The following is a 72089-nucleotide window of genomic DNA, read 5'->3' as shown; positions in this document are numbered from 1 at the left end:
AGGAGGCGATGGTAAGACCATTATTTAAAAAGCCCTCCCTTGATTCCTCCAACCTGGACAACTATAGACCGGTCTCTAACCTGCCCTTTTTGGATAAGTTGATAGAGCATGTGGTGGCGTCTCAGCTGCAGGGGGTCTTGGATGATATGGATTATCTGGACCCTTTTCAATCTGGCTTCTGCCCCGGATATGGGACTGAGACTGCCTTGGTCGATCTAGTGGATGACCTATTCCGGGAACTAGACAGGGGGAGTGTGTCCCTGTTGGTTCTGCTGGACCTATTGGTGGCGTTCGATACCATCGACCATGGTATCCTTCTGGGCCGCCTCTCGAGTATGGGAATCGGAGGCACTGCGTTGCAGTGGTTCCGGTCCTTTCTTGGGGGGAGGGTCCAGAAGGTGGTGCTGGGGGACTACTGCTCAGCTCCTTGGCCATTGGGGTCCCGAAGGGTTTGGGCTTGTCCCGCATGCTGTTTAACATCTACATGAAACCGATGGGAGAGGTCATCCGGGGACTTGGACGGAGTTGTCAGCAATATGTGGATGACACTCAGCTCCATCTCTCCTTGTCACCTGATCCTAGGGAGGCGATGGATGTCCTGAATTTGGGGCTGGAGGCTGTGATGGGTTGGATGTGGGCTAATAAACTGAAATTGAATCTGGACAAGACGGAGGTAATGTTGGTCAGTAGGAGAGCCAATTGGGATGAGGAGATTTTACCGGTTCTGGATGGAGTTGCACTCCCCTTGAAGGAGCAAGTACGCAGCTTGGGGGTATTACTGGACCTGGCTCTGCTTCGGAAGCTCAGGTGGAGGTGGTGGCCAGGGGTGCCTTTGCACAGCTTCGGCTAGTGCAAAGGCACCAGCTGTGTCCCTTTCTCAAGAAGGCAGATCTGGCCATGGTTACCCATGTCTTAGTCATGTCACGGCTGGGTTACTGTAACGTGCTCTATGTGGGGCTGCCCTTGAAGAATATCCGGAAACTGCAGCTAGTGCAAAATGTGGCAGCTAGGGTTGTATCTGGAGCTGCCCGGTGGGAGCACATCACACCCATTTTGAAAGAGCTGCCCTGGCTACCAATTTGTTTCCGGGTCCAATTCAAGGTGCTGGTTTTGACTTTTAAAGCCCTTAATGGTTTGGGCCCAGGATACCTGAGGGACTGCCTGCTCCCAAGGGTTGCTGTCCACTTGACGAGGTCATCTGAGGGGGCTCTGCTCCGGGTGCCGACAATGAGGGAGGCTAGGTTGTTGTGCACGCGGGACAGGGCCTTCTCTGTTGCTGCCCCCAGACTCTGGAATGCTCTCCCAGTGGCTATTTGCTCCTCAGTCTCCATCACAGCTTTTAGAAAGAGTGTAAAATCTTGGCTTTTTGCCCAGCCATTTATTTGATTCTCTGCTGCTGCTCTTTGTACTCTGTATTGCTTTTATGCTTTTGTTTTACATTTTTAATCAGATTTGTTTAATATTTTTCACTTAATATTTTCATTGTGTCTTTTTTACCATCTTGTTTTTAAATTTTGCTGTAAACTGCCTTGGGATTGTTTGAATGAAAGACGGTATATAAATTTAACAATAACTAACTAACTAACTAACTAACTAACTATATAAATAAATAAATTCTGCTCCCCCTCCCCACCCACCACCACCTATTATAGTATTCAGCCTTTTTGTGATAAGTCTGTGTTCCAAGGATGGTGTGTATTGTTGGAACTAGCTTTCGGATCTGTTCATTGGTCTGTTGCAGGTATACTGATCAGATGCTCTCTCAAATCACTTCCAGTAGGGGGCAGTGCTGTATAAATGCAGGGCACATAAACCTTCTATACACTGAGACCAGGGGTCCCCAACCTGCAGCCCTCCAGATGTTGCTGAACTACAATTTCCATCATCCCAGCCACAATAAGTTGTACCTGGGGATGATGGGAATTGTAGTTGGGCAACATCCGCAGGTTGGGGACCCCTGACTTAGACCATTTCTGCATTCAAAGCATGCAGAACTATACTCGGCATACACTGACCTATACTCCTTCCTGTCTTCTAGTTCTTTCAAAACTACCACTTTTTGGGTCGGACATAGCCCACATGTAGTATTGCAAGCGAGCGTCTAGAGCAAGGGTCCTCTAGAACAGTGTTTCTCAACCTTTTTGGAGTCAAGGGCCGGTAAATTCTTCATGCATGGATTCAAGGACCGGTACATTCTTTGTATGCAGTTAGTAAAGGGGTTTCAAGTTTAAGTTTATGTATTTACTTATACCTCCCCAAAATTGCATCTCTGGGCAGTTTACAATTAAAATAATCTTCTAATGTTAAGCACTTTCACATATCACATCTCCCATTACCTTGCCCCTCCCTGCTGTTTGCGCTTCTCTGGGCTGCTTCTGCCTCCCTTCTCCCCGTCTCTCTCTAGTTTGGTTGGCTTCCCTGCTCTCTCACTCCTTTCCCAATCTCCTCTCTCCTCCTCCTCCCGCAGACACCCCCCCCCTTTCTGCTTACTGCACTCGCTCCTCCTGTCTGTCTTATCTGCTTTGCCTCTTTCTCCCTCTCTCTCTCATTCTTCTTCTTCTTCTTCTTTTTTTGCAACTGCAATGTCTCTGCCCCCACCGCCACTTTTGCACTGAGCCTTGTTTACCCAGCAGGTGGTTGTGATGTCAGGGACAAAAAATAACAAAATCTCCCCCTATGGGTGCTATTTTTCCGCTTTCTTTTTTTTCCTTTCTTTTTTTGGAAGACTGTTTTTAAAAAGGCCAACTCCAAAGTGGTTGCAACGCACAATGCGCCCCAAACAGAGCCAAGAGCAGCTAGTCTAGGGTGGAGGGCGAGAAGTGGGGACTGTGTTGCGGAGGAAGACTGCCCTCCCTTGCCTGCTGCTACAGGGTGGGTTGCTTGGCTAGCTAGCCTGGTTGCTGCTGCTGCTGCTCTGCTCTCCCTCTTTCGGGAAGCTAGTTCCCGACTTGAGCGCGGAGGGCGCTATCGTTGTTTATTGTGTGGTTGTGTTGCACGCTGGGCTTGCTGGCTGGCTAGAAAGGGAGAGAGGGAATGCGTGAGTAAGGGAGGGAAAGGCCGGCAGGCAGGCAGACTCACTCGCCCGGCCGCCGGCAGTGGGCTTTCCTTTCCCTCCCTCCCTCCCTGCTGGAGGCGGTTCCCCTCGCTGGCCGGCATGGCTGGCGCTTTCCTTCCCCGCTGGCCAGGCTGGGCTGCGGGAGCTTCCCCTCCCCGCCTGCCAGTAGCGCTTCCCTTCCCTCTCTCTCTCACCTTCTGGGGCATTCTTCGCTCTCCCCCTCGATCCTTCTTTTCACCCAGCACGGCGGCTGGAGACTAAGGGTACCCAGCGCTCTCTCTTCCCGCCTGCTGCCGCTTCTCCTCCCCATCGCCATGAAATGCTGTGAAAAGCACGAACTCTTTGCTGCTGCCTTGCCCCGGCAGGCCAACCTAGGCCGCCGCTCTCCCCGCCGGTCCATCTGGCCCCTGCGCTGTTTGCCCACCTGACGTGGGGTTTTTTGGTCCCTTCCTTGTGCTTCTTCCTTGGCCTGCCCGTTTGCCGGGTGGCTTATTCCCGTGACTTCTCCGCCCCTTCCGGGCTTCTTCCTCCCCACCCGCCCTTCAAGAAGGCTTCAAATCCAGGCACTGCGGGGTGACCCGACGTCAGTCCCAGCAGCAGCACATGGAGAAGGTTGAAGACGAGGCAGGCAGGACTCTCCTCCTCCTCTTGCTTTGCGCTGGGAAGAACTTGGACTGGCTTGCCGGTCACAATTGTTAGGCAGTTTGATGGGTACCCCAGCCTGCACAGAACTGCGCAGGCGCACCTCGCAGTTGGGAAGCGACGCCGGGCCAGACGGTAGGCCTCGGCGTCGCTCTGTTATCAGCATCTGCTGCTGCCGCTGCCAGACCAGGGGCCGGGGCGGTAGAAGGAGGCCTACTGGCTCACACCTCCCCCACAGCCACCCCCTCGGCCGCGCAGCAGCTGAAACGGAAATATATACCTTTTGAAAACACGGAGGTTTGCAGCGCGCGGGGGAGGGGAGGTGTAATTGCCCAGGTTGCGGACTGGCACTCAACTCGTCCACGGACCGGTCGTTGAGAAACACTGGACTCTAGAAGCTGGCTTGGGCCGCCTGGAGGTTTTTCACGCCAGGCTTTGTGCCTCGGGGTATCTGAAGAGCAAATCTGCTTCGCAGCAGATTCACAAACTGTTTCCTTCGGGGGATAAAACTGACAGTCCACATAGCTGTCTGCCCCTCCCGCACTCCCTGTGATCTTTCTACTATGTGCGTTCCCTCTGCTGGTTTCAATTTCCCCCCTCCAAGCAATCACATCCCAGGAGGAGGTGCGAGATGCCTCCCTTCAGTATTACTTTTTAAAAAGTTTCATAGCCAGCGTCACGGGTATCATCGTTATTTCTGAGCCTGGTTCAGTAAGCATCACGTGCTGCTTGATTTAGAAAAGAACGGGGTGGAGGGAGGGAGGAAGGGGGGGGATGTTTAATTTAGAACATTTAATTTAGAAGTGGCGGCGGTGGCGGCAGGCAGCAGCAGCCTGCGGCAATTAATCATGGCGCATATTTGTGTGTGCGTATGTATGTGCCTGTGCATCCGCCCATGCCCCCATATTTCCAGCTTCTCCCATTTAAAACTCTGCTCCATCCCGATCTACAAAGATAGGAGCCCTTGAGTCACCACTCCCAGCCTTCCGCCCTCCCCACACCCACACTTGCATTTTGCAAAAGAAGAGTGAGCGAGCAAGCGTGTGGGTGCGTAATGGACAAGATCCCTCCAACCCCGGGAGGGAGGGAGAGCGAAAAGGTTTCGTGTTGGGAGAGGAGTCCTCTAGCCTCTAGCGTCTCCTCCCCCACCCCCTACAGCTCCCGGATGGCTGCTGCGTGACGACTGAGCTGTCAAACTTCCCTTTGCTGACTCCTGGGTGGATTTATGAGAATCCACCCAGCAGACATTTTTTTTTTTAAGACACAGAAGTGTGAGTAAGCCAAATTGTCAGCAATGGCCCCTCCGCACATCAAAGGAAAACGTCGGGTCTCTTCAAAAGCCACTGGAAATACAGGAGTTTTGAAAGCTGGACACCCTTCGGGGTAAACCAGAATGCCCAGCCTCGATTTGGGGGGAAACAGAGTCATGTTTAGACTGGCCCATGATAGCCCACAGAGAGGTCAGGGTAAATACAACTAATATGTGGGCTGGCACACTGCAAGCCAGATTGGATTTGTATTAAAAGCCATGTGTGTAAAGCCTCCAGGTATTTTTTGGGCTGCTACAACTCTCATCATCTTGAAGACCATTGTGGCTGGGAATGATGGCAGTTGTAGTCCAACATCTGGGGACCAAAGATTGAGAACCCCTACTCTAGAGAAGAGCACCTTCTTTCTCAAGAATATAAGGACAGCCCCGTGTGATCTGTCCAACGGTCTATGCAGCTTAACAGCAGCCAGCTAGACTTATTTTGGAAGTTCACGAGCAGGATGTCAAAATGATAGGTGTCTCCTGTTTATCGATGCATCAAGAGGGAATCCAAATATCGTATACTGAATTGAATCCATATAGGGTTGAATCCATATAGGGTTTTGTTTTCTTTTGTTTGGGCCTGTTTATCGCCAGTACTTGGTATTCAGAGGTAGTTTGGCCTCAGCAGAAAGATCTGATAGGTTCTTTGAATGGTGACCATTCACAGAACTGTCTTCTAGGAATGCGTCTAAGCTACAGTATTTAAAAATCCTTCTAAGCTAGTAGCTTGTGGCCGTGAACTCCATAAGTCGTTGTGAAGAAGCAGAATAACATGAGATCAGCCTATCTCTGTTATCTACTTTGAAGTGACTGTAGGATTCTGTAGTTGTTGGGCATCTGGCAATTACTCCTGGATAAAAACCAATTTATCCCCAGATAAATAGGGGAGGGGGAGGGAATGAAGGGCACACTTGCACAGGGACACAGGAAGCTGGCTTGTACCAAGTCAGATTATGGATCCATCTAGCTCAGGATCATCTACACTGACTAGCAGCAGCAGCGCCCCAGGGTTCCAGACCGGGTGCCTTCCCCAGCCCTACCTGGAAAGGCCAGGGATTGAACTTTGGAACATAGGAAGCTGCCATATACTGAGTCAGACCATTGGTCTATCTAGCTCGGTATTGTCTACCAGGGCTGCTCAACTTCGGCCCTCCTGCAGAAGTTGGCCTACAACTCCCACAATCCCTGGCTATTGGCCACTGTGGCTGTGAATTGTGGGAGTTGTAGTCCAAAAACAGCTGGAGGGCCTACGTTGAGCAGGCCTGGTCTACACAGACTGGCAGTGGCTTCTCCAAGGTTGCAGGCAGGAATCTCTCTCAGCCCTGTCTTGGAGATGCCAGGGAGGGAACTTGGAACCTTCTGCTCTTCCCAGAGCAGCTCCATCCCCTGAGGGGAATCTCTTACAGTGCTCACACTTCTAGTCTCCCATTCATATGCAACCAAAGCAGATACTGCTTAACTAAGGGGACAAGTCATGCTTGCTACCACAAGACCAGCTCTCCTCTCCTTGCATCTGCAGCAAGTGATAGAATGATGTACCTGCTGAATTTCTGCCTGGATGTTTATACTACTACTATTATTATTCTTTATTAACACAGTCAGACAGATCTTATTGACTGATTTGTTTTATCCAGACATCGAGTCCTTCCCAAGGACCTGGGATACCTGAATTTTATTGTCAATGTTGTTATAAATATCGTCGCAACATCTAGGCTGTTCCCAAAGTTCCCAAAGCTGTTGTTATGCATGGTGTGGAGAAAGTAGACAGACATTAGGTCTGTGCTATTGGAAGTAGCAGAACTCCGGATAGCGCCATTCCCTCCCCCACCATGGGGAGGCAGTGGATCGTGGGGCAATTGCCCTAGGCAGTGTGGTGGTGCTGGTGGTAGGTTATTGAAATCCTGACCCAGCCCTGATATGGGGGAGGCTGGTTGGGAGAATGCCAGGAGTGTCCGTGGGGAGGGTGGGGAGTAATTGGGGGGTGGGTGCTGAGAATGGGCACATGGAGGCTGGGAGAAAGTGTGGGGATGTCTGGGGACTGTAGTTCCTCCCAGAGCTTGTCCAATGGGAGAAGCGTTGCTAGGACTTCTTCACACAACAACATGCATTTATGAATTTGTGGTCACAAGACATGGTGATAGCCATTAGCTTGAAAAAAGAAGGAGGACAGGTTGTGCCATCGATCCAGGCAACAACAGAGCCATGTGGTTTTCTTGGTAGAATACAGGAGGGGTTTACCATTGCCTCCTCCCACGCAGTTTGAGATGATGCCTTTCAGCTCCTTCCTATATCACTGCTGCCTGATATAGGTGCTTCCCATAGTCTGGGAAACATACCAGTGGGGATTCGAACTGACAGCCTCTTGCTCCCTAGGCAAGTTGCTTTCCCGCTGTGCTGAATTTTATTATCTGTATTGTTATTATTATTATAGATGTCATTGTTATTATTATTATAGATATCATAAAATATAGGCTGTTCCCAGTAAACTAAAGTTGTTTTTTGCAGTTGGCTGATGGTGATTTCTGTGGGCCCTATGGTGTTGAGGTGCTCTTCAAGATGTTTTGGAATTGCACCTAGGGGTGCCAATTACTACTAGGATTATTTTGGTCTTCTTCTGCCACAATCTTTCCATTTCAATTTGTTGATCTTTGTAGTTTGTTATTTTTTCTGTTTCTTTTTCTTCTATTCTGCTGACACCTGGTATTGCTATGTTCTTCTTCTCCACTACAGTTATATCTGGTGTATTGTGTGGCAGATGTTTGTCTGTTTGTAGTCAGAAGTCCCATAATATTTTTGCACCTTCATTTTCTACCACTTATTCAATTTTGTGGCCCCACCAATTTTTGGCTGCAGGTAGCTTGTATCATCATCATCATCATCATCATCATCATCATCATCATCATCTGATTGTGGTAGGACGAAAGCCTCTCCTACCCGGCGGCTGACCTTGGTTGCAGGCAATTGGCCAACGAGAGCATAGTCAGCCCCAATTTAGAATAGGCGGCTTCTCCAGCTCCAATCCTGTTCCTATGCACGTCTAGTATGAAACTGAATACCCAGTTACTGGGGAGTAACAGAGAATGAAAGTAATTGCCTTCAGGTCCTACTCGTGGCTTCCCAGAGGCATCCACTTGGCCACAGTGGGAAGCAGGATGTCAGACCTTTGATATGATCTGGAAGAAGAGCTCTTATTTCTTATTTTACTGCAGGTGTTAAAAAATGGGGGCGGGGAATCCTGCCTCCATGTCCCCCTTTCTACACCAGGATCATGCTTGTTCTGACCTTGGTAGGCATCTTCTGCATAAAGACACAGTTAGGGCAACAGCTTCAGAAGTTTTTACTAGGCACACTCGGATGATTGGCGCATGCTCAGAAAAAAAAGAGATTGCCTAATCTGTCCAAGAATCATTTTCTAGTGTACACAAGCCCTTTATGTGAACGTTTGCCATCTGCTATAAACAGATGTGCAATGGCATTCTAGGGATGTGCACGAACTGAGGTCTGTGTACAGGTTTGGTGCCGGCGGTGGGGGGGGGCAGCGAGTGGCAAGCAGGATCTTTAAAAAGGAGCAGAGCAGCTCTGCTGCCGCATGAAGCTTTCTGCTGTGACAACACCAGCACCCCCCCAAGAACCCATGCACCGGGATGCACCATGCTGACCATGCAAATGGTGCCCACTCATGCGTGGTGCCATGTGTAATTTCTTGGGGGGAGTGCCGTCGCAGCTGTAAGTGGCAGCGGAGAGCAGCAGAGATCTGCTCTCCTCCTTTGTAAAGATCCTGCTTGCTATTCTTCCCCCGGTGGCCCCGAACCTGTGCACAAACCTCAGTCCGTGCACATCCCTATGGCACACGTGTTGTGGAATATACACAGTAGAGACTGTAATACCTCTGGAAGCATTGGTCTCATAAACCAGGTGGGAACAGTCACCACTACATTCATTTGCCATATGAGGAAATCCCCCCCTTTCCTTGCTCTGGCATGTGCCAAGCTAAACCCTTTATGGAGAGAGAGAGAGAGAGAGAGAGAGAGAGAGAGAGAGAGAGAGAATTACCGAGAAATATATGTTGCCATCAGGAAGGACTCCTCCAATCACAATGTCTGCACCTGGCATCTCTCCAAAATTGGTGAAGCCAAAAGCCACCCATCCTGTTGACTGGAATTGAAGGTCAAAGGTCATGAAGTCATTCACATCATAGTCCCATTGCAGGTAGATCTGGTGCCTGGGGTCCAGGAATGCCGAGAAGCACAGCGGCGAAGTCTCAGAGTGGCTAGAGCAAAGGCACAGAGTGGACAAGAGAAACAGCAGACTTTTCATACAGGAGTGGCTCATCGTCATGGGAGCAGAGTGGGCTCTCTTGCTCGTTCTCCCTGACTGGGGTTTCCCCCATATTAGCTACCTTGTGAGGTAGAGACTCAGTTTATAGGCAAGAGGGGTGCGGGTGGGACCAGTTCCAGAAAGGAGGGGCCATGACTTTAGTTCTGCAGATCAGATTAAAAAGGCGGGCTAGGCGTGTCATTTTACATAACCCAGTGGCATCCTTCCCAAAGGGCTAGGTAGGAGGTTTCTCCTTGCATCTGTCTTACAAAAAGTATAATAGCGCCTTCTGAAAATAGTTGGTGGTGAAAAGCTCCATTCAATGTAAAATGATGGAATAAATTTTCAAATGCTGTCAACATACGACCATCACAATGCTCTTTGTTGGCTTGTTACTCTGAAAAAGAAAAACAACAGATATGCACATTAGGGGTGGGGGAAGCAAGGAAATGCAAAATCGAATAATTTCTGCTTTCAGTGGCCACAGAGGGGTCTTAAATCTGCACTGCAGTGTCTGGTAAACAATGTGTAAAAGATTCCTTATGCGTCATTTATGAGTCATTTCACAGAACTTCACACATTCATCTTCATCACTCATTGACTGTTACATCAAGCGATGATTTGCATATATGAATAGGCCACTGAAGAATCAATGGCTACACAGACATCTCCATCACTTCCATTCTTTTCATTTGACACTCTTTGGTTTCCCCCCCTTTCCCTTTATTGCAATAAGGTTGCAGTTTATAAACATAATCAAAGATGATAACAATACATTGTAATAGTCACCCCTTGGTGACTCTTAGCCAAATGTGTGAACAGGTTCCTTTGAAAAGCCTTGTGCTTGTGGGCCAGTTCACTTCTTTTCTCCTCTTCCAAGTTCACACATTCAGCTAAGAGTCACAAATGGTTGAGTAACCAAGTGATGAGAAACAAAGTGATGGACACGTATGTGTCAATCAACCTTAAGTCCACCCATTTAGTTTCATAGCCTCCCAGCACCCAGGCTAGAAAGACGGAATTTGACACTGTAGGATGAATGATGTGTGAGCAAAGGAACTGATCTGATGTGGTTTAAATAATTTACACTTTATAAGATTTCCGATCACATTACATCTTTCAACATTTAGTGATCATCCAAAAGAGGATGATGCTTCCTGGGGCCTCTGCAGAGGGAGTACCATGGGATACGATCACACTATCCTCCCTTCATCTCCCTCTCAGCAGAGGTGCATCATGGGTGGGTATGTACTGCAGCATACAGGCTATTAGGCAAGCCAGACTGGTTTGGACCTTGTCTGAACTGGTTCGGCACCAAACCAGTTTGGTTCGGACTTGAACTGGTTCGGACCTTGTCTGAACCGGTTCGGCACCAAACCAGTGCAGTTCATGGACATCCCTAAAATAAATGTGTCAGGAAGGCAAAGCAACTGCTCCAGTGTGCATAGCACAGCATTGTGCATAGCACAGCATTTTCCCCAGAAGGTGGGTGGGGGGGAAAGGGTTTCTTTTTAAAAGTTTTCATTTTAATTCATTTTGTTTTCCATTTGTTTGAGTTTGTCTCGTCAGTGCTTTCATTTGTGTCCCCCCATTTGTTTTGTCCAAACCAAAAGCAGTGGCGGTGCGGGGGAGGGGGGAGCTCTTTCCTGGACTGTAGCAGGAGCTTCTGAGATGCTGCAGTCGCCTTCTGGGGGCAGCTATTTTCTTACACCATGTGCCCCAGCATGCATCATTGGCACAGGGCACCATGAATAAAAAGAAAAGCACCCACCAAGAAAAAGGGTAGTGCCCAAGGGACAACTGCCATTTTTTCCCAAGGCTGTGGTAGCCATATTTCTTTTTACCCACACTGCCCTGTGACAGCAGTACATTCTGGTGGGGATGTGCATGGAACCGGTTTGGAGGCCTTTTATGGCCCTCCGAACTGGTTTGAACAACTGGCGGTTCTGCCAGTTCGAAGGTGGTGGTGGTGGGGTTGACTTTAAGGGTGGGGGAGGGTGCACTTACCCCTCCCTCTGCTTTCCTCCCTCCGGTGCTCCATTGCAAACCAGTGCAGCAGGGTGGCAGCGTACCTCCCTGCCTCCCCGTCTGCTCCTCGGACTGGGAGTAAGTGGAAGTATCCGACGCGTGTGCACAAGTCGGAGGAAAAGTGGAGGGAGGGGTAAGTGCACCCTCTCACACCCTTAAAGTCAACTCATCACATTCAAACTTCCATGCACATCCCTACATTCTGGGGCATATGGTTAAAACAATGGCTATCACCATATGGTTAAAACAATGGCTACCACCAGCAGGCAGCTGTGCCTTGGAAGCTCCTGCAGAGTACTACAATACAACTAGGTTTTCTCTCCCCTTTGCCCCCCATTTAAGAGCTGAAATAAATTAGGGGTATGCATGAACCATGATTTGAGAACTGGTTCGTGCTGCGGGGAAGGGAGTGAGGAACGGGAACTGTATGAAAGCGGAGAGCAGGTCCCTACCTGCTCTCTGCTGCCCCATGCAGCTTCCTGTTTGGACGGCGCTCAGCCCAGGTACCCCTGGGCTATGCCAGCATGTACATGGCATCTGTGCATGTGTGGGCGCCATTTGCGTGGTCAGCATGGTGTTGCTGACCACGCAAATGGTGCCCGTGCATGCACGGACACCATGTGTGTGCTGGTGCCATGCGGGGGTAATTCGGCCCAGAACTGCCCCAGCAGGAAACTGCATGGGGCGGTGGAGAGGACTTCCTCTCCTCTCTCTTAAAGCTCTCGCTCTCTGCTCCCCTCCCTACGACGCTGAACCAGTTTGCACCTTGTCTGTACCAGTTCGGCACCAAACCAGTTTGCTTTGGACTTTGAACTGGTTCGGACCCTGTCTGAACTGGTTCGGCACCAAACCAGTGCAGTTCATGCACACCCCTAAAATAAATGTGCCAGGAAGGCAAAGCAGTAATGCCTAGAGTATGGGGCCAGTGATGAAATCTAGTCTGACATCCCCTTTGGGAACTGATATCTCCAGGGAGTAGAAACGATTCTGAGGCCACAAAAATTTCTCTTCCATACAAAACTGCAATGAATGTGGGTCCTGAAAGCCACCATTTGTTACCATTTGTTCCATTTGTCCATTTGTTTTGGGGGGAAATGGAACCTGATACAACTGGGCTCAATTTACATTGAGTTCTATATTCATTCAAAATAATAATAATAATAATAATAATAATAATAATAATAATAATAATAATAATAATAATAATTCGATATCTATACCGCTCTTCCAAAAATAGCTCAGGGCAGTTTACAAAGAGAAATAACAAACAAAGCAAAACAAAACAAACAAATAAGATGGCTCCCTGTTCCCAAAGGGCTCACATTCTAAAAAGAAACATAAGATAGACATCAGCAACAGTCACTGGAAGTACTGTGCTGGGGGTGGATAGGGCCAGTTACTCTCCCCCTGCTCAATAAAGAGAATCACCATGGTAAAAAACAAATGAACACGCCTAAAGGCCATCACTCAGAATGGGAGACTGGTGAGCATGTAGTTTCCCTGTGCAGCCTTCTCTCCAACACAGGACTCCAGCAGTGAATTTGCTGAAGCTCAAACTCTATTGAGAGCCAGCATGGTGTAGAGGTTAGAGTGCTGGACTAGGACCGGGGAGAGCCGAGTTCAAATCCCCATTCAGCCATGAAACTAGCTGGGTGACTCTGGGCCAGTCACTTCTCTCTCAGCCTAACCTACTTCACAGGGTTGTTGTGAAAGAGAAACTCAAGTATGTAGTACACCGCTCTGGGCTCCTTGGAGGAAGAGCAGGATATAAATGTAATAATAATAATAATAATATTGTTATTGAAATATTGAAATATTGAAATTGAAAGGAGGTGGCAGAAAAAGACCAAAATAATCCCAGTGGTAATTGGCGCCCTGGGTGCAGTCCCAAAAGACCTTGAAGAGCACCTCAACACCATAGGGGCCACAGAAATCACCATCAGCCAATTACAAAAAGCAGCTTTACTGGGAACAGCCTAAATTCTGCGACGATATCTATAACCATTGACAATAAAATTCTGCCATCCCAGGTCCTTGGGAAGGACTCGATGTCTGGATAAAACAAACCAGTCAATAACACCTGAATAAATAAATAAATAAATAAATAAATAAATAAATAAATAAATAAAAATCTTGTGCCCCATGCCGATTCTAGAGGTGGCTGTTTTTGATACAGATGGGATTGTGGCCATAGTACTTTGCCTGTGTTTCTTCCTAACATAAGAAAATAAACACTGCTGGATCAAGCCAATGCTGATCTAGCCCAGCATCCTGTTTCCCACATGGCCCACCAGATGCTTCTAGGAAGCTCACAAGCAAGAGATGAAGCCATGCCCTCTCCCCTACTGTTGCTCCCCTGCCTGGTATTCTGAACCTGGAGGTGGCCTATAGCCACCGGACTCATAGCCGTTAATAGACCATTCATAGACCTAAATTCTCCATAAATTTGTCTAAGCCCCTTTGAAAGCCATCCAAGCTGGAGGCCATCACCACATCACGTCCAGTGGCAGAGCATTCCATTGATCAATAGTGTGCTGTGTTAAAAAGTACTTCCTTTTGTTGGTCCCAAATTTCCTGGCCATCAGTTTCATGGGAGGACCTCTGGTTCTAGTGCTGTGAGAGAGGAAGAAACATTTCTCTCGACTCCATGCATCATTTTATAGTCCTCTATCATGTCTCCCCTTAGTCACCTTTTTTCTAAACTAAAAAGCCCCCTTGTTGTAGCCCTGCCCTCCTAAGGAAGGTGCTCTAGGCTTCTGATCATCTTGGTTGTCCTCTTCTGCACCTTTTCCAGTCCTATGAGATTCTTTTTGAGATACGGTGACCAAAATTGTATGCAAAACTTCAAATGTGGTTGCACCATAGATTTGTATATAATATTAGCAGTTTTATTCTCAGTCCCCTTCAGCTACCTCATGGCACAGTGGGACTTGATTAGTAAGCCAGAGGTTGCCCGTTGGAATCCCCGCCGGGCAGCAGTGATATAGGAAGGTGCTGAAAGGCATCACCTCATACTGCACGGGAGGAGGCAATGGCAAACCCCTCCTGTATTCTAACAAAGACAAGCACATGGCTCTGTGGTTGCCAGGAGTCCACACCGACTTGACGGCACACTTTACCTTTACTTTACCCCTTCTTAATGGTCCCTAGCATGGAATTGGCCTTTTTCATAGCTGCATACTGAATTGAATTATTTGAACATTCAATTAGCATTCACATATTAATTAGATACGTTCTCTTGCCATTGTATCTTTGGCTCCACCATAGTGTAGTGGTTAGAGTGTTGGACTAGGACCAGGAGGACCCGAGTTCTAATCGCCATTCAACCATGAAACTCACTGGGTGACTCTGGGCCAGTCGTGTATCTCCGGATATAAATGTAAAATAAATAATACATACATAGGAATGCAGAATACTGCCGGAAACTGCTAATCTTGGAAGCCGATTGCTTGGGCCCAGTGGCTGGCTTGTGCTTCTGTTCTGCCATTGTCTCATTTCCCCACTGCCCCATTACACAACACACATTCTAAGCTGTCCCTCACCTTGTGCCTACTTTTTTTGCTTTGTAATTCTCATAAGATCCATCACAGCCTGCCCATACTAATCCTTTGGAAAAGGAGAAAACTGAGGGGAGGACATTTAATCTGTGTCTTTAGGAAAGGATTTCAGTGGCTCAGATCATCATATTTTTCTTGGATCTTGGTTTACTTTGATGACAACCCTGCAGTACTGTATTAGCCGCACATAACGCTGGCATTCTGCTCTGCTTTTGCAATGAAGGCTTAATCAACACCCCTTCCCTTCCTTCCTTGATATTAGCTTTCTTGCTTATAAGTATTTCACAGGGGCTGAGGCAGGCAGCATTTCATGGTATTTGGGGGCGGGGGCTTAAGGATACCCGCTCTGAATGTGTGTGTGTGTGTGTGTGTGTGTAAGGAAACAAGATATGTGAGAAGCATCAAAAACCTAACAAATGAGTATTCTAACATATTTCAACTGACTTAATTTATTAAATAATTTTAATACAATTGCAATATATTATTAATACCATTAAAAATGTCCCCAGGGTTCAAATGCCTGTTAATCATCCCTGTGCCTTTGTGTTCATTGGCTAGAAAATTGGAAGGTTGGGCCAGGAACAGGTTTACTCCTTCCTGACTAACTGGGTAGAATACTGCCTGCATGTTTTCCGTGCCTGGAATGTAGCCCCACAACCTCTCCCAGTGTCAGCATCAGTACTTTGCGTGAGGGCATGAAGACATTGTTTAGGGTTGTTTTTTAAAAAAAATTTACACCTTAAAATAAGGCAAGGAAAGGTTGTGCCATCAAGTCGGTGTCAACTTCTAGTGACCACAGAGCCATATGGTTTTCTTGGTAGAATACAGGAGGGGTTTACCATTGCCTTCTCCCATGCCATATGAGATGATGCCTTTCAGCACCTTCCTATATTGCTGTTGCCAAATATAGGAGTTTCTCATATTTTGGGAAACACACCAGTGGGGATTTGAACCAACAGCCTCCTGTTCTCTAGACATGTTGCTTCCCCACTGCGCCATTAGGTGGCTCACACCTTAAAATAGAAAATGTGAATACAGCACATGGGTGCTTGAAAACATGGGTCATACAGGAAGATGTGGGATTGGTTGTGGCTCCCTGTCAAGAATACACTCAATGAGAAGTGCTGGTGTTTATTTGAATACATTTTATGAATCTTCATTTGCATATTGAGATTAGCAAATGTTTCTTATGCCCATTGAAGACTGATCATGTGCTGTCCTTTTTCTTAAAAGCCATTTATCATCATCATAATCATCATCATCATCATCATCATCATCAATTTTGATGGCTTAAGAAGATATAAGAAATAACACAATTCCATGAAAGGAGGAAATCTTGGGCAAGATTGAATGTCTCCCTTTTGGTGTTTTAATGGCATCTGAGATGTCTTCAGGAAGAATGAAAAGGTCTGTGTGACAACAACGAGAGATTAAGATATATGAACAGGAGATAAATAATTTTAAAAGCACTTGTTGAACACTTAACATCTGGCACAGAGCAGAATGTGGAGAAAAGCAGTGAAACTTAAACCCTCCAGTGAGACAAAGCATGCATTGAGGATAGAAGTCTGTGTGTCAACATCCTCTGTCTCTCTCTCTCCTTTGCTTCATCAGAGTATTCGAGCAGAAATTCTCTTCCTGCCTTAATCAACAGAAAGTGGCTCTTCTGCAAAGCAACATCAAACCTATTATTGGTTTATTTGTTTATTGAATTTCTATACTGCCTGATAAAGACATCTCTAGGCAGTGTTGCTGGGAATTGTTTGATGGAATTTAGTTGCTGGGAATTGTTTAAGTACACTTAGTGCTTCCTATCCCTTCTTTTTTCATCCCTCTAGTGGGTGACCCGATGGCAAGGTATCCCTGTCTGCTGTCTGGGTGCTGAATTCCCAAGACGCCTGCTTCTTGACCTTCAATTCACCTCCCAGTTAGGTTTACCAACTCTTCATCCAACCAGGGGCGCACCTAGGTGCCCATTTTGGTGCCCAGGCCTGAAGGGCTTCAGAGGGGCCCCCCGCCGCCACGAGGCACACACTCCCTGCCACAAGCCCCCTGCTGCCACGAGGCCCCCCTTGGACATTTTCAGTGCAAACCTAGGGGGCCTCCTGCCGCCACTGCCTGCACACGCCACTGCCCTGGCCGCCGCGCCACTCCTTGCCCTTTTCGCCACCTTTTTGCAGCCACCATGTGCATGGCCGGTGAGGGTGGGGGTGATCCAAGCAGGCCTCTTTCCATGGTGGTGGTGGCGATGGTTGGAGCCGCCGCTGGGCCTGTCATCCAGGGGCTTGTGATGATCTACTCCCACTGTGCAGGTGCGCTGGAGTGCCTCAGAGTTCTCAAGGGCTGCTGGGCTGCTCTGACCACCGACACGGAGGGAGGCCTGCTAGATCAACCCCCCACCCCCACCCCGGCCACGCACATGGCAGCAAAAATTATGAAAAACACTGGAGGTTCAGGACAGCCGGGCAGCAGCAGGGTGGGCACGGGTGATGGCAGGAGGCCCCCCTGACATTTTCCCCAAGGCCCAGGGGTAAGTGCGCCTCTGCATCCAACTGCCAATAGCAAGATATCTCCACAACCTGCTTCTCTGCACTAAGGAACAACTTAGGTGAGAAGAAAGTTGTATATTTTCAAATACTCAACCAAGGCAGCATGTGGCAAATGTAATTATTTATTTAATAAATTAACATTTGCTATATAACAACAACTTCTTCTTCTTCTTCTTCTTCTTCCTCCTCCTCCTCTTCTTCTTCTTCCTCCTCCTCCTCCTCCTCCTCGAAATAAAAGGTGGTTTTGATTGCAATGAGTGCAAAATAAAGTAGCTCAGCTCCGGCAACAATGTCTGTTCTGCTGCCTCTTTTTTTCTGACTGGAACATCCTCCATTTGGTTGTTCGGAGAAGTGCCTTTTCTTATCATTGTTTGTAAAGAAAATTGGCCTGACACTCTTTCTGTCTTACAAGCAGTTTGATGGTTCTATGACTGAAGTCCAGAATTTGTTTGATCTTCTGCTTCTCGATGGACAGCAACGCCAAGCCATTAAGTCTTTGCCCCCAGATCCCCAAAGGAAGACACAACACACGTGTATGGATGAAAACTAGGGCCACTTTATTAACTATAAACTATGCAGAGATCTGCAACAGGTATAACTATAACCTCCCTAAACTAGAGTGTGGGCAACTCCAATCCCCTTTTTGGGTAGGCACAGCCTCCTAGCGAGGGCTGAGCTCCTCTCACTGTTGGGCAAAGCAGCCAGGCTTGGCAGATGCCATATGAAACCTCAGCATAGCCCCACCAAGCCAAACAGTTTACTGTGTCAAGGAGGTAGCCACCAGGGTCACCACCACTGTTCCCTCCAACATGGATCCCCAGATGTTGTGGACTACAACTCCCATAATCCCCAAGCAAAATCCATTGTAGCTTGGGATTCTGGGAGTTGTAGTCAACATCTGGGAATCCCTGTTAGAGGAAACACTGGTCACCACCCCTCCAGCCCCAAAGCTCTGAGTGGGTCAGCTGAACAGTGCCCTAAAAGTGGTTCCTTCGCTAGGTGACCAGATTTGGCTTTTTAAAAGCCAAATTCTGGCTTACGGCTCATTTGACCCACGAGTATACCCCTTAGGCTGTGGCCACCTCAGACACCCCTGGGCCACAAAACCCTGAAAGGTTGTTCCATGAAACCATCTCTACCTGAAAGGTACCTATGGCTGAGCACCAATCGAGGTCTTAACCTCCAAAGCCCACACTCACCTGCCAAAGTGACCACTTAACCTGCAACCAGACTCCCACCCCTAAAATGGGGGTTATTCCCTTTAAAACACAGTCAGTGAGGAGTAGGCGAAAAAATCTCCACGCAAAGCCAATCAGGTGAAGACCAAAAATTCCTACTCGGCCCATAAGCGACCAGCTAATCTCTCACTGAACTAGGGAGGGTGGGCGGGAGCCGCAAAGCCTGCAGAGTTTGAGGAGGGAAGCATGTGTGGCGCATAAGTAACAGCAGCGCCACACTGACCCGATTGGCCATCCCATGCATGTAGCCACTTCTCACAGAGGACGGCCAAATGGGAGCCATGTCCTCCTGGTCAGGGCTGATTTGGCTTGATCTTGGACTGGACCACCTTTCCTGAAGGCCTGTCTGGTTCGCGATCAAACCATCGAACCAGCCTGGTTCGCAGCAGACCAGTTTGCTATTGAACCATTCGTACACACCTGTCAGGGTCCCAATATCTCTAGCCCCCACCTCCCATGTCCAGAGGGTTCCGGTGGGAACGTTCCCAACCAGGGTGGGAACGCTGCGCCCTCAGATGGGTCCCAACCCCCACCAGCTGAGACCGGCAGGCCCTACTGGCTCCCGTGGTCGGGTAACCTAGTGTCACCCAACACTGCCGTGGTCTCGTGGGACGTTGTTAGCATGTTGCAAGATCACACTCCAAACTCTCGCGCTATCACTAGTGAGATCGTCAGGTCTCGTGAGAGTTGCCGTGAGATTTCAGGGTTATATAAAATGGCCTGGCCCGTGATGAGGGGCAGACGGCTGAGAGCTGTCAAGAGGCAGACAGCTCTTGGAAGTCATGTCTCCAGCAGGTGACATAGGCAAAGGAACGCCTGTGGAGGCATTAGCCTAGGACATTGCCAAGACCTCAGGAGTTATGAGGCCAGACCGACTGGCACCCCTAAACAGGGGTAGAATCAATCAGATGGAGACCTTGCACCCCACGAGGCCCAACAACACCCCCAATGAAAAGGAACACACTGCATAGCACGGGCAAGACCTGATGGCAATTGCATCTGCTTACCTTAAGCAGCTGGGATTTGCCACCTAAAACAAACACACACACACATACACAAGAAGAATGAAAAGGAACTCATTGCATAGCACTGGGAAGACCTGATGGCAAAATTGCCTCTGCTTACCTTACCCAGCTTGGATTTGCCACCTAAAAGAAACACACACAACACAAAACAACAAGAAGGAATGAACAGGAACACATTGCATAGCACTGCTAAGACCTGATGGCAATTGCCTCTGCTTACCTTAACCAGCTGGGATTCACCACCTAAAAACAAACACACACAAACACACACACACAAGGAATGTAAAGGAACACATTGATTAGCACTAGAAAGACAGGAAGGCAAAATTACCTCTGCTTACCTTACCCATCTGGGATTTACGACCTAAAAGAAACAAACACACTCACACACAAATGAGGAATGAAAAGGAACACATTGCATAGTACTAGGAAGACCAGATGGCAAAATTGCCTCTGCTTACCTTACGCAGCTGAGATTTGCCAACTAAAACAAACAAACACACAAATGAGGAATGTAGAGGACTACATTGCATAGCTCCGGAAAGTGTTGGAGATGGACTACCAGTGCATCAACTTTTTGCACCAACTATCCTTATGACCACTAGGGGCATTGGGGGTAGAGATAGTGAGTAAGGGTCTCCCTAACTATTCTATCGGTCTCTACTCTATAACCCCTGGTAGGACTCTTCAGGTATTTCCTGTTGAGAGTCAGAAAGAATCCCTTCCTTTCCTCTTAGAGAGCAGATGGAAACATCTCTCTCTCTCCCCCACCTATTCATTATGTTCTTCTATAAATTAGGGTTAGGTCTTTCCTAACCAAAGTATACTTCACCAATAAATACTTTGTATTTATTCTACAAGAATCTCCATGTGTCTTCTCTAAATAGCTGCAACAACTAAACTCTGCAACTACTCTGTAACTGGAATGGGTAGCTTCTTCAGTGCTCTGCTAATTAACTGGGGGATAAAAATTACAACCCCCCAAGAGAAAGAGCTGCTGGCAAAATCGCCTCTGCTCAGAGGTGCACCTAAGTAATTTTGGAGCCTGGACCTAAAGGCCTTTGGAGCCCACACCCCACATGGCAAATTAAACATTTTTTAACACATACATTCTTGAGGGCACAAACCACACCACCCAGGACTGACTAAAGATTATTTGGGAGCCCCCAAGGAGTATGGACGCCAGGGGCTGCATCCCCAAAATCCAGGAGTAAAAGCACCTCTGCCACTGCTTACCTTACTCAGGTCAGATTTGCCACCTAAAAGAAATGCACACACGCACAAACACACAAATGAGGAATGAAAATGGGCTGGAATGAAATGCGGAATGAAATGAGGAATGAAAAGGGGCATCAAGGAAAGGGCAGGTTTCCTACCTGTAACCGTAGTTCTTCAAGTGGTCTTCTTTGCGTTCACACTTGGGTTTTGCGCTTGCCCAGAGTCGCGTTCTGGAACCTTCCAAAGCTTAACCCCCCCAAAAGGAAAAAAGAGCGGGAAGACCCACTCCCTCGGTAGGTTGAACCCCACACTACCTCAGTCAAGGAGACCGCCGCTCAACTAAAGAGACCAGCTGCTGTGGGGAGGTAGGGCGGGAGTGTCAATGCACAGAAGACCACTCGAAGAACTACAGTTACAACAGGGGCGTAACAAGGTTGGTTTGGGCCCAGAGACAAGATTTTAAAATGCCCCCCCCTCCCGTCACCACCTTCATTCTCTGAAGAGATTGAAAGGTCTTATTCTAGGGGGGAAAGAGAAGATCAGGCATGAGTAGGAGAGACAACCCATCTTAAGAACACGATACTGAAAAAGCACTCATGCTTATGGCAGTATCGTGTTTGATTCCAGTTGGGCCGAGAAACAACCAGGATATTTGGAAGTAGGAAAGGCCCCTCACAATGATCCTGGAAGAAGAGCTTACACATTAAATCTCAGAAATGTAAGAAAGAACCTCTGCAGGCAGTCAAACCATTGCAAGGACCCCAGGAGTAGAAGCAGCAGGAGTCTGTGCCGCAGGAGGAAAAAGCTCAATGAGAATTTACCTGGGTCCCTGGCTCCTGGTAGTTGGCCCCGGACACCGCCACGTGCAGCACTGCCGACCGGAGCTCCTCGGGCAACGGCGGCTTGATTTTGCCGGAAGGCGGGGGGAGAATATAAGATTTTGTAGCGTGAGCAGGGCTGGTGATTCAGCCAAGGGAAGCTCATGGAGAGAAGAGGAACAGGGCAACTAAGCAGGCGTAAAAAGGGTTGGTCTGTGATGGTTTCTCCTCTTTTTTCAAAAATGACAAATCCAGGCCTGTGGAAGCCCTGAGGCAGTTAAGGCTAGAGGACTTAACAAGATGTTACAAACCCCCTTAGAATTAATTGTCATCTTTTTTAAAAAGGGGAGCTACAGTTGCAGATCTTGTCTAATTTGCCACTGCCCTTTCCTGACACAACCCCCTCCTATTTAATCCCTGATGACTATGAGTCTACCGCAGCTCCGTGACGGTGTCCATGGCTTTTCTGAAGAAGGAGCCAGGGTCTGGATGCAAGGTTACTTGCTCCATTAACTCCTGGGTAAAGAGCAGAAGAGAGTTGATCAGTACCCATGGACTTCATTGGGATAGCTCCAACAACAACAACAACAACAACAACAACAACAACAACAATATTTTCACACTGTCTTTCAACAAAGGTTTCCAAACTTGCTTACATAGAGAAATAATAAATAGAACAACAAACAAACAAACAATCAAGATGATGCCCCAAACACACAGTCTTGGCAGTCAGGTTTGGACTGAGCCTGCGCTTGGTCATTCTCTTCCATTCTCTGCTGCATCTCACTCACCAAAATGGTTCTGGAACAAGGAGCATTGCTCGGCCCGGGAGCCCCGCGGGTGGAAGGGGTGTCTGTCAGGGCGGCTTCGCTCACTGCCGCCAAGGAAGTGCAGCCCTGGGGCTGGTGGGCATTCCGCTCCGCTCCCGGCGGCCTCTTTAAAGCGGAGGAAGGGGGGGACCGGGGGAGATGGCTTTTCGCTCGGGAGACCAAGAGAGCCACCAGCGGGGCCCAGTTTCGGAGGAAAGCGAGCGCGGAGGTCCCTCATACTGACTCCCTCCCGGGCGAGCAGGCTCCGCCACGGAGCAGCTTGCCGCTCTCCTTCACTCACCAGGATGCGCTTGAAGAGCGTGTTTTCCAAGGGCGGAAGGCTCTGCTGCGACTGCTCCCTACTGCCACTGCCACCACCGCCGCGCCGCCTCTCCTCGCCACTGCGAGCTCCGGGTCAATTGACCAGGTCCCTTCCGCCGTGGCTCAATCACCGCTGCTGTTGCCGCCGCCGATTCACCATTGGCATCTGATATCATTCTATAATTGCAGCGGCGATCGGGCAGATGTTTGGGTGGGCGCAATTCCAGTGCCTGCCCTGGGCGCCATTTTCGCTAGTTACGCCTCTGGGCAGAAGTGTTAGCACCCTGCAGCTCCCAGCCAATGTAAGCAAGATCCAGTTCCTCTTTCAAAGCCAGGCTAACCTCATCCACAGCCTGCTGTGAGTTGCTTCTTTCTGCTTCCCTTCTTCCGAGGTTTTGTGCTCTCCGGAACTGTGGACTCTACCATTGCAGGAGCATCTTTAGCATCAATTCCCTTCCAAAAAGGAACGGGAGTCCCGAGAAAGACAAATGGCAAAAGTGTCCCTCATTTCATTTGAGATTTCTCTGCTTCCATTTTGTGACACATGAAAAATGAGCCGAATTGTTCCCATCTGGTGCCCTCTTCCAACTAGATACCATTCAGGGCCAGTTCAACGATGTGGCCAAAGTGGCACTGGCCAGGGGTGCCGAGGATTAATGGGCTCCGGAGGAGGATGCTGGGCTGGGGAAGGAAAGCGCGTACCTGCTGCTCTCCTGACCACACAGGCTTCCTATCTTGCTGGAACTGTCTGGGTAACAGGTGAGAGGGAGAGAGCTCCTTCACCAGCGCGCACACACACACCTGCTGTGTTTAGCAAGGCTGCGTGGTGTTTGTGTGGTGTGCTTAAGCACGATCATTCTCCCCCTGACCAGGGATCTCTTCTCAATTTCACTTGTGCTTTGGAAAACTGGGGGGTGGGGTGGGGGACACCCGAGGACTCTTTTTAAAGCCTTCCTGCCTAATCAAGCTATTATCTGGTTAAGGACACCTTGACTGATTAATCCAATTAGTTTTCATTTATCGATCAATTAATCAGTAAATCAGTTAGATGTGATTAACTGATTAACATGTGATATGACTAAAAATAAGAGTTTTGAGGGGAGGAAGTCTACTTGCTTCCGTTTTAGCTATTTGTATACTGCTTTTCAACACAAGTACATAGAAAAGTGAAATACATAGAAATACATAGAAATACATTGAAATACATAGAAAAGTGAGAAATAAGTAAAGATGGTTCCCTCAGGGACATTTCTTTTTGAGTAGCACACATTCATTCTGCATTTGTACTTGCACTTATTTGGAAAGGGCTGGCTTCGGAGAGCAACTTTCTTTGAGTAGTGGCACAAATTAATTCTGTGTTTTGTTTCTTACTTGAATTTACTTTGAGGATTCATTTTTAAAATCCACCTCTGCAGCCCATTCCTTTTCCCTTTCTTGTTGGCTCCGTTGTCGTAACCTTGGTCCCTCATATCACCAATATTAAGATTCCAGGCATGCAGTTGATTGACAAGAGTGTCACACAAACCCTCTCCAGTTGCATCATGCACTTCCAGGAAACCTAGGAAATGTTCTTCTATGTCCACAGTGCCTTCTTTGCAGGAAACGAAATGAATAATAACCATCATCAGCTCAGTGTGACTGACGTCTGGAATGCAGTCCAATATTATAAAATAGTACTTTGCTTTCTTGATTGCAGACAAGATCTTTTCAGTGATGGTCTTGCCCAAAATTGAAATAATTTAATTTTGTATGTCTTTGCGCAAATAGTGGTATTTGGATTCCTGTCTCTTTTGCAAGCACATTAATTTTAAAATCTACTATCTATGTTTACATTATACTGTATTTGGGCGACTTGGACTCCACTGTTTCTGTTAAGGTGGTGGCCAGCAATCCTCCTTGCAGTCTTAGATTGGATCAGTTTCAATCTTTGCTGCCTGAGCACATGGACTAGCTGCTTGGGGCAGTGCGGCCTACCACTTCTTCGCTGGATCCTTGCCCGACTTAGCTGCTTCTATCTAGCCCGACTTGGCTGCTTCTATCTAGCAGGGAAATTGTTGGAGATGATTGATTTGATTGGTTGATTGATTGATTAAGTGCTGTCAAGTTGATGTCGACTCTTAGTAACCACATATAGATTCTCTCCAGGATGATCTATCTTCAACATGGCCTTTAAGGTCTCACAGTGGTGCATTCATTGTTGTCGTAATCGAGTCCATCCACCTTGCTGCTGGTCGTCCTCTTCTTCTCTTTCCTTCAACCTTTCCCAGCATTATGGACTTCTCAAGGGATCTGGACTTTGCATAATGTGTCCAAAGTATGATAGTTTGAGCCTGGTCATTTGTGCCTTGAATGAAAATTCTGGATTGATTCGTTCTAGGATCCATTGGTTTGTTTTTCTGGCTGTCCATGGTATCCTCAAAAGTCTTCTCCAGCACCAAAGTTCAAAAGCTTCAGTGCTTTTTCTATCTTGCTTCTTCAAAGTCCAGCTTTCGCATCCAGAGTGTCACGGGGAAAACCATTGTCCGAACAATTAAATCAATTAAAATACCTGGGGGTAATTTTTCAATATAATGCTGGGAAATCAGCACGTATTAGTGTGCTCACAGATTCGGCAAAACGCAGCACAGCAGCAATCTTAAGATTTTTCAGAACTCAGGGTGCAGGCTACATACCAGCTGCCTTAAGGCTTTATACCGCAAAGGTCATTCCGCAATTATTGTATGGCATACAACTAGGTCCATACTCAAGGTTTGACACTTTGGAAAGAACCCAATCAGGGTTCTTGAGGAATTTATTTGGTACACCAAAATGTACAGCAAATGTGACTTTAAGGACAGAGGCTGGTTTCATAAAAATTGAATCTCGGGCCTGGCTTTTGATTATTTATTTCTGGTTGAAAATACATCTGCAACCAGTTGGTTTAATTCCTGAGTTTCTTTCAGTTAGTCCCCAGCCATTATGGTGTACTACAGTAAGTACGAAGCTCACCTCTCTAGGCTTAGACCCAGCCCAACTGCTGGAATTGGGTCTAGTGAACGCCAAAAGAGTAGTGAGACAACGCTTTGTTGATATTGAGATCCAAGAAAACTGGGCTGCGCTTCCAGAGTTTGATAGAGCTATAAGAACTAATATGGATCTTTTCCCCGCAAAATATCTGTCGACAATTACTTTCTCTAAGTTTCGATGGATATTCACAAGAGTAAGGGTTAATTCCTTTCCATCCGCACTTCTAGCTGGGAGGTTTCAAGGTGTGCCTTTAGAAGAATGACACTGCCGTTGTGGGTCAGGAGATACAGAAACTGTCGCACATATCCTTCTCCACTGTAATCTCCATTTGTATCCTAGGGAACGCCTTATTGCTCCTCTAATATGTAAACTGGCAGATCAATCTGATGCTAACCTTGTAAAACATCTGCTTTCAGACAAAGATGCTTTAATTTCTATTCCTGTAGCTAAGTTTAGTTCTATTGCTTTTAAAAGGTATAATGGGATATCACCCCAATCTTAAACTGTATATATTTATATACATATTTTAATGTTTACTGGTTTTTACTCTCTGTTTGGTCAATTACTGTAAATAAAATTACATTACAAATTACATTACGAAGGAGAAAGTATACAGCCTTGTCTTACTCCTTTGTCAACCTGGAACCAGTCTGTTTCACCATGTTCCGTCTGGACTGTGGCTTCCTGTCCTGTGGATAGGTTTCTCATGAGAACAATGAGGTGTTCTGGGACACCCATTTTCCTAGGATATTCTACAAATTCATGGTCAATGCAATCAAAGGCTTTTCTGTAGTCAATAAAGCACATGTTGACTTCTTTCTGGTGTTCTTTGACTTTCTCAATTATCCGGCATGTATCAGCAAAGACGTCTCTTGTTCCTCAGTATTTTCTGAAACCAGCTTGAACATCCAGTATTTCCCTTCCACATAAGGCTCTAATCTGCATTGAATTATCCTGAGCATTATTTTGCGAGATGTGAAATTAAGGCTATTGTGCGATGGTTTGTGCAATCTGTTAAGTCTCCTTTCTTTGGTATGGGTATGTAGACTGACCTCTTCCAATCTGTTGGCCACTGTGTCATTCTCCAGATTTGCTGGCATAGTTTGGTTAGAGCCTTGACTGATTCTTCTTCTGTTACCTGCCATATTTCTATAGCTATTCCATCAATTCCTGTAGCCTTCTGACTTGGTAATGACCGGAGTGCTAATCTAACTTCATATTCCCGTACTAGAGGTTCTTGCAAGTAGGAATATCTTCTAGAGCAGGAATTCACAACATTGGGTCCCCAGATGTTTTTGGATTTCAGCTCCCAGAATCCCCAACCAAAGGGCACTGGGACTGGAGATTATGGAGTCCAAAAACATCTGGGGACCCAACGTTGAGAATCCCTGTTCCAGAGTATCTTGGATGTTGGTGTCCCTGCTGTACAGATTTTCAGTATACTCCTTCCAACTCTGTTTGATCTTCTCTGAATCAGTTACTATCTGTCCTTTGGCATTTCTTAACATACCAATTCGAGGTTGGAACTTGGAACCTCCCTCTGAGTTCAGAGATCTTTTGGAAAACTTGCCTAATTTTTCCATGTCTATTTCCTTCCTCGAGGTCTTTGCAAATGCCATTGTAGTACTGTTCTTTGTCTTTTCTAACAGCTTTCTGAAATTCCCTTTTAAGTTCCTTCCTGAGGTCTTTATCTTTCTTGACTTTGGCTTCTCTCCTCTTCTTGGCCATTTCCACCGTCTGTTCTGACATCCATTTTGCTTTCTTCTGTTTCTTGGTCTTTGGCAGTCTCTTTTCACATTTGTCCTTAACAACTTCTTTGATTTCATTCCACAGTTCCTCTGATCCAACATCAAGTCCCCAAAGGACCTCCCCCAGGGGAGTGGCAGAGATGCTTTGTTTGGACATGGAGATGTTAAAAATCATGGGGGCCAAAATAGAATTCTATGGGACCCTGTTTGTCAAAGGCTATGGCTTTTGAACAGCCTTGAGGAAACCACTGCCAGTCTGAGTAGACAATACTAAGCTCGATGGACCAATGGTCTGACTCAGTATAAGGCAGTATAAGGCAGCTTCCAATGTTTCTAAGAGTGGTGGGAATGTATTTGGAAAATAAATCCAGTGTGCAGCACATACTAGGTCTGATGTTTAGAACTTAGCAGCTGATTTAAAACAATGCAGACTTCAGATGAACCACTAAATCATGTTATATTAGCTGTTCTGATCCGGAGCCTGTGGATTGTTATGTGCAAGTTAGCTCAGTACATTAATACTTTAATATATGTTTTTGAATTAGAACCCCAGTCCTTTACTATGATTCCTGTTGACTAAATAATGGGGTTGCAAGTGAGGGGGAGAGAGAGAGAGAAAAAATAAGACAAAAAGAGGCCATAGATTAAGATATAAGATAATGAAAAATGCAACTCACCACAGTTGGGAATCCTAGGACCAGGTGGCCTGTATTTCTGCTCAGGCTGCTGCTGTCTAGGATCTACATTCTGAAGACCCATGTCTGCTGCCTTATCTGAAATGCACCTGCGGGTTAGGCTGACCAGCTCTTCATCCGACTGCAAGTAGCAGGGGGCCTCACAGCTCCTCATTAAGCAAGCCTCCATAGCCAGCTTGTCCAAAACCTAGGTGAGAAGATGTACATTTTAAAGTTCTCAGCACAGAGAACATGTAGTGAATGGAATGGATGTTTTGTATATATTAAATCAGCATTGGCAATATACTTTGCATATGTCAGCAAACAAAACATGGCTCAATGCTTTTTTAATCCTTAGTGCAAAACAAAGCAGCTAAGCTTTAGCAACACTGACTGCTGTTCTGCCTTTTTGCTGACATGTTCACCGCTTATTACAAAACCTAAAAAGGGAACACACACACACACACACACACGGAATGAATAAGAACATATTGGCATCGAAAGGAACACACTACATAGCACATAACAGGCAGAAACAAATCCTGAGTCCCTTCTGAGTAAAGTGCTGCCCCAGCTTTGCCCTTGTGTCTCTGCTCCAGAGTGAATGGGTGGACAGGGAAAGGTCATGTGGACCAGAAATGTGCAAATCATATGGAGCAGCAGGCAGCCCTCGAGGGACCTCCAGGTACACACATACACACGGAATGAAGAGGAACACATCACTTAGACCTGAGAGCAATTTCCGCTGCTTACATTATCCAGCTGGGATTTGCCACCTATCACACACACACACACACACACACACACATACACACCGGGACCACATTGCAAACCCTCAGCCTCTAATTGCCCTGCTCTGACTGACAGCTGCTCTCAGGAAAAGCTCTTTTCCTAGCTACCCAGGATCCCTGGTCCTCCTCTTACCAACCCTGTCTGCTGTTCCTTTGCACAGGAAGCCCATGGAGACTCCAAGGGAGTCTCCAAAGGAAACCAAGATCTCAGAATTCTGTGGCTTGTGGTGACATCATGACCTGATCAGTCAGTGATGACGGCTGCTCTAGTCTAAATCCACACTCAGGTTGTTCACATGACCAGCCCTGCAGGGACAGGGCAAACTTACGTAGGGCTGGTCATGTGCAGCGCCAGAATCACTCCTGATCCCGGTGCTCCATCCCCAGGCAGCCCTGCTTTTACCCAGGCTAAAAGTGAGGTAGCAGGATGTGTACTTGCCTTCTACCTCACACCCAGGTGGTGTGGTCGCTCAGGCTGGCGGCAGCCATCCTTTCCACAGAGCGGGCGGGGGGGCGCATGGAGCGGAACAGCATCGGGAACTTCCTCAATGCACTGCGCTGTTCGCATAGTGCATTGTGGGATTCCTGGCAGCAGCGAAGTATTCGTAAATTCCTAGGTGTAGCCTCACCCACCCAAACAGCGGCCAGAGGAATCCGTTTAGCAGGAAGCAGTGCATTTCAGTGGGCATTCCCTGCCATTTGATTGAGGACACTAACCCACCAGAGCACTTGCATGCTGACGGTACTTGCTTTAATCAGGTAGCGCTAGGAAAGACTCCTGCCTGAAACCATGAAGAGCTGCTGCCAGTCAGTGGGGCCCAGGGTCTGACTCTCGGAAGGCAGCTCCCTCTGTTCCTAAGATAGGTAGCATGCTAATCAACGGCTGGAAGAGCAAGAGCATCACACTAGCCCGATGTCGAAAGCCAAGGGCTTTGCATCCCTGCTGAGACCCCAGATGGGGGAAAGTACCCTCCCTGCAGCACTGCACCACTGCCTAGGGGGGCCTGGTTTCCTTCTCTCCCCACCACCCCGCCACTCCAGATCACCTCGCCACTCACCCCTGTGCTACCACAATACAACGTAAATAGATTTTAAAAAATATGATTTGCTTGTTAGTTTCTCAGAATGGGAGAAAGATGTAGGCTAGATGGGATAGTGCCAATCCTTGATTAATACCAGCTCATTTTAAGATTCACACCAAGAATCCTCCCCTGCCCCCCACAGCTCTGTCCACCAGAGCCCAATTTCCCTCCAGTTAGGATGGGCTCCACCAAGGCTTTCACTCACAACCACCGGATGGGGACTCAGATCTTGCAGCTGGTGACGTGACAGGCTCTCACTCCTCAGAATCAGGAAGATGGGGCCTCTGGGGGTTCGCCTGCCCCTCTTTGTGTCTCTTCACACAAAAGTGTTCTTGCTGGGCTTCTCTACAGGCTCCTGGCACAGTTTCTTCGGGTAGGGCTCCACTGCTTCCCCTGCCACCTTGAACACTTGACAACCCAAGTGAATTTCAGCTCCTCCTTCCTTATACTACTGCTTCCCTGGCACCACATGTTCTCTTTCCCCCTGGCTCCACAGTAGCTGAATGATCATTACAGCTCTGAATTCAGCTGATGACTGGACTCTGTGGTCCTGCATGGTCTGCTAACTGACCCAATGACAGGTTCAGCATCTTTGCCCATTATCATTAGATCAGTCTGGGTCCCTAACAGTTACATAGTGTGATGAGGTAGGCAAATCACCTCATAATCAGGTACCTACACATACACACATAGTACACACATACCTTTGATTCTGATGTGGATCTTATTATAACTGGCACAAATTCTCATTTGGCCTACTTTCTTTCAGACCAAAACTGCAAGATCTGCCTAGGGACCTCCTGAAAGTTGAATTTTACCTCTAGCTTCCATTGCTGCATCTTTTGCTCAAATTCACGCTGAAAATGAATAGGGACACTTGGGGTTCCTTGCTTGATCAGGCTGTCATCTCCCATATTGATTTTGTGTTGGGCTAACCAAGTGCAGCCTATGTCATTCTCACCACAACTGAGGACATCTGAAGACAGTAGCAGAACCTCTTGAGCTGCCTGTATGTGCTCCAGCTTCAAACTGCCTTGATTTAAGACAAATATCTTCCAGCTTTGACGCTTTCCAGGGGCTACTGGCCTCAGGCCTCCCTTCAGACAATCTCAGCAGGTTGGCATAGATTGAATTCTTCAAGCCAGAATTCTCTTGCAAGGTAAACACTACGGATGCAAATGCTTCATACCAGGGGTGTAACAAGGCTGGAGTGGGCCCAGAGACAAAATTTGAAAATGGGCCCCTCGCTGATGCACACAATATATAGTCATGTGACTTGCCTCATGTGACTTGCCTCTGGGGGCCCCCTCGAGGCGTGGGGACCCCCAGGCAGCCGCCTCCCCTTGCCTAATGAAACGCAATTTGGGTCAAGTCTGTAGCTGACTTTCTTGGGCAAACAATGAGTTAAAGGAGAAGGCGACTCGAATATTCTAGTCTCTTCATTTTTGCTGAATGCCTTAGATCTATGGCCATCATTAGGCAGACTCTGTTGCAACAACTCTCTTGAAATAACATCCATTTTAGATTCTAAGCGTGAGGCCATCAGAATTATATAATGCTATGTGGCTGCAGTAAGAGAGCCAAATCGTGAAAGAAGAAAGTTCTGGTCAGGTAATTTCCCCTTAGTTTGTATTTCAGGGAAAGTTTCCTCAAGGGAATTGATTACCTCTTCCTGGTGATCCTCCTGCAAATCCTCCTGGTCAGCCAATAAATCCAAACGATTATAAAGAGGTATGGTTGGTTTGTCCTTTGAAGGAATTAGAAAGGCATCCAACGTCTGTTGTTTAGAGGAGCGTTCCGTAGGCTGGTCTGGGGGAGAGGAAGGGGAAAGAGCCACTCACGTTCTTTTCTTCTTGGTCATTATAACTTGTAATCAGCAAAGCTTTAACAGGGAGGCAGTCAAAATACAGTCTATCTTCCAGGCCGGAGATAAAATACCAATCAAAAGCCCAGAAGATTTAAAAAAGATTCAAAATAGGTGGAGGCTGACGGAGCTTAATAGAAACACAACCGCACCGGTAGAAAGCACCACCGGAAGTCCCTTGCCTAATGGTAGTTACGCCCCTGCTTCATATCAATGGCTGCCCCTTCTCACAGCACCTGCGGTTCTGTCCGTAGGTTGGCTATAGGCACCAGAACTTCACTTCTTTTCCTCTTGATCATCACGGATCCCACAAGGCATGCTAGCCAGTTGGCAAGCTTCAGTTCAAACAGACCATCCTGATCTTTCCAGATCCTGCCCCACAGTCAGCCTCAAATAACCATCTCACTTCTGGAAAGTGCAACAACATTACTCTTCACTTCAACTTCGTAAACTGATTGTAACGTTCTGCATTCCACAGACCAGAAGCTTTGCTCCATTATCTACTGGAACTATCAGTCCACAGGGTATGAAATGCCTCTCCTGTTCTTTGTTAACTTGCTCCCAAAACTGGCTATGAACAATTGATACCTTTGCACCGGAGTCCAGCAGAAACTGGTACTGTACAACTTGCAGATTTCCTTCCAAAGAGTATCCCAGGCCTTCCATCTCAGCAATTAACATTTCATTGTTGGAGCCACCATCTGTGTTGGCAGTGGATTGGCCCCCATCCACTGCCTTCCTTAGTTTCCCTGTTTTGGATCTCCCCTGTGCAGAGAATATTTCCAACGAAAATGACATGGGCTTCCACAGTTCCTGCATCCTTTACTTACTTTCTTACAAAGGGTTGATCCCTTTGATTTAGCCTATGTGCTCCAGTCACTCTTGCTTTGAAGTTAAACATGAACCACCTTTTTTAGCCTATGAAGTTCACAGCAGATATCTCGTGGGGTGCCCTGCTATCACTTGCATATTCAACTGCTCATCAGAAATGACTCCTGTTTCCTTGATTGTGTGAACATGCCCTTCGGTTTCCAGAGCCTGGAAATTTTTTGTTTCCGGTTTTCTAGCCTTTTCCAGTTCTGGGGCCAATTTGATGGCATTAGCCCAATGCCAAGACCGTCCTAACTGGAACTGGAGGTGCATTTCTCCTTTGAAGGCATTGTTAGCGATCTGGCCTCTAGCCATCAGATCTTGCACCTCTGCACTAGTTCCAGGGAAAGCTTTCACCGCTAACTCTCTGAGGGCAATGCCAAGTGCTTGCAATGATTCTGCAGGGCCTTTCTTATAATGAAGGAAAAACTGCTCCGTCCCAATCTGCATACCCACTAGGTCCCAGAGAAGTTCTTAATGCTTTCATCACTTGCATATAATATGTCGTATGTCTCTGCTGAGCCCACAATACTCTCTCCTGGCCTTTCCCATAAGTAACAGACTCAGGTGCTTTAAGTTAAGGCAGGGACTCTCAAACTTAGGTCTCCAGGGCATTTTCCGGATGAGATTTGCAATGCTTAAAGTGTTGCAAAGTGTAATGGAATGAGGCAGCAGTTTGAAACCCGCAAGCGCAGCGATTCTCAGGCAGTACGATATGCAATGTGACAAGGTTTTGCCCGTCCTTACTGCCCATCACTGCAGCAGTTTTTCCAGGCAGGGAGCTTCCATATCCCACCTCTGGAACACATCCACTGGCCCCTCATCCTCCCCAATTTTGGGCCACAGGGGTTGCAGAGGGAGAGGCGGATTGCTGACATGATGGAACTTAAAGAATAAATAAATCGCAGTGCACTTGTGCAAATCCGCCAGTAGGGGGATGCACTGTTCCAAAACAATTCCTTTTGTCATAGCCGGCTTGTGCAAGGCAAGCAGGGGTTTAAAAAAAAAAAAATTTATCCAATGGTGGTGGAGGAGGGAAGAGGAGGAGGGGAGGGGAGTGCTCCTCCAGTGAGGACGAGCAATCTGAAGACGCGGTGGGGGGGCGAGGGAGTGGGCTGCCCAGGAGAAGGTCTGGTCTCTGTGCCCCACCCCCCGCACAAGCAAGAGCAGTGGCTCTTCTCGGACTAGCAGTCCTGGGCTTTCCCTAACCTGGGCTGTCTCCACCGCCACCACTTCCAGTCCCCGTAAGTGCAAGGCTGGCCGAGGGGCTCCAGAAAAGCAGCGGATTTGCAAGGGGGAGGAGGGGCCGCCCAAAAGTGCCACTCCTTTGGCAGGGAAAGGGGTGGAAGGGAGCCTCTTGCCCACCACCCCCATCAAAAGCAGTGTGTGCCCCCTCCCTTCCCCAACCATAAAATAAAATAAAATAAAATAAAATAAAAATAACTGTCCACACTGCAAAATCCTGCAAGCATAAATAACGTGACAAGCCTCCCTACAATGGAAAAATACAGCTACTTTCCTGCAAAACATTTGCCACGTTATAGGGCAATTACGAAACAATTGAATCTGAAACAGGGCATGGGAAATATGAACGGTACCCTGCTGACAACATAACGACACTGATGTCGTGACACGGGCAAAATGGAGGGGCACTTTGTAAACACGTAGCGAAGCTGTTACCGCGCATAATCTGGAAAATGACCGGATGTTGGTGGACTACAATCCCATCATCCTCAGTCACAATGACCAGCATGATGGGTGCTGTAGTCCAACCACACGTGGGGACCCAGGTTTGAGAGCCCCTGACTTCAGGCTTTCATCCCAACCATTTAACTCACCTGCTGTTCCATGCTCCTCTGACCAAACACCCTTCTTTTTCTCCACTGCATGGCATAGGATTAAATAGTTGATTAAATGTATACCTCTTCATTCATTTTGTATTCTGTATAACAACCATTAATTTATACTGTCCTTCCTAATGGTGCAGCGGGGAAATGCTTGACTAACAAGCACAAGGTTGCCGGTTCAAATCCCCGCTGGTACTATATTGGGCAGCAGCGATATAGGAAGATGCTGCAAGGCATCATCTCACACTGCGCGGGAGATGACAATGGTAAACCCCTCCTGTATTCTACCAAAAGAAAACCACAGGGCTCTGGGGGTGCCAGGAGTCAAAATTGACTTGACAGCACCCTTTACGTTTACCTTCTAGACCAGTGCAGGGGCGTAACGATAATAGGGCAAGGGGAGACAGTTGTCTGGGGGCTCACTGCCTTGGGGGGCCCCCAGAGGCAAGTCACGTGACTGACTCCCCCAGCCACACACCTGCCGAGGCTTCCTTCAGTTGTATTCATCCTCCGAAATTGATGAGGGTGTTAAGAACTGGAGCTACCAGAACAGCATGTCTTTCTCTAGTAATATCCTATGTGCCACATTGTTACGGTTGCCCCAGATCCCACTCTGCCCCACGGCAGCCAATCTGTGACGGGCCCTGGGGGTGCCAGCAGTCAGTGGGATCTACCAAATGAGGCCAGAGAACCTAACTTAATGGGCAAGAGCAAGAAGCCGGTTCAAGGTAAATCAAACATCGGTGGCCCTAAAGACACATTTCAAACAGAGCAAACAGTGACCATTGCACTAGGTAAGACCCCCCCCCCACAGATCCCAATCTCCAGAGGTGCCCCTCCCCACAGAGCCCCCTCACCGCTCCCGTCATCATTGCCTGGCCCTCAGCACTGCTCTCTGCCTTCAGGATCTGTCACAGCAGGACCGTCTCCTCAGGAAAGTCTCCGTCCTTCCAGCCTTGGTCTCTCCTCCTCCTCCTCCTCCTCCGCTTCTTCCCCCCCAGCCTCCCTCCTTCCTTGGGGTCCTGGGCAGGGGCGGAGCTAAGGGAGAGGGGGGGCCTGTGTGCCCCCTGACCCCTCTCTCCAGCAGCCCCTGGTGGGCAGGAGTAAGGGAGATCAGGAAGGAAAGAGGGAGGGGTGGAGCTGGGGGGGGTGGGGGGCTCGGGCTCTTTGAACCCAAAGTCCGCTCAATTATAGCTGCACCCCCAGTCCTGGGTCACCTTCCCTCCTCCTCCTCCTCCCCCCCCCCGGGGCTCTTCCTCCCCCCTCTTCTCTCTTCCAACTTCTCACTCACCAGCAGCTCCAGCAAGAGTTCTACTGGACGACTGGCCTGGTTACCTAGGCGACCTCCCTCCCTCCCTGCCCACCTGGTTACCTAGGCGACCTCCCTCCCTCCCTCCCTCCCTCCCACTCCCACCCCACGGCCTCCTCTTAGACATTGCCTGTGATGGTGTTTTTCACACTCGGTGCTACAGAATCACCCTGGGCAATCCGTGGCAACTCCACCGTGGAGCCTTAATGCCTTACTCTTTTGCAAAAGTGCATCCCCCAAATTTGGAAAGGGTCCACCGCCCTCCCCCCAGCTGCTCCATACAAGAGATGCCCTTTTGCTGAGTTAGGAAGACGTAACTCTCATAGTAGCGCCTGGAGGGGAGGTGACTCACCACCACAGACCAGCACCCCTCTCGCCAGACTCCTCAGACCCTTCCTGCCACCAGCTGTCCCCCGAAATGGCTTGGGGGGAAGGCTGCTTGCTGGCTTCGGCCTGGGCACAGGCATGGACAAGGTGCAGGGCCCAGCCCGCCACCAGAGGCACTCCACTGGTTCTGCTTCAGCCTAGACTAGAGTCTGCCTCTCCCTGCACTCTAGAGTGATGTCTCTGTGATGCTGGGTCCTTGCTGGGCCTTGTTCCCAGGTCTCCATTTGTGTCATATTTCATTACCTGCAAAAAGGAAGCAAACCAGGAATTCAGAAGACACCTGGCCATTCCCTCTTTCCTAGGAATATCAGTTATGCGACACATTGGAATATACCCATTTGAGCAAAGTCAATGTATTCACCTCTTATTTTGTTATTTCCGATTTCCAAGTTAATGTACACACGTTGGCTAACTCCACACAAACTGCTGAGTCTGAAATTGCCACCCTTTGTTCACTCTTTTTCCAGACAGTAGCATTGCAGCCTTTTGCATTCCAAGGTGTTCTGTGTTTCCCTCTTGTTTTTGTCCAGACATGATTTGTGGTGATTTTTCAAATTTTTCATTGCAATTGCTGCTCCATTGCGCCTAAATGCAATTGGATGGTGGCTTTCAGATGCAAACCACTGTTTTAATTCTGCTGCCAGATATCTGCAGAAAACCACTCAAGAGGTACTGGGCGGAAGCAACCACAATCAAGAGAGAAATTGACCTATCAGAGGCAACATTTGATCCATTGCTGCTTGGTTTATTACTCAAAGCAACTCTTTGAAGAAAAAGAAATTCTGGAGTAACTCCCATCAGAACGTGGGGATTTCTTGCTAGAAAACAGTCCTGATCCAGTGCCCAGTTCCCCCAACAGTCTTACTGTTGAAATGAGCAGCAGCAGCTGCTGCAGGGTGCTATAGGGAGCCACAACAGAAGCACAGTCTCTGCCCTGAAGAGGTCCACAGGAGAAACATTTGGAAAGAAAGAAGGAGGAAAAAATAAGGGGGAAGAGGACAGAGGCACTCTTCCCCCTGGACTTCTGGGTAGAAGCCCAGGGACTCCACACCCCCTGGGGGGGCCCCCCAAATCCTCCTTAGTCTGTCCCAGGGGATGTGGTTGCCTTGCAGACAGCCCACACTGTGCCAGGTGGCCAAGCATGACCTCCGCTTTAGAGACAGAGAGGAAGTGGGGAAAGAAATATGTAAAATGGGAATATATTAAATTGCATGTTGAAATGATTCTGCTAATGCATATTTGCATAAACATTGATTGGATTGATTGATTGATTAAGTGCCGTCAAGTCGGTTTCGACTCTTAGCGACCACATAGATAATCTCCAGGATGATCTGTCTTCAACTTGACCTTTAATGTCTCTCAGTGGTGCATTCATTGCTGTTGTACTCAAGTCCATCCACCTTGCTGCTTGTCATCCTCATCTTCGCTTTCCTTCAACTTTTCCCAGCATTATGGACTTCTCAAGGGAGCTGGATCTTCGCATAATGTGTCCGAAGTATGATAGTTTTGCATAAACCGACCTGTTTTATATTATTACATTCTTGTGAGTTCCGTTGCTGCTTCTTTATTTTATACATTTATATCCCGCTCTTCCTCTGAGGAGCTCAGAGCAGTCTACATGGTTATATTTTTTTCCTCACAACAACCCTGTGAGGTAGATTAGGCGGAGAGATACATGATTGGCCCACAGAGTCACCCAGTGAGTTTCATGGGTGAATGGGAATTCGAACTCGGGTCTTCCCAGTCCTAGTCCAACACTCTAACCACTACGCCATGCTGTTTGTACCCTCATGAACCCACATGTTAAAAATACTGCGTGTGTCACGGTGTGTGTGTGTGTGTGTGTGTGTGCGCGTGCAGGGGGATGATGCTTAACTTGCAGTGGGTGGGGGTGGGGTGGGTCTCCAAAGGCCTTTAGGTCCAGGCTACAAAGTTACCTAGATGCTTCTCTGGGGAAGGATAGGTGTTCACTTACATTTGCTCATGCTCAGTTTTAGTAGAAGGTAAAGATCAGCGTGCCAAAGGTTTCACAGAAAAGCTAGGTGCTCCTCGGAATATCCCAGGAAATGTGTGGCTGAAGCCATTTGAGCACACATTGCCTGCACTCCAAGCAGGGTCAGCTCTTCTAATGAAGCAAGAGATGCGTTGCTTCGGGCACAGCTTGCTGGAAGGCGCAGAGCGCCACCCACTGGGCTGGGAAGGTGTCGCTGCCGATGGAACTTGAAGAAAAGCAACAACAGTCTCAGAGTGTGCTGTGCCCTCAGCCTGAGCCCCGACCCCCTCCTGTGTGTCCCGGGGTGGGGGGCTCCTGCCTGTCTCTTTCAGGGCATGGAATCTGCATACAATTTGCAAAGATAGACAGACTAGCTGAGGTGGGGGGTGGACTCGGCTTCCCTTTGTTCTTCTCAGTCTGAGTCAACAAGTCATCAAGTCAAAACAAAGGGACTCTCTTTGTTTTGCAAAGAGACTCTCAAACAAACTAGACCAGAGCCAGTAGAAAGAGGCTCTCCTCCTCCCCTTGCTTGCTCCCTGGGCTAGACTCTCTGTACATGCACATAGGCACTCCTCACCTCATGTGTAAGGCTCTTCAGATCAGAGTGAGGAGAAAGGAGACATGGGGAGCAAGACCACAGGCACAGTCTCATTTCAAAGAGGAAGCATCCTTTAGCATTCCTATTTCAAAAACAGTAAGCAAAAATGGAGGGGTGCAAATGGGGGATGTTTTGTGAAATGGGGAGATACCGGGCATGGAAGCACTCTGTGTCTGTGATTCTGGAGATGGCAGAGTACTGAATGCAAAAAATGCAGTGCCTGTAGAATCCAGGGCAAAAATGCAAAAATGCAGTATGTTTTAGTTGCTTAATGCAGTATAATGTTCAATTTAATTTCCATTTCACACCATTGCCATCTCCTGAGCAGTATGAGATGATCCCTTTCAGCATCTTCCATTTAGCATATGTATCAATGTGGTGTAGTGGTTAGAGTGCTGGACTAGGACTGGGGAGACCCCGCTTGACTGGTTAACTTGCTCATGGGTGAAGCCCTAAACAGACTTAAATGTTATATCACAGTTTATTTTGTTTAAATGCAGTTTGAAATATGTAGCTGTTCATTTTGTTGTGTTTTTAAAATGATATTTAAAATGTGAACTTCCCTGTTTTCCATCAAAAATGTTTGTTTAAATGTTAACTGTGACTGATGCTAATTTCAGGGGAGCTGTGGGTGTGTATATGTGTGTATGTTTCTATGGGTGCCCAGAGATGCTTCGGTGAAGATTCTGTTCCTGAGAACTTTCTTTCTGTTCAGTTCTGTTTCTATTAGGCTTTGTGTGAAATGCCACATTTTGTTAAAATGCAGAGGGTATTCTGCCTTTCTGCCTATTTGTTTTGCTGATGGGTGTGTGTTTTGGTCATATATGTGAGAGTGTTTTGGTGATTTGCTATATAGAGGCTGGGTTGTATATATATATGCTGAAGAAAGGGCGAGTTCTGTCCACTCCATTCTCCCAAATGTCTGATGGTGTGTGTCCTTGCCATTCAGATGCCATTGTTTTTGCCAAATGTGATTTTATACTGAAGTATTGGCTTATGGTGATTTCCTTATTACAAACTTGTAATACTTTCTTGAGCTAAAGAGAGCTTGGAGAAAAGCTTTGTATTAATGTATACTTTTAATTTTCTTTATATTTTCTGTATGGCCTATGGCTGTAATGAAATTGCTTGACTAAAAAGAGGGGGCTCTTAGATTCCTCTAACTCTGTTTCAGTTGTTTTTGTATAGACTGTACATGGAAAAGTGTTCCCAACATGGAGTCGGGCAAATGCTAAATTATGACTGGAGTGTAGTCTCCTCACTCCCAATATTGGGTGAAAAGGAAGATCTCTGAACAGCAACTTGTCATTGTGGGTAAGAAGGAAAAGAGATTTTAAGTCAGATAGTCAAATGCAGTTATTGTTTTATATTTTTGTAATATGGATGAAATATTTCTGCTAATAGATTTTGATGTAAACTAAGAGTATTATCAATGGGTCTGAGGCTTAAAATTTATAAATTTGTCCCACCACCAGCCCTGCTTTGCTTTCACAGGGAACTTTAGGACTCCAGATTATTTATACCAAGTAGCAGAGAGTTCCAAAGGACCAGTTTGCATTTTACCTGGAAAACCTCCCAGCTTTAAAAGGGATCAAGTTTTTGTAACCCACACCCTGTTTTCACAGCTCCTGATTAGAGATTTGATAATAAATTGTGTTTATCACAGGCTTCACTCTTCTGCAAGACTATGGACAATCTCTGATAACATTTTTTTTAATTAAAGAAGCCTGTTTGTTTCATGAGACTTTAAACCTCGCAAAAGAGATTTTCAACAAGGTATAGTATTTTTGTTTGGGGCAAGGACTATTTCTTTTCTAGGTTTTTCTGAGGATATTGTTGCCCTACCAAGCTTGCTAGTGATGAGGCTGAAGACGGAGAGCTGGAACACTACCTACACGTGGCTTAGAAGGGGGCAGTGAAAATCCCAAAGGCCAGATGTCACTGACGAATCATGAAGTCAGATACACTGGATGGAGATTGATTGCCCTGACAGAAGTCTGTAAGTATGTAGGCAGCCAACGTAGTGGTTAGAGTGCTGGACTAGGACCAGGGAGACCTGAGTCTGAAGCCTCATTCGACCACACTGCTGGGTGACACTGGGCCAGCTATTTAAACGGCCTGGCCTGCTTCGAAAGATTGTTGTGAAAAGAAAAAACTTATGTACTACACGCTCTGGACTTTTCGGGAGAACAGCTGGATATTCGAGCACTGGAGTTTATGTTGTGGCCTCTCGAGTGATAAGACTGTTTGACCTGTCAGATTTTAATGCCTTTCTAGTCACAAACCCACAAGGGGGTATGGATGTGAACATTATTATTTTCTCTTTTTGATTTTCATTGTTTTTGCCTCCTGCTCAGGATTGCTCATCAGGTGAAGTAAATGAGGACATTATCCCCTATTTTGGACTTTGGGGCGAGAAAAGAGGGCAAGCAGGAAAACAAAAACATAAATTGGAAAGAAAATGCCAAAAGATCAAATTGAAAATAGCCTCAGGTTTATTTATTGTATTGGGCTACTCAGGAACTCAGTTTCAGCATGTTGTCCCTACCCAGGGGAGGGAAATTGGTAATACATGCATCTGTCTTTTATTTTTAGCATAAGCAGGATTGCCTTGAACTGTCACTCCCGAGAGAGATGTCTTTCTGTTACAGACCAAAGCAGTGGTCAAGTGAGAGAGAGAGGAGCTTTCAGAAGAACCGGCAGTGTGACAGACCGGGCTAACCATCATCAGCAACAGCTGCTTCCTGAAGGGGGTTCACCATTTGCATTCCAAGTCCAGGCCAATGATGACGGAACATCCATCGGCTGCCCTGTCTTGTGTTCGAGGAAAAGGCCGTGATGCAGGTTTCTTGTTCCTGATCCTCCTGCATCCCAGAGTGCTATAGTTAAAGACTTGATGCCAAATATCTGAAGAAGGCCTGAAGGCTAACAGGCCAGCCAGATATTATACGACATTATTCCACATTGCCCATAAGGGGGGAGCCAAGGCTCTCAAGCACATGGACATCCGAGTTTGTCTATGAACACTAGCCAAACAAGCCGTGCTTGCCTAGCCAAAACGAACACTCAGCTCCGCACAGCAGTGTACCAAAATCGGCTAGCACTTGACTATGTGCTAGCAATGGAGGGTGGTGTGTGTGGAAAATTCAACCTGTCTAATTGTTGTATCCAGATCAATGACCAAGGGAAGGCCATAGAGGAAATCACTGATCGGATGCGCAAAATAGCTCATGTTCCAGTCCAGAACTGGGAAGGCCTGGCCACGCCCGATTGGTTTGAAAATTGGTTTGAGTACTTTGGAGGTTTGAAAACCATGGCGGGAGGAGTTCTGATATTGCTTTTTGGTTGTTTATTGATACCTTGTTTATTACCCCTGTTTATCTCTTTGGGACAAAAGGCCGTTGAGAGAATAGTAAGAAAAGAAACTGCCCCCCATATAATGGCTATGTATACAAGGTTCCACAAGAAGAGAAGCCATAAAATGGCTTCTAAGGGGGGAGATGTGGGATGGAAAAGGCCTTTTCAGAAAGCTGCTTTGTAATTGCTTTGTAGAAAGTGTGTTTGCAAGTCAGTGCCTCTGTGGGATGGAAAAGTACAGACCAAAAGGAAGTGTTGAGTCAGCTATCTGCCCAGAGCAGAATAAGTGGGGGTTTGCAGCAGCGGGGAGAGATAGGCTCCCCTGAATAGTAACTGTATTGTTCTAGGAATGTGGAGGCTTCTTCTATTAATTAATTCTCTCTCTGCTGCGAAATAGAAACTTAGAGCGCAAAGTCCAGCCTCTATGCAAGCATATGTACGAATGTAATGAACTGATTAGTTCTTTGGGGCTGAATGTTGATGCCCAGCTATGTAGTTATGCCAAAGTATAAAAACTTGTGACCTAGGCAGCTGGGCACGTCTCTCAGGTTTTCCCGTTAGGTACTGGGAGCATCACCAGCGCTGGTTTTCAATAAACGGTGATTTTGCTTCCTTCAATCATCCTTGTTCGTCTGGTTTGTGGTAACTGGGGGCCTCCCAGGTAACACAAGTGATACTTCATTGGAAGTATTAATAGTAACCGATAAGTAACGGAGCCAGCGTGGTGTAGTGGTTAGAGTGCTGGACTAGGACCGGGGAAACCCGAGTTCAAATCCCCATTCAGACATGATACAAGCTGGGTGACTCTGGGCCAGTCACTTCTCTCTCAGCCTAGCCTACTTCACAGAGTTGTTGTGAAAGAGAAACTCAAGTGTGTAGTACAACGCTCTGGGCTCCTTGGAGGAAGAGCGGGATACAAAATGTTAATAATAATGATAATAATAACAACAGAAAACAGAGTTTAGATATCAATAGTTAACAGGAAAAAAATTAATTATTAAATGAAGAAAAAAAAAAGGGCTGTGAAACCCACCCATTCTGCTGAAAACCTGGCGCCCTCCCCACATATGTTCCCCCGCCCTCTCAGTGCCCCCAGTCCGGCCCTGGTCCCTCCGCTCCAACCCGATCATCACGCCCTGCTGCTGGCGCCGCTGTTACTGTGCATCACGTGGACCTGCCTGGCGCCTGCGTGCAGCATCCCAACCATCTCCCGCTGGCGCCTCCTTCCTCTTCCCGCGCTCCAGACGCTGTGCTTGCTGTGACTCCCCTCTCAGCTTGTTGCGGGCATTGGTGGATGGAGGTTTAAACAACAAGCAGCAGCAACCAACCAAGCCAATTCTCTAGCCTGTGTTGTTTTCCTGTGTGCGGGTCCGGCCGTTCCCCTTTCCCTGCTCTTGAGGGAGGACGGAGCTGCCTGAGCAGATGATACCAGACAGGGTGAAAAGCTGTGGAGGAGCTGCGCCCTGGAAGGAGTGGGAAACAGGTTCCCCTTTCCCTGCTCTTGAGGGAGGAGCTGCCTGCCTCAGCCTATTATATCAGTGTTTACAATGAGCAGCCTGACATTGACTCAACTAAGTTTCCTTCAGCTGAGGTTGAAACCTTAGTATCATGATCCCAACCTGATCCATTTGTTTGTTTTCCCGGCTGTCCATGGTATCCTCCAAAGTCTTCTCCAGCACCAAAGTTCAAAAGTGTCGATGCTTTTGCTATCTGGCTTCTTCAAAGTCCATATATATTATATGCCTAATTATATTAGATACAGTGTTATGTACATAATTACATGAAATCTTTGTGTATTAAATTTTGAATACAGACTAATTGTATTTCGAATTTTTATTTTTCACGATAACTAAGGGCGCTCAACAGAATGTTGCATCTGGGGGGCCAGATCCCCTAGAGCTGGCCTTGCTTAGAGGTCTATGTGTCAACATCCTCTCTCTCTCTCTCTCTCTCTCCTTTGCTTCGTCAGAGTATTACAGCAGAAATTCTCTTCCTGCCTTAATCAACAGAAAGCGGCTCTTCTGCAAAGCAACATCAAACCTTTTATTGGTTTATTGATATAGAAATCTCTAGGCACTGTTGCTGGGAATTGTTTGCTGGAATTTAGTTGCTGGGCATTGTTTAAGTACACCTAATGCTTCTTATCCCTTCCCTTCTCATCCCTCTAGTGGGTGACCCTATGGCAAGGTATACCTGTCTGCTGTCTGGGTGCTGAATTCCCAAGACGCCTGCTTCTTGATCTTCAATTCACCTCCCAGTTAGGTTTACCAACTCTTCATCCAACCAGGGGCGCACCTAGGTGCCCATTTTGGTGCCCAGGCCTGAAGGGCTTCAGAGGGGGGCCCCCGCCGCCACGAGGCACACACTCCCTGCCACAAGCCCCCTGCTGCCACGAGGCCCCCCTTGGACATTTTTAGTGCAAACCTAGGTGTCCTCCTGCCGCCGCTACCTGCACACGCCACTGCCCTGGCCGCCGCGTCACACCTTGCCCTTTTCACCACCTTTTTGCAGCCACCATGTGCATGGCCGGTGAGGGTGGGGGTGATCCAAGCAGGCCTCCCTCCATGGTGGTGGTGGCGATGGGCGGAGCAGCCGCTGGGCCTGTCATCCAGGGGCTTGTGATGATCTACTCCCACTGTGCAGGTGCGCTTGAGTGCCTCGCAGTTCTCAAGGGCTGCTGGGCTGCTCCGCCCACCACCATGGAGGGGAGGCCTGCTAGATCAAACCCCCACCCCCGGCCACGCACATGGCAGCTAAAATTATGAAAAACACTGGAGGTTCAGCACAGCCGGGCAGCGGCAGGGTGGGCACGGGGTGGTGGCTGGAGGCCTCGCTGACATTTTCCCCAAGGTCCGGGGGTAAAAGCGCCTCTGTATCCAACTGCCAATAGCAAGATATCTCCACAACCTGCTTCTCTGCACTAAGGAACAACTTAGGTGAGAAGAAAGATGTATATTTTCAAATACTCAGCCAAGGCAGCATGTGGCAAATGTAATTATTTATTTAACAAATTAACATTTGCTACAGAACAACTTCTTCTTCTTCTTCTTCTTCTTCTTCTCAAAGAAATAAAAGGTGGTTTTGATTGCAATGAGTGAAAAATAAAGTAGCTCAGCTCTGGCAACAATGGCTGTTCTGCTGCCTCTTTTTTTCTGACTGAAACATCCTCCATTTGGTTGTTCGGAGAAGTGCCTTTTCTTATCATTGTTTGTAAAGAAAATTGGCCTGACACTCTTTCTGTCTTACAAGCAGTTTGATGGTTCTATGACTGAAGTCCAGAATTTCTTTGATCCTCTGCTTCTCGATGGACAGCATCGCCAAGCCATTAAGTCTTTGCCCCCAGATCCCCAAAGGAAGACAGGACACACGTGTATGGATGAAAACTAGGGCCACTTTATTAACTATAAACTATGCAGAGATCTGCAACAGGTATAACTATAACCTCCATAAACGAGAGTGTGGGCAACTCCAATCCCCTTTTCGGGTAGGCACAGCCTCCTAGCGAGGGCTGAGCATCTCTCACTGTTGGGCAAAGCAGCCAGGCTTGGCAGATGCCCTATGAAACCTCAGCATAGCCCCACCAAGCCACACAGTTTACTGTGTCAAGGAGGTAGCCACCAGGGTCACCACCACTGTTCCCTCCAACATGGATCCCAAAGATGTTGTGTACTACAACTCCTATAATCCCCAAGCAAAATCCATTGTAGCTTGGGATTCTGGGAGTTGTAGTCAACATCTGGGAATCCCTGTTAGAGGAAACACTGGTCACCACCCCTCCAGCCCCAAAGCTCTGAGTGGGTCAGCTGAACAGTGCCCTAAAAGTGGTTCCTTCGCTAGGTGACCAGATTTGGCTTTTTAAAAGCCAAATTCTGGCTTACGGCTCATTTGACCCATGAGTATACCCCTTAGGCTGTGGCCACCTCAGACACCCCTGGGCCACAAAACCCTGAAAGGTTGTTCCATGAAACCATCTCTACCTGAAAGGTGCCTATGGCTGAGCACCAATCCAGGTCTTAACCTCCAAAGCCCACACTCACCTGCCAAAGTGACCACTTAACCTGCAACCAGACTCCCACCCCTAAAAAGGGGGTTATTCCCTTTAAAACACAGTCAGTGAGGAGTAGGCGAAAAAATCTCCACACAAAGCCAATCAGGTGAAGACCAAAAATTCCTACTCGGCCCATAAGCGACCAGCTAATCTCTCACTGAACTAGGGAGGGTGGGCGGGAGCCGCAAAGCCTGCAAAGTTCGGAGGAGGGAAGCATGTGTGCCGCATAAGTAGCAGCAGCGCCACACTGACCCCATTGGCCATCCCATGCATGTAGCCACTTCTCACAGAGGACGTCTACATGGGAGCCATGTCCTCCTGGTCAGGGCTGATTTGGCTTGATCTTGGACTGGACCACCTTTCCTGAAGGCCTGTTTGTTTTGCGATCAAACCATCGAACCAGCCTGGTTGTCAGGCTGGTTCAGAGAACCAGCCTGATGGCAATTGCCTCTGCTTACCTTATCCAGCTGGGATTCACCACCTAAAACAAACACACAGAAACACACAAACAAGAAATGTAGAGGAACACATTGATTAGCACTAGGAAGACCTGTTGGCAAAATTGCCTCTGCTTAACTTACCCAGCTCGGATTTGCCACCTAAAAGAAACACACACAACACAAAACAACAACAAGGAATGAAAAGGAACACATTGCATAGCACTGGGAAGACCTGATGGCAATTGCCTCTGCTTACCTTATCCAGCTGGGATTCACCACCTAAAAACAAACACACACAAACACACACACAAGGAATGTAGAGGAACACATTGATTAGCACTAGAAAGACAGGATGGCAAAATTGCCTCTGCTTACCTTACCCATCTGGGATTTGCCACCTAAAAGAAACAAGCACACTCACACACAAATGAGGAATGAAAAGGAACACATTGCATAGCACTAGGAAGACCAGATGGTAAATTTGCCTCTGCTTACCTTACGCAGCTGAGATTTGCCAACTAAAACAAACAAATACACAAATGAGGAATGTAGAGGACTACATTGCATAGCCCGGGAAAGTGTTGGAGATGGACTACCAGTGCATCAACTTTTTGCACCAACTATCCTTATGACCACTAGGGGCATTGGGGGTAGAGATAGTGAGTAAGGGTATCCCTAACTGTTCTATCGGTTTCTACTCTATGACCCCTGATATGACTCTTCAGGTATTTCCTGTTGAGAGTCAGAAAGAATCCCTTCTTTTCCTCTTAGAGAGCAGATGGAAACATCTCTCTCTCTCCCGCACCTATTCATTATGTTGTTCTATAGATTAGGGTTAGGTCTTTCTTATCCAAAGGTGTACTTCACCAATAAATATTTTGTATTTATTCTACAAGTATCTCCATGTGACTTCTCTAAATAGCTGCAACAACTAAACTCTGCAACTACTCTGTAACTGGAATGGGTAGCTTCTTTAGTGCTCTGCTAATTAACTGGGGGATAAAAATTACAACCCCCCAAGAGAAAGAGCTGCTGGCAAGATCGCCTCTGCTCAGAGGTGCACCTAGGTAATTTTGGAGCCTGGACCTAAAAGCCTTTGGAGCCCCCACCCATCGCCAATGCAAATTAAACATTTTTTAACACATACGTTCTTGAGGGCACAAACCACACCACCCAGGATAGACTAAAGATTATTTGGGAGCCCCCAAGGAGTATGGACACCAGGGGCTGCATCCCCAACATCCAGGAGTAAAAGCGCCTCTGCCTCTGCTTACCTTACTCAGCTCAGATTTGCCACCTAAAAGAAATGCACACACGCACAAACACACAAATGAGGAATGAAAAGGGGCTGGAATGAAATGTGGAATGAAATGAGGAATGAAAAGGGGCATCAAGGAAAGGGCAGGTTTCCTACCTGTAACCGTAGTTCTTCAAGTGGTCTTCTGTGCGTTCACACTTGGGTTATGCGCCTGCGCAGAGCCACGTTCTGGAACCTTCCAAAGCTTCACCCCCCAAAAGGAAAAAAGAGCGGGAAGACCCACTCCCTTTGTAGGTTGAACCACACACTACCTCAGTCAAGGAGACCGCCGCTCATCAAAAGAGACCAGCTGCTGTGGGGAGGTTGGGCGGGAGTGTGAATGCACAGAAGACCACTCGAAGAACTACGGTTACAAGTAGGAAACCTGCCCTTCTTCTTCGTGGTCTCTGTGCATCACAATTGAGATCATAGCGAGCTAGCTTACCTGGCTGGTGGGAGCAGCCTAATGAGAGACTGAGTGAAGTACTGCCGTCCCCATGCACGCCTGATCTCTGGAACGAACATCCAGCGCATAGTGTTGTATGAAGGTAGACGTGTTAGCCCAGGTAGCTGCCCTGCAAATCTCCTCCAATGCAATTCCCCGCCAAAAGGCTTCCGATGACGCCACTGCCCTCTTGGAATGGGCCCGAATAGGGCCCGGCAATTGCTTCTTAGCCAGCTGGTAGGCTAGACATACAGTCTATGCTACCCAGGATGAAACTCGCTGCGTTGATATAGGCATGCCCATAGATGAGCCTGAAAAGCTGACAAAGAGTCTCTCTGTCCTTCTGAAGGGTCTTGTCCAATCTATAAAGAAGGCAAGAGCCCTCCGAATATCCAAAGAGTGGTAGGCCCTTTCTTTCTCCAAGCCTGGATCAGGGAAGAAAACGGGCAGCCTTAGTTCTTGCGCCAGATGGAACTCCAACACTTCAATGACAGGATCTTCAAAGAACAAGTCGCCATGGGTTCGAAAGGTGGCAACATTAACCGTGGAAGAACTAGTTGAAGGTCCCATATGGGCAACAAACGTGGATGAGTTGGGAACAAATTTAATAACCCTTTCAAAAACGTCTTAACCACCAGGTCAATAAACAGACCCAAATAAGTGTGGTAGGAAGCAATAGCGGCCAAATGCACCCTGATGGATGCCTGTGCCAGTCCAGACTCTCTCAGAGCCAGAAGATATTCCAGGATAGTCTGGACCGGGACCTGATCAGGGGCTAGACCAGACTTCGCAACAAAATCAGAAAACTTCTTCCACTGGACAGGATAGCAGCGTCATGCAGATGGCTTCCGTGCTGCTTCCAGGACTTTAAGTACAGAGTCTGAGACGGAGGGGAGCGTCAGATCCTCCAAGCCGTCAGATGGAGGGATTCTACGTTCAGATGGATCCTGCGGGCCCCCTCCAATGTCAACAGTTCCAGGTATACCAGCAGGTGCACAAAGGTGTGGTTGGCCAATTGCAGGAGGGAAGTGAACCAGGGTTGCCGCGGCCACCAAGGCGCCACCTGAAACGCATCTGCTCTGTCCCTTTTCAGTTTCTCAAGTACCCTTGGAATTAAAGGGAACGGCGGGAATGCGTACACAAAGTCTCTTCCCCAGTGGTGAAGGAACGCATCACCCAGGGATCGTCGGCCCATCCCACCCCTGCTGCAATACTGGACGCACTTCCTGTTGCTCTCCGAGTCCCCCAGCGATGGAACAAGACTTTCAACACATTCCTCTCTAGAGACCACTCATGAGAGTTTCCCGTCTGTCGGCTGAAGGCATTCGCCAGGGTGTTCGAGACTCCTTCTATGTGCTCCGCTGTTGGCCAGATACCTCTGCGTGTGCACCACACCCAGATCTCAAGTAGCAGAAACAATAACTTGCAAGAGACCATCCCACCTTGACGGTTTAGGTATGAGCGGGCTGTGGTATTGTCTGTCAAGATGAGTACAGACTGTCCCCAGATCCAGTGGCGGAAGGCCTTTAGTGCTAGGAGGATGGCCATTAACTCCAGGTACTTTATGTGTTCGTACTTGAGATGGTGAGGCCAAAGGTCGGCCACTGTGAATTTCCCGAAGTGCGCTCCCCATCCAGATGTGGAAGCGTTAGTTGTTATTGACAATCTCGGAGGAGGGCGCTGGAAAGGGACACACACACCCGTCAGATGTGCGGACTTCGTCCACCATTGTACCTATGCCAGTACGCTCCACGGGGCCCACATCTCTGTCGGGGCGATGAAGGTGGGGATTGAAGTTGTCCAGGAACCACATTTGTAGAGGTCTCATGTGAAAGCGTGCGAGTGGCAGAACAGCCGTAGATGAAGCCATGTGCCCAAGTATCTTCTGCACCACCCTGGCCCTGTGACACCTCTTATGGCAGAAACGCAGGGCTGCCTCTCTGATGCTCAGCACCCTGTGAGGGGCAAGGTATGCACTGCTCTCTCTGGAATCCAACAGTGTGCTGAGGAACTCCACACGTTGCAGTGGTCAGAGTTTCGAATTCGTTGACCTCTAGACCCAGGGACCGAAGCACCTGAAAGGTGAGCAGCTGAAAGGTTCTTTGAGGCCTTTGCGGGAGTTTGCTACCAATAACCAATGGTCGATGAATGGGAAGACCATCACCCCTTGCAGCCGGAGGTGTGCCGCTACCACCGCCATAGATTTCATAAGACGCGAGGTTGATGATTAGCCACCCGGAGCTGTAAGCTGGACGCAGAGTATAGTCTCCTGCCCACGGCATCCTGCCCTCCCTGTCTGAAGGAGCTGTCAAACGCCGTAGTTTGGACTTCGATTGGGCCAATTCAACTACAACCAAATTTGGTGTGGGGTGTCTGGTGAGGTATTGTGTATCTTGCATTTCAGACATGCCCTCCAGGCATTTGGAAGTGGAGGCAACTGAGGCAGGTTTCTCCCAGGCTACTTTAATTATCTGGGCAATGGTTGGTATCAGGGGAAGGGCAACTATCCCTGTAGGCTGCGGTTGGATCAGCTCAAAGATGGAATCCTGAGCAGTGTGATGTAGCTCCGAAGTATCCACCCCGAGGGAAGTCGCCAATGCCATGCGCAGGAGCTGCTCTGTGTAACGTTTCAGTTCCGCTAAGGAGGCACCCTCCGGTTGCTCCGCTTCCGGCTGTTCCGTTGCACTCTCTGTTCCATCCACATCTCTGGAGTACCTGGTGGATCCAGCGGTTGGAACCCCAGGTCCTCGACAGGAGTATCAATCTCCACCACCGGAGCTGGCGACGGAAGCATTGGATCTACTGGCTCTGCAGGCGGAGCCATAGGAGCTGGCAGCATAGGGTCCACAGACTGGGTTGGGGCTGGAAGCACAGGATCCACAGGCATCGGGGGTGGCAATGGGACCTCGAGTGGAGCGCTTGGGACCGAAGGAGATTGAGAGTCTGCTGGTCTTGCTTTCTTTGGCTTCTTCCCTTGTTTCCTGCTACGCCTCTTAGGGCTAGAATCTGATCTCGGAATCTGATCCCGACATAGAATGGGAGCGTGACCGCTTATGTCCTCTCCTCTTTCTGCCTAGATAATCCCTTAGCCTGTCCTTGTAGAATGGACCTGACGGAAATCCAAAATAAATCCACCGGCTCCACATCAGTGTAAGGAGCCATCTTCCAGTGCGAAGGGTGCCTGTCCCTCTCAAAGTGTGGGGCATAATCCCATCTAGATAGCAATGGGTCGTAAAACCAATGATAACGTTTCCCATGATGTTTAGATCTGCCGGATGTCTCACTCGAGGAGGATGAGGGGGAACCTGGGTAGTAGGGGTCCAAACCACTCTCAGAAGATATTTCGGGATCTGGCTGAGGTTTCAGTGGTGAGTTAGATCCCGAGGAGACACTTGATAGCAAGCAGATCAGAGACAGATAAATTGGGCTTGGAGATGGGGAGTGCGGTACATGCATCTTCTTACTTTTACATTTTTTTTGGAGTGGATTCAGCCTCCCGCCTCTCTTTAGCAAGCTTTTCTCTCTTCGTGCCACCAGGGAGCTTCCTTTACTTTTTCTTCACTTGTTCTCCAGGCTCCTGAACAGTATTCGAGCCTGAGCCAGCTGTCATCGGGATGAAAGCACCCGCTTTCTTACGCTCCTTCAGTCCCAAGTCCCCACCTCCTACACAATCCTCCTGAGTAGGCGGGGCTGGCCCAGGGCACACCGGAGTCCGCTTTGCCTTGATCGAGCTCGTGGCAGGTTTCGAGGACGCAAGCCGCACCTTCTCGCCCTGCACCATAACGGGAGGTAAGCCCGGCAGAGATGGTGGTAATTCTGGTGGAGGCGGCAACAGATCGAGCACAGCTGCATGCACCAGTGCGGTGACCTTGGCAGTAGCGACCGAGGCGTTTTGTTGTTCAACAACAGGCTCAGACTCAGAGTGGGGCTGTCCTTCCATCCGATTTTGAGGTCCCGACCTTGGGCTACCTCCTGCCGCTGCCGAACTTGCTTGAAGGTCCCTTTCCCACATCAATGTACCTAAGTGGGAAGCTCTGTTGTGGCAAGCCTGCTTGGTGAAGCCCTTACAAATTGTACAGATATCCACCCTATGGGCCTCCCCCAGGCAAGGAAGACACTTTGCGGGCCTGTCTGAGGTGGGGATTTTTGCTGCACAGGCTGAGCAACGTTTAAAGGTTACTTTTGGGGCTGCTGCCATAAGGGACAATGCTCCACTGGCCGCCAAAGTGTGTGGGGGGGGGGCGCGAAAGAAATCAAAATGCAAAATGGACGGTCAGATATACTTAGAGAAGAGAGAAACAGATAGAATAAAAGGAGGTTACAGTAGACATTTGCATAGGAGATACGTTCTGAGGTGAAGGCAGAGCAAAGCTCCAACGTCTTGCCCTAGCAGCGGTCGATGAAAGACTGAGGTAGTGTGGGGATCAGCCTACAGAGGTAGTGGTGCCTGCCCAGTAGCTAAGCCCGGGCAGGTACAGCCAGCCTCCCTCTGTGAAGTTAAACAGTGTAACTGAGGTGTTTGTGTGCTCCCTGCCATGTTACACTGTTTAACTTTTTCTCACATTTTTTTTAATTTTGAAAGGTTCTGCAACGTGGCTCTGCTCAGGCGCCTAACCCAAGTGTGATGCACAGAGACCACAAAGAAGAAAGGGGGGTTTCCTGCAAGGCCTGGCTGGGACTGGACCCAGGCTCCGGTACCAAGGGAGGCAGTAGCAGCTTCCGGATCACCGTGTGGCTGCTGGAGGTGATGGGCCTATTTGCTCCAGATTTCTCCAAGCTGAATATGTGAAGTGAAAGATGAAAGATGAGGGGGAGAAAGATGAGGGGGAGACACACAGCTTATTTCTGGGTCTGTGGTGGGGCCCAGCACTTGGATGGTCAGCGCTGGCCTGATGGCCAGAAGAACCCTGGGAAGGAACCATCTCCCTGGACAAGCCAGAAGGACACTCCTGCCCCAGAGGGAAGAAGTCCTACCCAGGCTCCCCAAGATCCAGGTTCCTCCTGGGGAGGGGCTGCAATAATTTGGCATGCTCCACAGCAGCCTCCTGCTTCCTTCTGTGGAGTCTCCCCTCCCCCAGGTGGGAAGGTATTTCCCCTCAGAAATCACACTCCCACCTGGTGCATTGACCACACACCTGGCTGCCTTGATCTTCCCCAGAAGGGCTGGTGGGTTGCCCTCCCATGGCGGCTTCCACTTGCTGCTGCTTTCTGCCTGGGGTTACCTCTTGGATCTTTTGACAGGCTTCACCCTTTCTGTTGATGGTTCTGCCCTAGTAGTTTACATAACCTCTGCAGATTTGTTTGGACAAAAACAAGTCTCACAATTTCAGAGCTGAATATAAGTAAGTTAACCATGAAAGATGAGGGGGAGACACATATCCTATTTCTGGGTCTGAGTTTGGGTCTACCTTGGGGGGGGGCAGCGCTTGGATGGTCAGCTCTGGCATTGGGTCGAGCCCCTACCAAGCTTGTGGTGTTTGCAAAGAAGAGGACAGTGTATTCAGCAGAGGTCAGCCCATTGGGTTCTGGGCCTTCATTCTCGTTATGGTATTTAAAGAACTCTGGGGAGGAAGCAGCTCCATGGAGAGGCCAGAAGGACACTCCTGCCCCAGAGTGAAGAAGTCACACCCAGGCTCCCCCAGGAGGTCCATTCACAGAATTTCAGAGCTGAATAAAGGTATGTTAACCATGAAAGATGAGGGGGAAACAGACGGCTTGTGGCTCTTTCCCTCCCGTAGCCTCTCCTGAATTGCTTTCAAAGCCACAGGGGGAGAAGCTGCAATCCCCCAACAAATACACATGGAGGCATCAAGCCCCTTGCTGCGTATCCTTCCGAATGTGAGCCTCATCTATCAGAAGAGGGCGGAAGTGTTAGCACCCTGCAGCTCCCAGCCAATCTAAGCAAGATCCAGTTCCTATTTCAAAGCCAGGCTAACCTCATCCACAGCCTGCTTTGAGTTGCTTCTTTCTGCTTCCCTTCTTCCAAGGTTTTGTGCTCTCCGGAACTGTGGACTCTACCTTTGCAGAAGCATCTTTAGCATCAATTCCCTTCAAACAAGGGATGGGAGTCCCGAGAAAGACAAATGGCACAAGTGTTCTTCATTTCATTTGAAATTTCTCTGCTTCCATTTTGTGACACATGAAAAATGAGCCGAATTGTTCCCATCTGGTGCCCTCTTCCAACTAGATACTATTCAGGGCCAGTTCAACGATGTGCCCAAAGTGGCACTGGCCAGGGGTGCCGAGGATTAATGGGCTCCGGAGGAGGATGGTGGGCTGGGGAAGGAAAGCGCGTACCTGCTGCTCTCCTGACCACACAGGCTTCCTATCTTGCTGGAACTGTCTGTGTAACACGTGAGAGGGAGGGAGCTCCTTCACCAGCGCGCACACACACACCTGCTGTGTTTAGCAAGGCTGCGTGGTGTTTGTGTGGTGTGCTTAAGCACGATCATTCTCCCCCTGACCAGGGATCTCTTCTCAATTTCACTTGTGCTTTGGAAAACTGGGGGGTGGGGGTGGGGGACACCCGAGGACTCTTTTTAAAGCCTTCCTGCCTAATCAAGCTATTATCTGGTTAAGGACACCTTGACTGATTAATCCAATTAGTTTTTATTGATCGATCAATTAATCAATCAGTAAATCAGTTAGATGTGATTATCTGATTGACATGTGATATGACTAAAAATAAGAGTTTTGAAGGGAGGAAGTCTACTTGATTCCGTTTTAGCTATTTGTATACTGCTTTTCAACACAAGTTACATAGAAAAGTGAGAAATAAGTAAAGATGGTTCCCTCAGGGACATTTCTTTTTGAGTAGCACACATTCATTCTGCATTTGTACTTGCACTTATTTGGAAAGGGCTGGCTTCGGAGAGCAACTTTCTTTGAGTAGTGGCACAAATTAATTCTGTGTTTTGTTTCTTACTTGAATTTACTTTGAGGATTCATTTTTAAAATCCACCTCTGCAGCCCATTCCTTTTCCCTTTCTTGTTGGCTCCGTTGTCGTAACCTTGGTCCCTCATATCACCAATATTAAGATTCCAGGCATGCAGTTGATTGACAAGAGTGTCACACAAACCCTCTCCAGTTGCATCATGCACTTCCAGGAAACCTAGGAAATGTTCTTCTATGTCCACAGTGCCTTCTTTGCAGGAAACGAAATGAATAATAACCATCATCAGCTCAGTGTGACTGACGTCTGGAATGCAGTCCAATATTATAAAATAGTACTTTGCTTTCTTGATTGCAGACAAGATCTTTTCAGTGATGGTCTTGCCCAAAATTGAAATAATTTAATTTTGTATGTCTTTGCGCAAATAGTGGTATTTGGATTCCTGTCTCTTTTGCAAGCACATTAATTTTAAAATCTACTATCTATGTTTACATTATACTGTATTTGGGCGACTTGGACTCCACTGTTTCTGTTAAGGTGGTGGCCAGCAATCCTCCTTGCAGTCTTAGATTGGATCAGTTTCAATCAGTTATGCCTGAGGACATGGACAAGCTGCTTGGGGCAGTGTGGCCTACCACTTCTTCTCTGGATCCTTGCTAAACTTAGCTGCTTCTATCTAGCCCGACTTGGCAGCTACTATCTAGCAGGGAAATTGTTGGAGATGATTGATTTGATTGATTGATTGATTAAGCGCTGTCAAGTTGATGTTGACTCTTAGTAACCACATATACAGTAGATTCTCTCCAGGATGATCTGTCTTCAACTTGGCCTTAAAGGTCTCTCAGTGGTGCATTCATTGTTGTCGTAATCGAGTCCATCCACCTTGCTGCTGGTCGTCCTCTTCTTCTCTTTCCTTCAACCTTTCCCAGCATTATGGACTTAACAAGGGAGCTGGACTTTGCATAATGTGTCCGAACTATGATAGTTCGAGCCTGGTCATTTGCGCCTTGAATGAAAATTCTGGGTTGATTCGTTCTAGGATCCATTTGTTTGTTTTCCTGGCTGTCCATGGTATCCTCAAAAGTCTTCTCCAACACCAAAGTTGAAAAGCTTCAGTGCTTTTTCTATCTTGCTTCTTCAAAGTCCAGCTTTCGCATCCAGAGTGTCACGGGGAAAACCATTGTCCGAACAATTCTAATCTTTGTAGGTGTAGACGCATCACGGCATCTAAATATCCTTTCCAAGGCCTTCATTGCAACCCCACCAAGTGCTAGTCTACAGTGTATTTCTTGACTTCTGGATCCTGTACTGTTGATGGTCGATCCTAAAAGGCAAAAGCTATCCAACACTGCAATGTCTTCATTGTCAATTCTGAGGCTGGTTGCTGTACCCGTTGCCATTAGTTTAGTCTTCTTGACATTTAGTTGTAGTCCCATTTTTTTCACTCTGCTCCTTGACTTTCATTACTAGAGCTTCCAGATCATCCGCATTCTCAGCTATCAGAGTGGTGTCATCAGCGTTGCGCAGGTTATTGATGTTTCTTCCTCCAACTTTAAAGCCACGCTCATCTTCTTCCAATCCAGTTTCTCTCCGTATATGTTCGGCATATAAATTGAAAAAAGAGGGAGAAAGTATACAGCCTTGTCTTACTCCTTTGTCAACCTGGAACCAGTCTGTTTCACCATGTTCTGTCTGGACTGTGGCTTCCTGTCCTGTGGATAGGTTTCTCATGAGAACAATGAGGTGTTCTGGGACACCGATTTTCCTAAGGATATTCCACAACTTGACATGGTCAATGCAATCGAAGACTTTTCTGTAGTCAATAAAGCACATCTTGACTTCTTTCTGGTGTTCTTTGACTTTCTCAATTATCCAGAATGCATCAGCAAAGATGTCTCTCGTTCCTCAGCATTTTCTGAAACCAGCTTGAACATCCAGCATTTCTCTTCCACATAAGGCTCTAATCTGCGTTGAATGATCCTCAGCATTATTTTGCTAGTATGTGAAATTAAGGATATTGTGTGATGGTATGTGCAATCTGTTAAGTCTCCTTTCTTTGGTATGGGTATGTAGACTGACCTCTTCCAATCTGTTGGCCACTGTGTCATTCTCCAGATTTGCTGGCATAGTTTGGTTAGAGCCTTGACTGATTTTTCTTCTGTTACTTCTGTAGCTATTCCATCCATTCCTGTAGCCTTCTGACTTGGTAATGACCGGAGTGCTAATCTAACTTCATATTCCTGTACTAGAGATTCTTGCAAGTAGAAATATCTCCTAGAACAGGGATTCTCAACGTTGGGTCCCCAGATGTTTTTGGACTTCAACTTCCATAATCCCTAACCAAAGGGCACTGGGACTGGAGATTATGGAATCCAAAAACATCTGGGGACCCAACATTGAGAATCCCTGTTCTAGAGTATCTTGGATGTTGGCGTCCCTGTTGTACAGATTTTCAGTGTACTCCTTCCAACTCTGTTTGATCTTCTCTGAATCAGTTACTATCTGTCCTTTGGCATCTCTTAACATACCAATTCGAGGTTGGAACTTGGAACCTCCCTCTGAGTTCAGAGATCTTTTGGAAAACTTGCCTTATTTTTCCATGTCTATTTCCTTCCTCAAGGTCTTTGCAGATGCCATTGTAGTACTGTTCTTTGTCTTTTCTAACAGCTTTCTGAAATTCCCTATTAAGTTCCTTCCTGAGGTCTTTATCTTTCTTGACTTTGGCTTCTCTCCTCTTCTTGGCAATTTCTACCATCTATTCTGACATCCATTTTGCTTTCTTATGTTTCTTGGTCTTTGGCAGTCTCCTTTCACATTTGTCCTTAACTTATTTGATTTCATTCCACGGTTCCTCTTATCCAACATCAAGTCCCCAAAGGACCTCCCCCAGGGGGGTGAGAGAGATGCTTTGTTTGGACATGGAGAGATACTTTTGTTTGGACATTGTTAAAAATCATGGGGGCCAAAATAGAATTCTATGGGACCCTGTTTGTCAAAGGCTATGGCTTTTGAGCAGCCTTAAGGAAACCGCTGCCAGTCTGTGTAGACAATACTAAGCTAGATGGACAAATGGTCTGACTCGGTATAAGGCAGCTTCCAATGGTTCTAAGAATGGTGAGAATGTATTTGGAAACTAAATCCAATGTGCAGCACATACTAGGTCTGATGTTTAGAACTTAGCAGCTGATTTAAAACAATGCAGACTTCAGATGAACCACTAAATAATGTTATATTAGCTGTTCTGATCCGGAGCCTGTGGATTGTTATGTGCAAGTTAGCTCAGTACATTAATATTTTAATATATGTTTTTGAATTAGAACCCCAGTCCTTTACTATGATTCCTATTGACTAAATAATGGGGTTGCAAGGTAGGGGGAAAGAGAGAGAGAGAGACAAAATCAGACAAAAAGAGGCCATAGATTAAGATATAAGTTAATGAAAAATGCAACTCACCACAGTTGGGAATCCTAGGACCAGGTGGCCTGTATTTCTGCTCAGCCTGCTGCTGTCTAGGAGCTACATTCTTAAGACCCCTGCCTGCTGCCTTATCTGAAATGCACCTGCGGGTTAGGCTGACCAGCTCTTCATCCCACTGCAAGTAGCAGGGGGCCTTGCAGCTCCTCATTAAGCGAGCCTCTATAGCCAGCTTGTCCACAACCTAGGTGAGAAGATGTACATTTTAAAGTTCTCAGCACAGAGAACATGTAGTGAATGGAATGGATTTTTTGTGTATATTAAATCAACATTGGCAATATACTTTGCATATGTCAGCAAACAAAACATGGCTCAATGCTTTTTTATCATTAGTGCAAAACAAAGCAGCTCAGCTTTAGCAACACTGACTGCTGTTCTGCCTTTTTGCTGACATGCTCACCGCTTATTACAAAACCTAAAAAGGGAACACACACACACACACACACACACGGAATGAATAAGAACATATTGGCATCGAAAGGAACACACTACATAGCACATAACAGGCAAAAACAAATCCTGAGTTCCTTCTGAATAAAGTGCTGCGCAAGCTTTGCCCTGGTGTCTCTGCTCCAGAGCAAATGGGTGGACAGGGAAAGGTCATGTGGACCAGAAATGTGCAAATCATATGGAGCTGCAGGCAGCCCTCGAGGGACCTCCAGGTACACACATACACACGGAATGAAGAGGAACACATCACTTAGCACCGGCAAGACCTGATAGCAATTGCAGCTGCTTACATTATCCGGCTGGGATTTGCCACCTATCACACACACACACACACACACACACACACACACACACACACACACCGGGACCACATAGCAAACCCTCAGCCTCTCATTGCCCTGCGCTGACTGACAGCTGCTCTCAGGTAGAGCTCTTTTCCTAGCTACCCAGGATCCCTGCTCCTCCTCTTACCAACCCTGTCTGCTGTTCCTTTGCACAGGAAGCCCATAGAGACTCCAAGGGAGTCTCCAAAGGAAACCAAGATCTCAGAATTCTGTGGCTTGTTGTGACATCATGCCCTGATCAGTCAGTGACAATGGCTAGTCTAAATCCACACTCAGGTTGTTCACATGACCGGCCCTACAGGGACAAGGCAAACTTACGTAGTGCTGGTCATGTGCAGCGCCAGAATCACTCCTGATCCTGGTGCTCCATCCCCAGGCAGCCCTGCTTTTACCCAGGCTTAAAGTGAGGTAGCAGGATGTGTACTTGCCTTCTACCTCACACCCGGGTGGTGTGGCCGCTCAGGATGCCGGCAGCCATCCTTTCCACAGAGCCGGGGGGGGGCGCATGGAGTGGAACAGCATCGGGAACTTCCTCAATGCACTGCGCTGTTTGCATTGTGCATTGTGGGATTCCTGGCAGCAGTGAAGTAGTCGTAAATTCCTAGGTGTAGCCTCACCCACCCAAACAGCGGCCAGAGGAATCCGTTTAGAAGGAAGCAGTGCATTTCTGTGGGCATTCCCTGCCATTTGATTGAGGACCCTAACCCACCAGAGCACTTGCATGCTGACGGTACTTGCTTTAATCAGGTAGCGCAAGGAAAGACTCCTGCCTGACACCATGAAGAGCTGCTGCCAGTCAGTGGGGCCCAGGGTCTGACTCTAGGAAGGCAGCTCCCTCTGTTCCTAAGATAGGTAGAATGCAATCAACGGTTGGAAGAGCAAGAGCATCACACTAGCCCTATGTCGAAAGCCAAGGGCTTTGCATCCCTACTGAGACCCCAGATGGGGGAAAGTACCCTCCCTGCAGCACTTAACCACTGCCTGGGGGGGCCTGGTTTCCTTCTCTCCCCACCACACCTCCACTCCAGATCACCTCGCCACTCGCCCCTGTGCTACCACAATACAACGTAAATAGATTTTTTAAAAAATATTTGAATTGCTTGTTATAGTTTCTCAGAATGGGAGAAAGATGTAGGCTAGATGGGATAGTGCCAATCCTTGATTAACATATGAAGCAGATTTCCCTTCCTAATACCAGCTCATTTTAAGATTCACACCAAGAATCCTCCCCTGCCCCCCACCGCTCTATCCACCAGGGCCCAATTATTTCCCACCAATTAAGATGGGCTCCACCAAGGCTTCCACTCACAACCACCGGATGGGGACTCAGATCTTGCAGCTCGTGACGTGACAGGTTCTCACTCCTCAGAATCAGGAAGATGGGGCCTCTGGGGGTTCGCCTGCCCCTCTTTGTGTCTCTCCGCACAGAAGTGTTCTTGCTGGGCTTCTCTACAGGCTCCTGGCACAGCTTCTTCGGGTAGGGCTCCACTGCTTCCCCAGCCACCTTGAACAATTGACAACCCAAGTGAATTTCAGCTCCTCCTTCCTTATATTACTGCTTCCCTGGCACCACATGTTCTCTTTCCCCCTGGCTCCACAGTAGCTGAATGGTTATTACAGCCCTGAATTCAGCTGGTGACTGGACTCTGTGGTCCTGCATGGTCTGCTAACTGACCCAATGACAGGTTCAGCATCTTCACCCATTTTCATTGGATCAGTCTGGGTCCCTAACAGTTACATAATGTGATGAGGTAGGCAAATCACCTCATAATCAGGTACCTACACATACACACATAGTACACACATACCTTTGATTCTGATGTTGATCTTATTATAACTGGCACAAATTCTCATTTGGCCTACTTTCTTTCAGACCAGAACTACAAGATCTGCCCAGGGACTTCCTGAAAGTTGAATTTTACCTCTAGCCTCCATTGCTGCATCTTTTGCTCAAATTCACACTGAAAATGAATGGGGAAAATGGGGGTCCTTGCTTGATCAGGCTGTCATCTCCCATATTGATTTTGTGTTGGGCTAACCAAGTGCAGCCTATGTCATTCTCACCACATCTGAGGACACCTGAAGACAGTAGCAGAACCTCTTGAGCTGCCTGTATGTGCTCCAGCTTCAAACTGCCTTGATTTAAGACAAATATCTTCCAGCTTTGACACATTCCAGGGGCTACTGGCCTCAGGCCTCCCTTCAGACAATCTCAGCAGGTTGGCATAGATTGAATTCTTCAAGCCAGAATTCTCTTGCAAGGTAAACACTACGGATGCAAATGCTTCATACCAATGACTGCCCCTTCTCACAGCACCTGTGGTTCTGTCTGAGGGTGTTAAGACCTGGAGCTACCAGAACAGCATGTCTTTCTCTAGTAATATCCTGTGTGCCACAATACAACATCATCCTAAATTTTTTTTTTTTAAGGTTTTGTAAATTGTGGATGATGCAAGTCATTTAATGGTACTAGAGAAAGACAGGCTGTTCTGGTAGCTCCAGGTCTTAACACTCACATCAATTTAGGAGGAAGAATAGAACTGAAGGAAGCCCGGGAGGGTGCACAGCTGGGGGAGTCAGTCACGTGACTTTCCTGTGGGGGGCCCCCCAAGGCAGTGAGCCCCCAGACAACTGTCTCCCCTTGCCCTATTATCGTTAGGCCCCTGCACTGGTCTAGAAGGTAAACGTAAAGTGTGCTTTCATGTCATTTTTGACTCCTGGCACCCCCAGAGCCCAGTGGTTTTCTTTTGGTAGAATACAGGAGGGGTTTACCATTGCCATCTCCTGCGCAGTGTGAGATGATGCCTTGCAGCATCTTCCTATATCGCTGATATATATGAATATGAATGAGAGGGGGGGCATTTTAAAATCTTGTCTCTGGGCCCACTCCAACCTCGCTACACCCCTGGAAACACTGCAGTGAAGGCTTACCCTTAGCCTTGAAGCCTGGGTCACTGGTTCTCATTTAGTTCGTTATCTAGACCCGTTACCGTTGCCCCAGATCCCACTCTGCCCCACGGCAGCCAATCTGTGACGGGCCCTGGGGGTGCCAGCAGTCAGTGGGATCTACCAAATGAGGCCAGAGAACCTAACTTAATGGGCAAGAGCAAGAAGCCGGTTCAAGGAAAATCAAACATCAGTGGCCCTAAAGACACATTTCAAACAGAGCAAACAGTGACCATTGCACTAGGTAATACTTCCCCCCCCCACAGATCCCAATCTCCAGAGGTGCCCCTCCCCACAGAGCCCCCTCACCGCTCCCGTCATCATTGCCTGGCCCTCAGCACTGCTCTCTGCCTTCAGGATCTGTCGCAGCAGGACCGTCTCCTCAGGAAAGTCTCCGTCCTTCCAGCCTTGGTCTCTCCTCCTCCTCCTCCTCTTCCTCCTCCTCCCCCCCCGGGGCTCTTCCTCCCCCCTCTTCTCTCTTCCAACTTCTCACTCACCAGCAGCTCCAGCAACAGTTCTACTGGACGACTGGCCTGGTTACCTAGGCGACCTCCCTCCCTCCCTGCCCACCTGGTTACCTAGGCGACCTCCCTCCCTCCCTGCCCACCTGGTTACCTAGGCGACCTCCCTCCCTCCCTGCCCACCTGGTTACCTAGGCGACCTCCCTCCCTCCCTGCCCACCCCCACCCCACGGCCTCCTCTTAGACATATCCTGTGATGGCGTTTTTCACACTCAGTGCTACAGAATCACCCTGGGCAATCCGTGGCAACTCCACCGTGGAGCCTTAATGCCTTCTTTTGCAAAAGTGCGTCCCCCAAATTTGGATAGGGTCCACCGCCCTCCCCCCAGCTGCTCCCTACAAGAGATGCCCTTTTGCTGAGTTAGGAAGACGTAACTCTCATAGTAGCGTCTGGAGGGGAGGTGACTCACCACCACAAACCAGCACCCCTTTCGCCAGACTCCTCAGACCCTTCCTGCCACCAGCTATCCCCCGAAATGGCTTGGGGGAAAGGCTGCTTGCTGGCTTCGGCCTGGTCACAGGCAGGGACAAGGTGCAGGGCCCAGCCCGCCACCAGAGGCACTCCACTGGTTCTGCTTCAGCCTAGGGTCTGCCTCTCCCTGCACTCTAGAGTGATGTCTCTGTGATGCTGGGTCCTTGCTAGGCCTTGTTTCTGGGTCCCCATTTGTGTCATATTTCATTACCTGCAAAAAGGAAGCAAACCAGGAATTCAGAAGACACCTGGCCATTCCCTCTTTCCTAGGAATATCAGTTATGCGACACATTGGAATATACCCATTTGAGCAATGTCAATGTATTCACCTCTAATTTTGTTATTTCCGATTTCCAAGTAAACATGTACACACGTTGGCTAATTCCACACAAATCGCTGAGTCTTTTTTCAGACAGTAGCACTGAAGCCTTTTGCATTCCAAGGTGTTCTGTGTTTTCCTCTTTTCTTTGTCCAGACATGATTTGTGGTGATTACTCAAATTTTTCATTGCAATTGCTGCTCCGTTGCACCTAAATGCAATTAGATGGTGGCTTTCAGATGCAAACCACTGTTTTAATTCTGCTGCCAGATATCTGCAGAAAACCACTCAAGAGGTCCTGGGCGGAAGCAACCACAATCAAGAGAGAAATTTCCCTATCAGAGGCAACATTTGATCAATTGTAGCTTGGTTTATCACTCAAAGCAACTCTGTGAAGAAAGAGACATTCTGGCGTAACTCCCATCAGAATGCGGGAATTTCTTGCTAGAAAACAGTCCTGATCCAGAGCCCAGTTCCCCCAACAGTGTAACTGTTGAAATTAGCAGCAGCAGCTGCTGCAGGGTGCTGTAGGGAGCCACAACGGAAGCACAGTCTCTGCCCTGAAGAGGTCCACAGTAGAAACATTTGGAAAGAAAGGAGGGGGAAACAAGGGGGAAGAGGACAGAGGCACTCTTCCCCCTGGACTTCTGGGTAGAAGCCCAGGGACTCCACACCCCCTGGGGGGCCCCACAAATCCTCCTTAGTCTGTCCCAGAGGATTTGATTGCCTTGCAGACAGCACACACTGTGCCAGGTGGCCAAGCATGACCAAGCATGACTTTAGAGACAGAGAGGAAGTAGGGAAAGAAATATGTGAGATGGGAATATATTAAATTGCATGTTGAAATGATTCTGCTAATGCATAAAGATTGATTGATTGATTGATTGATTGAGTGCCGTCAAGTCGGTATCGACTCTGTCTTCAACATGGTATCGACTCTGTCTTCAACATGGCCTTTAAGGTCTCTCAGTGGTGCATTCATTGTTGTCATAATCGAGTCCATCCACCTTGCTGCTGGCCATCCTCTTCTTCTCTTTCCTTCAACTTTTCCCAGCATTATGGAGTTCTCAAGGGAGCTGGATCTTCGCATAATGTGTCCAAAGTATGATAGTTTTGCATAAACCTACCTGTTTTATATTATTACATTCATGTGAGTTACGTTGCTGCTTCTTTATTTTATACATTTTTATCCCGCTCTTCCTCTGAGGAGCTCAGAGCAGTCTACATGGTTATATTTTTATCCTCACAACAACCCTGTGAGGTAGATTAGGCGGAGACATACATGATTGGCCCACAGAGTCACCCAGTGAGTTTCATGGGTGAATGGGAATTCGAACTCGGGTCTTCCCAGTCCTAATCCAACACTCTAACCACTACGCTATGCTGTTTGTACCCTCATGAACCCACATGTTAAAAATACTGCATGTGTCACAGTGTGTGTGTGTGCGTGCAGGGGGATGATGCTTAACTTGCAGTGGGTGGGGGTGGGGTGGGTCTCCAAAGGCCTTTAGGTCCAGGCTACAAAGTTACCTAGATGCACCTCTGGGGAAGGATAGGTGTTCACTTACATATGCTCATGCTCAGTTTTAATAGAGAATAAAGATCAGTGTGCCAAAGGTTTCACAGAAAAGCTAGGTGCTCCTCGGAATATCCCAGGAAATGTGTGGCTGAAGCCATTTGAGCACACATTGTCTGTATTCCAAGCAGGGTCAGCTCTTTCAATGAAGCAAGAGATGCGTTGCATCGGGCTCAGCTTGCTGGAAGGCGCAGAGCGCCACCCACTCTACTGGGAAGGTGCCGCTGCCGATGGAACTTGAAGAAAAGCAGCAACAGTCTCAGAGTGTGCTGTGCCCTCAGCCTGAGCCCCAACCCCCTCCTGTGTGTCACGGGGTGGGGGGCTGCTTCCGGTCTCTTTCAGGGCAGGGAATCTGCATACAAGTGGATTGCAATTTGCAAAGATAGATAGACTAGCTGAGGTGGGGGGTGGACTTGGCTTCCCTTTTTTCTGCTCAGTCTGAGTCAACAAGTCATCAAGACAAAACAAAGGGACTCTCTTTGTTTTGCAAAGAGACTCTCAAACAAACTAGACCAGAGCCAGTAGAAAGAGGCTCTCCTCCTCCCCTTGCTTGCTCTCTGGGCTAGACTCTCTGTACATGCACATAGTCACTCCTCACCTCATGTGTGAGGCTCTTCAGATCAGAGTGAGGAGAAAGGAGACATGGGGAGCAAGACCACAGGCACAGTCTCATTTCAAAGAGGAAGCATCCTTTAGCATTCCTATTTCAAAAACAGTAAGCAAAAATAGAGGGGTGCAAATGGGGGATGTTTTGTGAAATGGGGAGATACCGGGCATGGAATCACTCTGTGTCTGTGATTCTGGAGATGGCAGAGTAATGAATGCAAAAAATGCAGTGCCTGTAGAATCCAGGGCAAAAATGCAGTATGTTTTAGTTGCTTAATGCAGTATAATGTTCAATTTAATTTTCAGCATGATTATTTTGAGTAAATTGAGTAGAATTTACAGGCATAGGTAGGGACTATTTTTCAAAGGGTGAAAATAAGGAGCAAGGACTACTTGAGTGTTTTGCTTGCTTAATCATGAATGTATGCACAAAATTGAGATTAATTGGCACAAAGAAAAAAGCCTGTGAGTGATCTTGTGTAAGTTTCAATGATGAGATAGAGGGGAGTAAGAAGGATTTTGTGAAGGTGGTTGTTCATGCTGGCCAGTGAATTGCTGTGAAATGAATACCTTACTTATATGTTACACCTTAGTTTAAAGAATATACATACGGATTTCTCTCTCTCTCTCTCTCTCTCTCACACACACACACACACACACACACACACACACACACTCCTCATTCAGTTCTGGACATGTAAAGGTAAAGTGTGCTATTGAGTTGGTGTCTACTCCTGGTGACCACAGAGCCATGTGGTTGTCTTAGGTAGAATACAGGAGGGGTTTACCATTGCCATCTCCCGTGCAGTATGAGATGTTGCCTTTCAGCATCTTCCATGTAGCATATGTATCAATGTGGTGTAGTGGTTAGAGTGCTGGACTAGGACTGGGGAGACCCGGGTTCAAATCCCCATTCAGCCATGATACTAGCTGGGTGACTCTGGGCCAGTCACTTCTCTCTCAGTCTAACCTACTTCACAGGGTTGTTGTGAAAGGGAAACACAAGTGTGTAGTACGCCGCTGTGGGCTCCTTGGAGGAAGAGTAGGATATATAATGTTAATAACAACAACAACAACAACAGAAAACAGAGTTTAGATATCAACAGTTAACAGGAAATAAATTAATTATTAAATGAAACCAAAAAAAGGGCTGTGAAAGCCACCCATTCTGCTGAAAACCTGGCGCCCTCCCCACAATGTTCCCCCGCCCTCTCAGTGCCCCCAGTCCGGTCCTGGTCCCTCCGCTCCAACCCGATCATCACGCCCTGTGAATCACGTGGACCTGCCTGGCGCCTGCGTGCAGCATCCCAACCATCTCCCGCTGGCGCCTCCTTCCTCTTCCCGCGCTCCAGACGCTGTGCTTGCTGTGACTCCCCTCTCAGCTTGTTGCGGGCATTTGAGGGGGGGGGAGGTTTAAACAACAAGCAGCAGCAACCAACCAAGCCAATTCTCTTGTTTTCCTGCGTGTGGGTCCGGCCGTTCCCCTTTCCCTGCTCTTGAGGGAGGACGGAGCTGCCTGAGCAGATGATACCAGACAGGGTGACAAGCTGTGGAGGAGCTGCGCCCTGGAAGGAGTGGGAAACAGGTTCCCCTTTCCCTGCTCTTGAGGGAGGAGCTGCCTGCCTCAGCCTATTAAATCAGCGTTAACAATCAGCAGCCTGACATTGACTCAACTAAGTTTCCTTCAGCTGAGGTTGAAACCTTAGTATCATGATCCCAACCTGATCCATTTGTTTGTTTTCCTGGCTGTCCATGGTATCCTCCAAAGTCTTCTCCAGCACCAAAGTTCAAAAGTGTCGATGCTTTTTCTATCTGGCTTCTTCAAAGTCCATATATATTATATGCCTAATTATATTAGATACAGTGTTATGTACATAATTACATGAAATCTTTGTGTATTAAATTTTGAATACAGACTAATTGTATTTCGAATTTTTATTTTTCACGATAACTAAGGGCGCTCAACAGAATGTTGCATCTGGGGGGCCAGATCCCCTAGAGCTGGCCTTGCTTAGAGGTCTATGTGTCAACATCCTCTGTCTCTCTCTCTCTCTCCTTTGCTTTGTCAGAGTATTACAGCAGAAATTCTCTTCCTGCCCTAATCAACAGAAAGCGGCTCTTCTGCAAAGCAACATCAAAACTATTATTGGTTTATTTGTTTATTGAATGTCTATACTGCCTGATATAGAAATCTCTAGGCAATGTTGCTGGGAATTGTTTGCTGGAATTTAGTTGCTGGGCATTGTTTAAGTACACTTAGTGCTTCCTATCCCTTCTTTTTTCATCCCTCTAGTGGGTAACCCGATGGCAAGGTATACCTGTCTGCTGTCTGGGTGCTGAATTCCCGAGGCGCCTGCTTCTTGATCTTCAATTCACCTCCCAGTTAGGTTTACCAACCCTTCATCCAACCAGGGGCGCACCTAGGTGCCCATTTTGGTGCCCAGGCCTGCAGAGTGGGACCCCCGCCACCACGAGGCACACACTCCCTGCCACAAGCCCCCTGCTGCCACGAGGCCCCACTTGGACATTTTTAGTGCAACCCTGGGTGTCCTCCTGCCGCCGCTGCCTGCACGCGCCACTGCCCTGGCCGCCGTGCCACTCCTTGCCCTTTTCGCCACCTTTTTTCAGCCACCATGTGCATGGCCGGTGAGGGTGGGGGTGATCCAAGTAGGCCTCGCTCCATGGTGGTGGTGGCGATGGGCGGAGCAGCCGCTGGGCCTGTCATCCAGGGGCTTGTGATGATCTACTCCCACTGTGCAGGTGCGCTGGAGTGCCTCGCAGTTCTCAAGGGCTGTTGGACTGCTCCGCCCACCGCCACGGAGGGGAGGCCTGCTGGATCAACCCCCCACCCCCACCCCAGCCACGCACATGGCAGCAAAAATTATGAAAAACACTGGAGGTGCAGCGTAGTCGGGCAGCGGCAGGGTTGTTGTGAATGGTCATAACCCATCATAACCAGAGGTACCAACTCAGTAGCATGATGAAATATAGGACTGTGTCTGATTTATTTTAAGAGTTCAGTTCAATGTCTGAACTGGAGGTGAATCTCATGACTGCCTGGTCAATGATTTGTAGAGTCAGGGGAATGGCGCATTGTTTATCAGGGTTTGCGGAAACTCACTGAGACAATGGGTCAGGCTTAATTACCAGTCTCACACTGCTGAAATTAACCTGTGTCCAGTAACAGCATGCTTCTGCCTTAAGTCAAATGTGTTGATTAACTTGCCTCACTCATGTTTACCCTTTTGATGTTACTTTGAATATTCTTTTGTTGAAAATACACACTAGATAGAGGTATACAAGAAATAATGTCTCACACAAATAGAATTAACTCCCTCTCACTAATTGCTAACTTTTAACACCTTCTGGGACCAGGCTAGCACATCTGGGATGCAGATTTGCTTTAGGACTTTCTCCCCTCCTCAAGATAACAGCTAACAGGAGATGAGAGTGAGATCTCTCTGGACTGATCAAATATCCTGAGCTAATTTTGATATTTAAAAGACAATATTCCAAGGATAGCAGGAATAAATGCCTTTTGTGATCCAGAAGACTAAAAAGGGACATCAAAGGATGGAACCACTATAAGAAGGAGTCTCTGGACATGGCAGTTTAGCAGTTCTGTGCCTACGGGCATTCTGCTCACACGCTAGCTATATTGTGCCTACAGCAAGATTTGCTCAGGAACTCTGCTCATGGACAGGAACTGCCTGTGACTTCTACTGCGCAGTGAGAAGTCAAGACTTTTCCCCAGCCATGGCACCTTCACTCTCTGCCTCGCTCTGAGCAAACTGTCTGCTTGACCACCAGAAGCCAGACCATCGCTCTGTTGCTCTTCCCAGCTATAGTCTCTCCTCTTCAGCTGAAAGATCCACCATTCTCCAGCCTGGTAAATATGCTGCTCCTACAAGCCTGGAATTCCTTCATCCCTTCCCCTTCTCCTGCTCCCTTCCCCTCGTCCCCTTACTAATTTCTGATCCCCCAAAAACCTTACCAGCCCTGAGCCTTCCTTCCTCCCCCCCCCCTTTTCCGCCTATATCTAAACTGTACTAGGCTCTAGGAAGATTTAATTGAACGCACATATGTCATTTAGGCACACTGGGTGGAAAATACTGGTAATGGCTAGATGTTCTGTTTTAATACTGTTAGCAATTCTGCTTTGCTAGGTTGTTGTTAAGCCTTTTATGTTCAATAAAGCCCATTGAACCTCTTTGAGGACTAGTTTGATCTCCTTCCTTCTTTGCAATCCAGATCATACGTGGTCATCAATATAAAAGAACAAGGTCACGTTGGTGACATTATGGGACAGACCTGTTTTGTATACTGGCTAATGAGCATGTTTGGTATATAGATCAGGCCTGGTCTGTAACAGGGTGGGCACGGGGTGGTGGCAGGAGGCCCCCCTGACATTTTCCCCAAGGTCCGGGGGTAAGAGCGCCTCTGCATCCAACTGCCAATAGCAAGATATCTCCACAACCTGCTTCTCTGCACTAAGGAACAACTTAGGTGAGAGGAAAGATGTATATTTTCAAATACTCAGCCAATGCAGCATGTGGCAAATGTGATTATTTATTTAATAAATTAACATATGCTATATAACAACAACTTCTTCTTCTTCTTCTTCTTCCTCCTCTTCCTCTTCCTCCTCCTCAAAATAAAAGGTGGTTTTGATTGTAATGAGTGCAAAATAAAGTAGCTCAGCTCCAGCAACAATGCCTGTTCTGCTGCCTCTTTTTTTCTGACCGGAACATCCTCCATTTGGTTGTTTGGAGAAGTGCCATTTCTTATCATTGCTTGTAAAGAAAATTGGCCTGACACTCTTTCTGTCTTACAAGTAATTTGATGGTTCTATGACTGAAGTCCAGAATTTCTTTGATCTTCTGCTTCTCGATTGACAGCATTGCCAAGCTATTAAGTCTTTGCCCCCAGATCCCCAAAGGAAGACAGGACACACGTGTATGGATGAAAACAAGGGCCACTTTATGAACTATAAACTATGCAGAGATCTGCAACAGGTATAACTATAACCTCCCTAAACTAGAGTGTGGGCAACTCCAATCCCCTTTTCGGGTAGGCACAGCCTCCTAGAGAGGGCTGAGCTCCTCTCACTATTGGGCAAAGCAGCCAGCCTTGGCAGATGCCATATGAAACCTCAGCATAGCCCCACCAAGCCACACAGTTTACTGTGTCAAGGAGGTAGCCACCAGGGTCACCACCACTGTTCCTCCAACATGGATCACTAGATGTTGTGGACTACAACTCTTATAATCCCCAAGCAAAATCCATTGTAGCTTGGGATTCTGGGGGTTGTAGTCAACATCTGGGAATCCCTGTTAGAGGAAACACTGGTCACCACCCCTCCAGCCCCGAAGCTCTGAGTGGGTCAGCTAAACAGTGCCCTAATTGTGGTTCAATCTCTAGGTGACCAGATTTGGCTTTTAAAAAGCCAAATTCTGGCTTACGGCCCATTTGACCCATGAGTACACCCCTTAGGCTCTGGCCACCTCAGACACCCCTGGGCCACAAAACCCTGAAAGGTTGTTCCATGAAACCATCTCTACCTGAAAGGTACCTATGGCTGAGCACCAATCGAGGTCTTAACCTCCAAAGCCCACACTCACCTGTCAAAGTGACCACTTAACCTGCAACCAGACTCCCACCCCTAAAAGGGGGGTTATTCCCTTTAAAACACAGTCAGTGAGGAGTAGGCGAAAAAATCTCCACACAAAGCCAATCAGGTGAAGACCAAAAATTCCTACTCGGCCCATAAGCGACCAGCTAATCTCTCACTGAACTAGGGAGGCTGGGCGGGAGCCGCAAAGCCTGCAAAGTTGGAGGAAGGA

At 47.8% G+C, this 72089-nt stretch overlaps 1 long non-coding RNA gene across 1 annotated transcript; it reads right to left on the bottom strand.

Moving 5' to 3' along the window:
* Nucleotides 1–17996: 17996 nt before the first annotated feature.
* On the bottom strand, nt 17997–24441 carry LOC128344694 (uncharacterized). Its single transcript, XR_008315990.1, has 2 exons — nt 19824–24441; nt 17997–19728 (listed from the first exon to the last, which is right to left on the bottom strand). It is a non-coding gene; the product is annotated as an uncharacterized LOC128344694 (long non-coding RNA).
* Nucleotides 24442–72089: the final 47648 nt, after the last annotated feature.

The sequence above is a fragment of the Hemicordylus capensis genome, chromosome 2 (assembly GCF_027244095.1).
Source record: "Hemicordylus capensis ecotype Gifberg chromosome 2, rHemCap1.1.pri, whole genome shotgun sequence".
Taxonomy (NCBI): Eukaryota; Metazoa; Chordata; class Lepidosauria; order Squamata; family Cordylidae; genus Hemicordylus; species Hemicordylus capensis.
Note: the sequence above shows the minus strand (reverse complement) of the source record. Positions and strands in the feature narration are given on the sequence as shown.